This window comes from Microtus pennsylvanicus, unplaced genomic scaffold (assembly GCF_037038515.1).
Source record: "Microtus pennsylvanicus isolate mMicPen1 unplaced genomic scaffold, mMicPen1.hap1 Scaffold_53, whole genome shotgun sequence".
NCBI classification, from domain to species: domain Eukaryota; kingdom Metazoa; phylum Chordata; class Mammalia; order Rodentia; family Cricetidae; genus Microtus; species Microtus pennsylvanicus.
Window position 1 is genome coordinate 47,669 of NW_027460987.1, and position 72,089 is coordinate 119,757.

Below are 72,089 nucleotides of genomic sequence, written 5' to 3' on the forward strand. Positions count from 1 at the left end.
TCACCTGAGACCAATCATGAGGGGCAAGTATAAATCTTGGATTTCTAATTGGATTAATTAGAGAGAGCTCTCTTAACTCTGAATGAAGTAAATAAGAACTTGACTTTCGCTGTTGTTAGGGACTCCCTGGGCATGATACGCTCAGGGGATTCAGCTCTCTGATTTAAATTCTTCATTCCTCATACCTTAAATGGTTCAAGACCCTTCACCCAGCAAACATTTCCAACTTCCTTTTCACAGGCTTTAGGGTAGAATTATCCCATTATATTTCCCTATCACTTTCTGAATGAGAAGGTTATTAAGTGTGAAGTTGACACACAGGGGTATCAGCATCAATGACAACTGGTGAGTCCCTTTGTGTGGAGCAGATTCCAAGTCTTGTATTCACTGAGATCTTCCATGGATGGACAGACACTAGGAGGTGGGGGGCTTTCAAACACTGACACATTTCTTCTACTCTTTCTTCTTTCCCTATCTCCTTAATTCTTCAACAAGATCTCAAGTATCCCAGGTTGGCCTTTGTAATTTCTAGGTAGCCGAGGATCATCTTGAACTTCTGATCTTCCTGACATCACCTCCAAGTGCTGAGATTATAGGAATGAACCACCACATCCAGTTTTATGTGATGCTGGAGCTTTTTGAATGCTAGGTAAGCACTCTACCAGCTGTGCAGCATACCTAATCCCTTCATTGACTCATTTCATTGTTGATATCCCTGCTTCACAAGCCTTCATAAACAGAAAGCCTCTCTCAGAATTGCTCTCTATTAGCTGATGAGATCGCCTTATATATCATTTTGTTACAGTCTTGCCCTTCTGACTAAAAAGCTTGCAGCTTGACTTAGAGCAGATGATAGAGTTAGTTTTTTTTTCCCATCTTCTGGTTGAATAATTTGCAATGATAGTTTTATAAGTAATTGCTGCTATGTTTTTTAAAAATATATTCTTTTGAGAAATTTAAGTGCCTTGGCCAAGGCCTGACATTTTCTGGAGGACATAATGGTATTAACATCCATCATCTGAGCCTGAATGGAGACCAGCCTATGCAGAAACCTGAATTTGGAGTCTGGAGATGGGATGCAGTGAATGAGTGCTTATGTAGCACGAATGAGGTATTGGTGGTTATTGACAGTGCTACAAAAAGAAAAAAGAAATAGAGCCAAATTTTGCTGAGGAATAATTTGAAAGATTCTCAAGGAAATTGTTTATTGGGTGAGTTTAATTTAAGCTTCTTTTTTTAATTAATTAATTAATTTATTTTTATTTATTTATTAAGGATTTCTGCCTCCCCCCCTCATCTGTCTCCCATTTCCCTCCCCCTCCCCCGATCAAGTCACCCTCCCTCATCTGCTCGAAGAGCAATCTGGGTTCCCTGACCTGTGGGAAGCCCAAGGACCGCCCACCTCTATCCAGGTCTCCAAAGGTGAGCATCCAAATTGCCTAGGCTCCCCCAAAGCCAGTACGTGCAGTAGGATCAAAAACCCACTGCGATTGTTCCTGAGTTCTCAGTATTCCTCATTGTCCTCTATGTTCAGCTAGTCCGGATTTATCCCATGCTTTTTCAGACCCAGGCCAGCTGGCCTTGGTGAGTTCCCGATAGAACATCCCCATTGTCTCAGTGTGTGGGTGCACCCCTCGCGGTCCTGAGGTCCTTGCTCGTGCTCCGTCTCCTTCTGCTCCTGATTTGGACCTTGAGATTTCTGTCCCATGCTCCTCTGTCTCTGTCTCGTTTCATCACCTGATGAAGGTTAATATTCATGAGGATGACTATGTGTTTGTCTTTGGGTTCACCTTCTTATTTAGCTTCTCTAGGAATATGCATTATAAGCTCATTGTCCTTTATTTATGGCTAGAAACCAAATATGAGTGAGTGCATCCCATGTTCCTCTTTTTGGGTCTGGCTTACCTCACTCAGGATAGTGTTTTCTATTTCCATCCATTTGTATGCAAAATTCAAGAAGTCCTTGTTTTTTACTGCTGAGTAATACTCTAATATGTATATATTCCATACTTTCTTCATCCATTCTTCCGTTGTAGGGCATCTAGGTTGTTGCCAGGTTCTGGCTATTACAAACAATGCTGCTATGAACATAGTTGAACATATACTTTTGTTGTATGATAGGGCCTCTCTTGGGTATATTCCCAAGAGTGGTATTGCTGGATCCAGGGGTAGGTTGATTCCGAATTTCCTGAGAGACTGCCACACTGCTTTCCAGAGTGGTTGCACAAGTTTGCATTCCCACCAGCAATGGGTGAGTGTCCCCCTTTCTCCACAACCTCTCCAGCAAAGGCTATCATTGGGGTTTTTTATTTTAGCCATTCTGACAGGTGTAAGATGGTATCTTAGAGTTGTCTTGATTTGCATTTCCCTGATTGCTAGGGAAGTTGAGCATGACCTTAAGTGTCTTTTGGCCATTTGAAGTTCTTCTGTTGAGAATTCTCTGTTCAGCTCAGTGCCCCATTTTATAATTGGGTTGATTAGCCTTTTACGGTCTAGTTTCTTGATTTCTTTATATATTTTGGAGATCAGACCTTTGTCAGTTGCGGGGTTGGTGAAAATCTTCTCCCAGTAAGTGGGTTGCCTTTTTGTCTTAGTGACAGTGTCCTTTGCTTTACAGAAGCTTCTCAGCCTCAGGAGGTCCCATTTATTCAATGATGCCCTTAGTGTCTGTGCTGCTGGGGTTATACGTACGAAGTGGTCTCCTGTGCCCATGTGCTGTAGAGTACTTCCCACTTCCTCTTCTATCCAGTTCAGTGTGTTCGGACTGATATTGAGGTCTTTAATCCATTTGGACTTGAGTTTTGTGCATGGTGATAGATATGGATCTATTTTCATTCTTTTACAGAGTGACATCCAGTTTTGCCAGCACAATTTGTTGAAAATGCTGTCTTTTTTCCATTGTATACTTTTAGCTCCTTTATCGAAAATCAGGTGCTCATAGGTTTGTGGGTTAAAGTCAGGGTCTTCTATTCGATTGCATTGGTCGACTTCTCTGTTTTTATGCCAATACCAGGCTGTTTTCAATACTGTAGCTCTATAATAGAGTTTGAAGTCAGGGATGGTAATGCCTCCAGACAATCCTTTATTGTATAAGATTGTTCTGGCTATCCTGGGTTTTTTGTTCCTCCATATAAAGTTGATTATTGTCTTCTCCAGATCTGTGAAGAATTTTGATGGGATTTTGATGGGGATTGCATTGAATCTATAGATTGCTTTTGGTAGAATTGCCATTTTTACTATGTTGATCCTCCCAATCCAAGAGCAAGGGAGGTCCTTCCATTTTCTGGTGTCTTCTTCAATTTCTTTCTTCAAAGACTTATAGTTCTTGTCGAATAGGTCTTTCACTTCCTTGGTCAGGGTTACCCCAAGATATTTTATGCTGTTTCTGGCTATCGTGAAAGGTGATGCTTCTCTGATTTCCCTCTCTGCTTCCTTATCCTTAGTGTAAAGGAAGGCAACTGATTTTTTGGAGTTGATCTTGTATCCTGCCACATTACTAAAGGTGTTTATCAGCTGTAGGAGTTCTTTGGTAGAATTTTTGGGGTCACTTATGTATACTATCATATCATCTGCAAATAACGAAAGCTTAACTTCTTCCTTTCCAATACAAATCCCCTTGATCTCCTTATGTTGTCTTATTGCTATTGCTAGAAATTCAAGCACTATATTGAAGAGGTATGGCGAGAGTGGACATCCTTGTCGTGTTCCTGATTTTATTGGGATGGCTTTGAGTTTTTCTCCGTTCAGTTTAATGTTAGCTGTTGGCTTGCTGTAAATAGCTTTTATTATATTTAGGTATGATCCTTGTATCCCTATTCTCTCCAAGACCTTTATCATAAAGGGGTGTTGAATTTTGTCGAATGCTTTTTCAGCATCTAATGAAATGATCATATGATTTTTTTCTTTCAGTTTATTTATATGGTGGATTACATTGATAGATTTTCGTATGTTGAACCAGCCCTGCATCTCTGGGATGAAGCCTACTTGATCATAATGGATAATTTTTCTAATGTGTTCTTGGATTCGGTTTGCCAGTATTTTGTTGAGGATTTTTGCGTCGATGTTCATGAGTGAGATTGGCCTGTAATTCTCTTTCCTGGTTGAGTCTTTGTGTGGTTTTGGTATCAAAGTAACTGTAGCTTCATAGAAGGAGTTTGGTAATGACCCTTCTGTTTCTATATTGTGGAATACATTAAGGAGTATAGGTATTAGCTCTTCTTGGAAGTTCTGGTAGAATTCCACATTGAAACCATCTGGTCCTGGGCTTTTTTTGGTAGGGAGGTTTTTGATAACCTCTTCTAATTCTTCGTGACTAACAGGTCTGTTTAGATTGTTCACCTGGTCCTGGTTCAACTTTGGTATATGGTATTTATCTAAAAAAGTGTCCATTTCTTTTATATTTTCCAATTTTGTGTTATACAGGCTTTTGTAGTAAGATCTAATGATTCTCTGATTTTCCTCTGTGTCTGTGGTTATGTCCCCCTTTTCATTTCTGATCTTATTTATTTGTGTGTTCTCTCTCTGTCGTTTAATTAGTTTGGATAGGGGTTTGTCGATCTTGTTGACTTTCTCCAAGAACCAGCTTTTTGTTTCATTGATTCTTTGGACTGTTTTCTGTGTTTCTATTTTGTTGATTTCGGCCCTCAGTTTTATTATTTCCAGTCTTCTACTTCTCCTGGGCATGTCTGCTTCTTTTTTTTCTAGAGCTTTCAGGTGTGTTGTTAAGTCCCCAATGTATGCATTCTCCGTTTTCTTTAAGTGGGCACTTAGTGCTATGAACTTTCCTCTTAGCACTGCTTTCATTGTGTCCCATAGGTTTGAGTATGTTGTCTCTTTATTTTCATTAAATTCAAGGAAGACTTTAATTTCTTTCTTAATTTCTTCCTTGACCCAGGTGTGGTTCAGTAGTTGACTGTTCAGTTTCCATGAGTTTTTCGGCTTTCTGTGGGTAGCATTGTTGTTGCCTTTTAACTTTAATCCGTGGTGATCAGATAGGACACAGGTGGACACTGATATTTTTTTGTATCTGTGGAGGTTTCCTTTGTTTCCAAGTATGTGGTCAATTTTTGAGAAGGTTCCATGAGCTGCAGAGAAGAAGGTATATTCTTTCCTATTTGGGTGGAATGTTCTATAGGTGTCTGTTAAGTCCATTTGCTTCATTACCTCCAATAATTCTCTTAATTCTCTATTAGGTTTCTGTCTGATTGACCTGTCCCTTGGAGAGAGAGGTGTGTTGAAGTCTCCTACTACTAGTGTGTGTGGTTTGATGTCTGCTTTGAGTTCTAGTAATATTTCTTTTACATAAGTAGGTGCTTTTATATTGGGGGCGTAGATATTCAGAATTGAGACGTCATCCTGATGAATTGTTCCTGTTATGAGTATAAAGTGACCATCTCGGTCTCTTCTGATTGATTTTAATTTGAAGTCAGTTTTGTTAGAAATTAATATGGCCACACCTGCTTTTTTCTTAGGACCATTTGCTTGAAACACCTTTTCCCAACCCTTTACTCTGAGTAGGTGCCTGTCTTTGTGGTTGAGATGTGTTTCTTGCAAACAGCAGAATGTTGGATCCTGTTTTCGTATCCAATCTTTTAGCCTGTGCCTTTTTATAGGTGAATTGAGCCCATTAATATTAAGTGATATTAATGACCAGTGGTTGTTTACTCCGGTTATTCTTATTGCGCTTGGTAGTAGAGATTGTGTGTCTCCCTTCTTTGAGATGTGCTGGTGAAGGGTCACTAGATGCCTGGGTTATTGTAGGCAGTGTTGGCAGTGTTGGATTCCTTGGGTTGTGATTTTCCTTCTATTACTTTCTGTAGGGCTGGATTTGTGGCTACGTATTGTTTAAATTTATTCTTATCCTGGAATGTCTTGTTTTCTCCATTGATAATGAACGATAGCTTGGCTGGGTATAGTAGTCTGGGCTTGCATCCATGGTCTCTTAGCTTCTGCAGTACATCTATCCAGGACCTTCTGGCTTTCATAGTTTCCATAGAGAAGTCAGGTGTAAGTCTGATCGGTTTACCTTTATAAGTTACTTGCCCTTTTTCCTTTGCAGCTCTTAATATTCTTTCTTTAACCTGTATATTTTGTGTTTTGATTATTATATGGCGAGGAGATGTTTTTCTTTGATCCAGTCTGTTTGGTGTCTGTATGCTTCTTGAATATTTAAATGAATATCTTTCTTTAAGTTGGGAAAGTTTTCTTCCATAATTTTGTTGAATATATTTTCTGGGCCTTTGAGCTGTGACTCTTCTCCTTCTTCTATTCCTATTATTCTTAAGTTTGGTTTTTTTATTGTGTCCCATATTTCCTGAATGTTTTGTGTTGAGAATTTGTTGGCTTTGCTGTTTTCTTTGATCTGTTCGTTTATTTTCTCTATGGTGTCCTCAGCATCTGAGATTCTTTCTTCTATCTCTTGTATTCTATTGATTATGCTTGTTTCTGTAGACTCTGCTCGTTGACCTAGGTTTTCCATATCCGGCTGGTCCTCAGTTTGTATTTTCTTCCTTGCCTTCATTTCAGTTTTCAATTCTTGAACTGTTTCCATTACCTGTTTGATCGTTTTATCTTGGTTTCCCAGGGTATCATGTACATATTTACTCATTTCTTCAAACTTTTTGTTATACTTCTCATCCATTTCTATAAGGGCATTTTTTACATGTTGTTTAAGGGACTCTATTGCGTTCATAAAGTCAATTTTTTCCACTTCTTCTGTGTTAGGTTGTTCAAATACTTCTGTTGTAAGATCCTTGGGTTCTGGTGTTTTCATGTTTTTCAGATTATTGGGTGAGTTCTTGCCTTGGCGTCTGCCCATCTCCTCCTATTAATCCTATCTAATGGGTCTTATAAAAACCGGATCAGGTTTCCCTGCTGGCCCAGGGCTCCACTTACAAAATGCCCTCGCTCTGTTTCCTGGTTCCTGCCGCTGGCCAAGAACCCTCTCACCCCTCCGAAGGGTCTTCAGGACAGGACCAGGCTCCCTGTTTGCCAGTGACCTGGCCAACCAAAGGCCTACCTCTTTGATTTGATTGTAGTAGGGCGATCTGCTCTCCTTATTGCATGCCTGACCCTGCAGCTTGCGTCTGCTGCCGCGCTGGTCTCCCAAAGCCTCTTCCTGAATGCGGTGTCGCTCCGCCGCGTCTGGCGTCGCCGCTCCGCCGCGTCTGGCCTAATTTAAGCTTCTATATTCATTTCTGTTTAAAGCTTTATTAACTACAAATCCTAGAAATATCCAGTTAGCTTTCTGCTTGATAAGAATCTTCACTTTTAAACTTTTAAACTTTTACTTTGCCTCCAACAACTAAGAAAATATAATTAAAATTATTTATACCCCATAGGTGAAATGTCATCATTGTTGTCCATGTTTAACTTGCCTGATGACCCTTTATGAAATTACTTCAAACACTTTTTTTATTTCCACTTAGATGTTGGTTCCTTTATTGTTGTTCCACCCAAATACATTTAATTTTTAGCTTTTTAAGATCATTATATTATAAAGATTCATTAAATATCAATAATCTTAAATTGAACCCAATCTAAGCCAAACCAATCCAGTCCAGCCCAACCCAAATCAAACCAGGGATGGGAGATAGGTCAGTCGGAAAAGTGCTTGCCATGAAAGAATGAGAACCTGAATTTGATCCCCAACAACCAGGTGAAAAACAAGATGTAGTGGTGCTTATTTATAATCTTGGTGCTGAGGAGGCAGAGACAGGTGGATATTTCAGGTTTACTGGGCAGCTAATCTAGTAGAATTGACAAGCCCCATGATCCAGTGACAGACACTATCTCAAAAAAAATGTGAATGGAACTTCTGAGGAATTTCACCTGAGAGTTACCTCTGGCCTTCATACTCACCATTTCTGTGTATGGGTTGGGTGGAAGATTTTTGTATCAGAATCCTGGAATGCTGAATAGTACTAAAAGTAGTGCTATGCATGCCTGCAATGCAAGAGTACTTTAAGGAACTCCCCCACACCGATGCCAGGAATGGTGTGATAATGTAGACAGAAGAGTACTCAATTATGCTCTGATACAATATAATTTGATTTTAGCATGTATAAACTCTGGAGCCTCGTAAGTTTTACCAACTGCAGAATAATTAGAGTTGAGAAATCACTCCTTGTAGAATGTTGATCCTGTTCTGTTGTAGGGCAGGACTATGTCATCAGTTAAGTCACTATGAGTCAGAGATTCAAGATTTGGGCTGTATCATGCATATCTTCACTCCAGTTTTGAGGATAGTCAGGTAATTCCTACATATGTAGATTATTACAAAGTCAAATTGCAGCCTGAGACTAACATCCAGCAGTAGGCAATTGCTATTTTAATCACTGTGTCATGGAATCTTTGCTTTGGGGAAACCCAAATCAAACATGGAGGGAGGGAGGGACAGAGGAAAGGAAAAGGGAGGGAAGAAGAGAAAGAGATAGGGGGGAAGGAGAGAGGGAGGGAGGGAGAGTGGGGAGAAGACCAGACCATAAAGTCAAGAGAATGCCTCTCATTTCTAATGGATTCTAATTCTGATTTCTGTGATTCTAGGTTCTCAGAAACTGTGCTTTAAAACATGGCAGTTACAAGTAACATAACAGAAATAATTTTTCTGGGATTTTCACAGAGTCAGCATGTACAGAAGGTTATTTTTGTGATGTTTCTCCTGATGTATATAGCCATTGTGCTGGGCAACGGCCTCATTGTGGTGACTGTTATGGCCAGCAAAAGGCTCTCTTCCCCTATGTATTTCTTCCTCAGCTACTTGTCATTGGTAGAGCTCTGTTACTGTTCTGTCACAGCCCCCAAGCTCATCTTTGACTCTTTGCTCAAGAGGAAAGTCATTTCCCTTTAGGGCTGCATCACACAGATATTTTTCCTCCATTTCTTTGGTGGCACTGAAATCTTTCTTTTGACAGTGATGGCCTATGACCGCTACGTGGCCATCTGCAAGCCTTTGCACTATGTCACCATCATGAATCGAAGAGTGTGTGGTCTCCTGGTAGGGGCAGCATGGAGTGGGGGCTTGTTGCATTCTGCGGGACAAGCGTTCCTCATTTTCCAACTGCCCTTTTGTGGTCCCAACATCATTGACCACTACTTCTGTGACGTCCACCCAGTGTTGAAGTTGGCTTGCTCAGACACCTTCCTCATTAGCCTGCTAGTCATCATCAATGGTGGCTCCATCTCAGTGATCAGCTTTGCAGTGCTTCTGGCTTCTTATGTGGTCATCCTGCATTCCCTGAGGAGCCACATGGCAGAAGGATGGCGTAGGGCACTGTCTACCTGTGCCTCTCACCTTGCTGTGGTGGGTCTGTTCTTCATACCCTGTTCTTTTGTCTATATGAGACCCTGCATCACCTTCCCTGTGGACAAGATCGTGGCTGTGTTTTATACAGTTGTCACACCTCTCTTGAACCCCATTATTTACTCTTTCAGGAACTCTGAGGTAAAAAATGCCATGAAGAGACTTGCATGGAGGAAGATGACTTGGGAAGAAAAGTAGAAAATTTGGGCAAAACAGGGACAGTAGATGGGAAGTTGGGGATAGCTCAGGTCTCCCTAGATCTTTGCCTTGTTTGACAGTGGCCTTATTGAAATTTCCATTTCCTCATATTTATGTCAATAGAAAAACAGTGAAGATATCTAGAATGGAGTAAGAGGGATATTCTAGTGCCAGAATGGCCTTGAGGTAGATTGGCAAGTCTGGAAAAGTGAACTTCTTCAGTATCCCAAGTAAGTCTGGGAAGTTTGAGGAAGGAGACAAAGAAAGAGGAAAATGAAGAGCCAGTGTTCATAGTTTTGTTCTCTGATGTGTCTCAAGTATCTAGAACATTTCTTGGCACTTTGTTGGTATTCCATTAATATTAACTGTTCAAATGAGTGAATGAATATATACTAGTTATGGAAAATGAAAACAATGAAAGCAACTAAAATATGTTACAGAAATATATTTTCTTATCTTGGAACTTAGAAGTTGTGTAGTAACACAATACAAACAGAATTCAAAACTCTGAGAAAATAACAAAGCTATTGTAAATGCATGAATATATGAAAGAATAAACAAATGTCATAGATTCAAAGTAACTGTAAATAAATATAATATAATTATATTATATTATATTCACCAAAACTATTCAGAATCATATCAAATGCTTCCATGCACCTTGACTATTGTAGTGATAAAATGTGTGTGTATGTGTCTGTGTGTGTGAGAGAGAGAGAGACAGAGACAAAGATAGAGAAAAAGAGAGACAGAGAGAGAGAGAGACAGAAAACATGAATCCTTGACCCAAAGGCTGAGTTTCTTCTGGGTATATGAATCAATAACTGAAAATCAGGAAAAAAAAAATTTTCTTTTTTTTTATTGAGAAAATGAGAAAAAAAAGTTTCCACCTCCTCCCAGCCTCCCATTTCCCTCCCCCTCCTCCCACTCCTTTCCCCCTCCCTCTCCAGTCCAAAGAGCAGTCAGGGTTCCCTGTCCTGTGTTAAGTCCTAGGTCCTCCCCCTCCGTCCATATCTAGGAAGGTGAACATCCAAACTGGGTAGGCTCCCACAAAGCCAGCACATTACATAGGATCTAAACCCCTTGCCATTGTCCTTGGCGTCTCATCAGCTCTCATTGTTCGCCATGTTCAGAGAGTCCAGTTTTATCCCATGCTTTTTCAGTCACAGTCCAGCTGGCCTTGGTGAGCTCCCAGTAGATCAGCTCCACTGTCTCAGTGGGTGGGTGCACCCCTCGTGGTCCTGACTTCTTTGCTCATGTTCTCCCTCCTTCTGCTCCTCATTGGGACTTTGGGAGCTCAGTCCAGTGCTCCAGTGTGGGTCTCTGTCTCTATCTCCATCCATCACCAGATGAAGGTTCTATGATGACATGCAAGATATTCGTCAGTATTGCTATAGGCTAGGGTCGTTTCAGGTTCCCTATCCTCAGCTGCCCAAGGAACTAACTGGGGACCTCGGCTTGGGCTCCTGGGAGCCACTCTAGGTTCAAGTCTCTTGCCAACCCTAAGGTGGCTCCCTTAACTAAGAATTGTGCTTCCGTGCTCCCCTATCCAACCTTCCTTTATCCCAATCCTCCTTTTTCTCCAAGTTCTCCCTTCCTCCCCTTCTCCCTTTTCTCTCCCCATCTCCCCTTACCCCCATCCCACCCCACCCCCAAGATCTCAATTTTCTCCCCGGCAACTTTGTCTACTTCCCATAGCCAAGAGGATAGCTATATGTTTTTCCTTTGGTTCACCTTCTTACTTAGCTTCTTTAGGATCACCAATTGTAGGCTCCGTGTCCCTTATTTATGGCTAGAAACCAATTATGAGTGAGTACATCCCAGATGAATATAGGAAAAAAAATTTAAGAGTGCATCAGTACCTGGGGTAGTAGAATTATTGTAGGTCCAATGTCAAGGGCAGGTTGGTAGAAGGTTGAGACAAAGCAACTGAAATCCTACATTAACAGCACCTAAGTACTGCTTTTGAAAATTATTTCCCCTTTCATCTCCTCTCTTCCAACCATTCTATGTAGCATCCTACCCCACTCCATGTAAAATTTATGTCCTCTTTTTCTTTAATATATATGTATATATATACATATATATGTGTGTGTATTTTAAAATAAATAAATACAGCCCATTCCGCCTATATAAATGTTAATTGTATTTATATGTTTTCAGGGCTGACCATTTGGTTTTGGATAACAAGTTGGTGTGCTCTTCCTGAGCAAAGACTATTTCTCCCACTCTCAGCATTCCTTAGTTGCCTGCAGTTCTTTGTCTAGGGTTGAAGCCTAGTAAGCTTTCCCTCTTCCATGCTGGCATGTCCATTGGTGTCATTTTTGTTCAGCTTTGTTTAGGCAGCCATGAAGGGTAAGACTTGATGGTTGTAATTTTTGACATTTCTAGGAGACAACCTCATAACAAACTCCCTGCTTCTCTGACTCTTATAGGTTCCCTCTTCTACAATGATCTCTGAGCCTTAGGTACAGGAGTTGTGTTGCAGTTGTGCCTATGATCTACCTAGCAATGTGTTCTTTGCTATTTTGGTCATAACATAAATGAGTTGTGTCTCACGAAGTAGGTCTGAATGGTTTAAGAGATCCTTTTGCTATATACCTTTGCCAGCATGTGTATCACCATGACATCTTTTGGTAGTTTCAGGCATTCATGCAATGTACATTCTTAGTTTACCTGAGAGGCTACAATAAGAATACTGGTTTGAAATAGCTCAACCACAAATATTTGTTTCTTATTGTTTTGCCAGCTCAAAGTGAAGGCAGCAGAAAAGTAGGTGTCTCTTCAGGACTTGTTTCAAGACACAAGGATACAAGTTGAATTATTTGCCCAAAGAGAAAAGCTAGGAATAGAGATCTGGGTGAGAATGAACCCACAGGCATCTAAGACTGGGCACTGAACTTTTTTTGGATGGTAAAGTGTGACTTTGCAAAGCTGGAAAATCTGGGGTCACAAGTTCTTTCAGACTTTGTCCACTTCTCTATATTATCACACCTGGGCTATGGCCAAGACAGGGCCTCAAAGGCCTATCGTGCTTAAATTGCTGGTTTAGTGCCAACTTTTTCCAGCTTGGGAGGTGGAAGAGACTGTTTTCTTTTAAGAGTTGGGTCTTCATTTCAGACACCTAGGAAAGACATCTTCAACTTACTCTGGTTTTCAGAACAGGAATGAAAACAGAGTGACATTGCTCCTCTTCTGGTTGATCATCTATTAGTGACTTAATCCAAGAAGTAAAACATTGGGCTTCAGGGCAGGATCTTTAGGGAGGAAGAACAGCCATATATTCCCCCAATTCTCTTCTTACTTCTGGCTTCAGAGAGCCAGAAAAACACAGTCCAGGGTGTAGGGCATCTGTAGCCAAGATGAGACTATGTTGTAACATGAAGCATGTTGGGAACTACTTTTATAGTCAGAGCCCAAAATTACAACTGAAACTTCAGAAAATTTCAAGCCTTCAGCACAAGGATAAAATTATTAGTTAAGACTTTCAATATTCACCACAAGTAAGTTTTTCTCTATTGCTGATAACTTTTTGCTTAGTTCTATTTTATGTTTGTTCTTATATTATAATGCAACAACATAATTGAAAATTGTGTGGTATATATGTGTTGAATTGTGTGTGTGTGTGTGTATGTGTGCATGTGCACACACATGAGTACATGTTCTTGTGAAAGGCAGAGGTTCATGTTAGAATTATTCCCAGTGTTAGAGTTGCAGATGTGTGCTGTTTATCTTTTAACATGGATGGCAAAGAGCTGGACTTAGGTCCTCATGCTTGCACTACAAGCGTTTTACTGATTGAGTTCACTCCCCAGCTCCCCTCTTTGGCTATTAAAATAACTCTAGGTTTACTTTTCTCTCTAAATTTTTAGTGAAGTTTCTGAAATTGTCTTTTATACTTGATATAAAGTTTAAATTTAGAAATGAGACAGACTAGTTAATAACAAGTAACAACTTAATTTTGTTTGGAAGGTTTTTGGTGGCCACAGTGTGCTCCTATATTTTCTTATGTGACCCTTCAAAACTGTCTGGGACAAGTGACTTGAAATGGCTACTTCATCATTCTGATTCAAATTTTTGACCTTTAAGAATCAAAACGGTTATGTAAGATTACCATTGTCTTGATCAGTGATCTCTAGAACAGTGGTTCTCAGTCTGTGTGTTGTAACTCCTTTGGGAGTTGCATATCAGATATCCTGCACACCGACGTTTGCATTATGATTCATAACAGTAGCAAAATCACAGTTATGAAATGGTAACAAAAATAATTTTATGGCTGGGTGTCATCACAACATGAGAAACTTAAACTTAGTAAAGGTTTGCAGCATTAGGAAGACTAAAAACCACTGCTCTACAGTAATAAAAATTACAGAATGAATGAATCTCTCTCTCTGTGTATACACACACACACACACACACACACACACACACACACACATATATATATATATATATACATAACTATACATACGTGCATATGTATCCAATTCTAATATCCCCATATATACATGGGATATTAGAATGGTTTACACACTGTGGTCCAGGTCGTCAACAATGACTGTGTGTTGATGGAAAGCCCAAGAATCCAGCAACTGTTCAGTCCACAAGGTTGGATATTTCAGTTGGTTTTAGTGTATGCTGGAATTCTGAAGAAGCTGGCTCTAAAATGCCAAGGAAGAAATAGACTTGCCAGTGAGAGCGAGAGTAAGCAGGCAAAGAGAGAGCAAGATTACCTCTTCTGTGTGGATCTTCCTGCCTCAAAAGATTTGGTTTAATCTTCTCACCTCAAAGATCCTGAGTAGAAGTAAGTTTACCCATTTTAAATGATTTAATTAAGAAATATAATCCCTTACAGCTGTGCACAGACATTTGGCTTCTAGCTAATTCCAGTTGTAGACAAGTTGACAAATAAAAAAAAAGCCATCCCAATCCTAAAAACCCTTTCCTTTATGGACTTTTAAGGGAAAAACTGGGACGTGATAACCTAAGTGGTTTCCTGAAGCTCAAACATGGATGAAATCCTTTTTCTTTTCTTTTTCTTTTTTTCGGTTTGTGAACAGGGTTGCTTAGACTATGATAGATTTCCAAGCCAGAAAAGAAAATAGTAAACTGTAACTTCTCACTGGATCTCTCTCCTTGTGGGAACTTTCTTTAATCCCAGATAGGCATTTAATGACTGCAACAGTCAATCAGGAGAAGGAAGACCAGACGATGTGGAAGGAATGCATTTGATTTTGTCACTTGCTATGTCAGGATGAAAAAGAATTTTGCTAAGAAGGTCTAAATTGCTTAATTTCTGCTTTTATTAAGTTTCCTAAATCTTTTGGTTTTTGTTTTCAGTCATTCAGCATCTATTTCATTACGAACCATTGGAGATCTGGCAATATAGATATTTTAATGCAAATAATTCCTTGTGTTTTAATGATCCACAGAATACAAAGAGCGAGAATGGAGATACACCTGACTACTAAAGGAGCATTGTGGCTTTATAATATAGGGTAAGAGATTAAATTTCTTACAGAGATGAATGGTATTGGCACCCAGTTTTAAAGAAATCTGCTAGAATAGAAAGGTTATATAAGGCCAGGGTCATTTCTCAAATACTGTATTTGGAAAATTATGACTGAGGATAACTTAGGGAGTTAGAGCAGTATGGGGTGACTGTAACACATGGCAGTGTTCAAGAATGGATGCTGAAGAATAATATGGGCACACCACCAACAAAAACAACAGCCTAGTGAGGGGGCCAGAATGCTGGAATTTTATTTCAATGGTAAAGAGAGCTTTAGGAAATTAAAATGGGTAATGATATGATTGGATGATTGACTAATGTCACTATGACTACCATGTTTACGGCTGAGCCAGAATTTGTCTGAGTGATAAGGTAGAAGAGAGTGCCTATGATATTACTGGAGCTTTAGCTCATTTCAAGAATTGACCTTCATCAAAAACTGAGGATGGTTGGTCCTTGGTAATGGTTTGTGGAATATTTTAGAATTAATACAAGAATAAATGACTGCATAATGAAGGTATTCTCTCTCTGTGTGCATGCACATGTGTGCTTGTTTGCATATGTATTAGTATGGTATATTCATACATGTATGTGTAGGTGTGTAGAGGCAAGAGGAGGATGCCAGGTGTGATATTCTACCAATCTCCACTTTATTCCCTTGAGGAAGATTTCTCACTGGTATCTTACCCTTCTCTGTCTTTCAAAACTATTCTAAGAAGAAATTTGCTTTATTTAAAATGAAAAAGTACCTGGTTGTATAAAGGTCTAAATATTCTATGGTTTCATTGACTTTCACCTAAACAGTGTGTACCAGAATATTTTATACTTATTATACCAAGTCTATACAGAGTAACCCTGTCTATAAAAAAAATAAAAACAGACCAACCAACCAAACAACCAACCAATCAAACAAACAAAACCCCATTAAAATAAAAAAATGAGAACTCAGGTGATGACCCAGCAGGAAAAGTGCTTCCTATGTGAGTGTGAGGACCATAACTCAGATTCCTATCACTTTAGTAAAAACTAGCAGATGTTGCCACAGCATGCCATATCATGCCACAGCATGCAGGAGGAAGAGAGTTCAGTATCATCAGGGCAAGTTGTCTAACTGGATTAGTTGACTCTGAAAGCTCTGGGTCCAAATGAGAGAGACTTTGTCTCAACATAAGATGGGGAGTGACTGAGAAAGACACCGACGTCAACCTCTGCACAGACAGGTGAACAACCATACATGCATGCATGCATCTCTCTCTCTCTCTCACACACACACACACACACACACACACACACACACACACACACACACACTAAAAAGAACTGTTTCTTACATGCCCCAAGCAAAAATTGCAGTAGTTGACAGGTATATATTTTACTTTACACTTATTTAAAATAACTATCTGGAAATAACTCAATTTACATTACTAACTGGTTTTAATAAGGGATCTAGAATTTAGATTAATTATCTTCCATAAAAACTGTTTTCCTCCAGCCCCCAATCTCTTGAAATGTTTCAAAGAGACAGTAGCTGAACTTCCCAGGTAAGTCTCTGGATGCAGCTGGGACTTCATGGATAATCCACGCAATATCACAGAATTTTTCATTCTGGGACTCTCCCAGAACCCCCGGGTGCAGGGGATGTTGTTTGTGATTTTTCTGTTTGTCTATTTGGTCTCTATTGGAGGCAACCTACTTATAATTATCACAATCATTTTCAGTCCCACCCTGGGCTCCCCTATGTATTTTTTCCTTTCATATTTGTCCTTTATTGATACTTGTTATTCCTCTTGTATGACACCCAAACTCATTGCTGACTCCCTGCATGAGGGAAGAGCCATCTCTTTTGAGGGCTGCTTGGCCCACTTCTTTGTGGCTCATTTATTGGGAGGAACTGAAATCATTCTGCTCACAGTGATGGCCTTTGACCGCTATGTAGCCATCTGCAAGCCCCTGCACTATACCACCACCATGACCAAGCACCTCTGTGGTGTGCTGGTGGCAGTGGCTTGGCTGGGTGGTTTCCTGCATTCATTGGTTCAGCTCTTTCTGGTTCTTCAGTTGCCCTTCTGTGGACCCAATGTAATCAATCACTTTGTGTGTGATTTGTACCCTTTACTGGAACTGGCCTGCACCAATACACATGTCATTGGCCTGCTGGTGGTGGCCAACAGTGGTGTGATCTGCCTGCTGAACTTCCTCATGCTGGCAGCCTCGTACATTGTCATCTTGCGCTCCTTGAGGTCCCACAGTGCAGAGGGTAGACGGAAAGCTCTGTCTACCTGTGGGGCCCACTTCACCGTTGTTGCTTTGTTCTTTGTGCCCTGTATATTTATTTACATGAGGCCATCATCTACTCTGTCCATAGACAAAATCGTAGCTGTTTTTTATTGTATTTTGACACCCATGTTTAACCCCCTCATTTACACTCTGAGAAATGCAGAAGTGAAAAATGCCATGAAGAATCTCTGGAGAAAATGAGAAATTTTAAGTGGAGAACACAAGTTATAGTGGGGAAATAAATCATTGATATAAGAATTCATATTTTGTATGGGATCTAAGAGCAACTGTCAAAATTTCAGGATAAAACTGCAAGAATGCACGCAGGTGCTAGCTACTTATCCCAAAATTCTGACAATTACTCAGGTCCTATAAAAAATATGAATTCTGTATTCCTACCCACAGCTAGGGTCTGTGTTCAAGTTCATGGCCCATGTTGCCACTAGGGCCCATGTAGAAGTCCAGAGTCTGGGTTCCAACCTGTGGTGCTGTTGGAGTCTGGGAATCATGCTACAGTCAGGGCCACACAGATTTGTGTGGCCTATAATTCCCTGTGGTCATCTGGCTGCTGCCGAGGGTCATGTCTGGGTCCATGGCCCAATAGCAGCCAATGTCTAAGTTGATGCCCTTGGCTTCTGTTTTCCCCAAGGGTCATGTGGGATTCCTGAGGTCAGGTTAGTCACCTGAATCCATGTTGCTGTCCAAGGACCATGCTACATCCGGGGCCATATAGATCTGAGTGGCACATACCCAATGTCATGGTGACTCCATGCCAGAGTTGTGGCTGGTGGGGGATGTCTAGGTTTGTGGTTCTCTCTAGCCAGGATCTGGGTTGATATCCAAGGCTCCTGTGACCATTGAAGGCCATGAAGATGCTTGACGTCTGGGGCCATGCTAGCGTCTGAGGGCCATACTGCTGCTGGGGCCATGTCAAACTGCCACAGGGGCCATGGTGAGATTCAGATCTAGCCACTGCCAAGGACCATGTCTGGGTCCACGGTCCCAATGTAGTTGCTACACTGCTGAGGTCTTTGTGAAATCCAAGGTCCACGTTGCCACCAAAGATCATATGGAAGCTCAGGGTTGGGGCTGCAACCTGTGGCCTTGTTGGTAGCTGGGGATCACACTGCTGCCAAAGACATCCTGATCTTAGTGGCCTGTCCTTCCACCTGGAGCCAAGATATTGTCCAGGCCCAGGTTGCAGCCCAGAGGGCCATGTTTTGGTCCATGGTTCAGCAGCAACTGGGATCTGTGTTTGTGTCTGTGGCCTGTGTCACCTCAGGTGGGGTCATAGGAACCATGCATCATGGAATCAGAGGACCATGTTGAGCCATCCCCACCCTTTGCTGGATCTGGGAAAGCTGAGCCTGCCTCTTGATGGACACTGTAGCAAGAAAGCTGGTGTTGACCCTCATAGGAGATCTGGCCCCTGCACTCAGGAGAGATGACTCCACCCCTCACCACAGGCAAGGGAGAACTGACCCTAATGATATGGGTGTAGGAGAGCTGTCTCCAACGCTGGCCTGACTTGGGAGGCCCTGAGGGCCTGGACTGACCAGCTCAGTTATAGATTAGGCCCACAGCTGGACCTGGGGCTGGCCCACTCTAACATCTACCCAATTTGGGACCTGCTGGAGCTTGTGAAAGGACTGGTCCTGTGGAAAAATACCTGAAGAATCTCTATGACTCGGAGCAGCTGTGGGATAACCCGGAGTTCCAGTGAGAACCCAGTGACGACGGTGTGCCAGACACCAGAGGCCTTGAACCAGATCAGTGATTCATTGCAATGAAGATTTGCAAGTAAAGCTGATTGGACAAAAGTGTACACTGTGTGACTCACCATGGCTCCCAAAGCTACCACCGCCAATGAAGAAGTGTTAGAGAGATGAGAAAGATGAAGTACTGAAGAGGGTTCTTTTTGTCTGTGTGTTTGGTTTGGTTCGACTTTTAAAGATTTGGGGAGATTGCTGTAGGGGTGAGGGGAGGATATGGGGGTACTGGGAGGTGAGTGGAATTAGGGTACATGATATGAAATTCCCAAAGAATCAATAAAGAAATTATTTTAAATTAAAAATCAAAAAAATTGCATGAATATGTAAATGTATGCCTATATCCATACTCACGATTATCAGATTAAATGATTATACCACAGCTCAGTTCCTTTTTAAGAGTTCACCCTAAACTGAAGAATATGGAGGGGCAATCTTTGTCTTCCTCACCTGTGTTTAAGAGGGATCTCCCACAGCCTGAGATACTTAGTGTCTGTGATGAGCAGAGTGGTTTTTGTTGAGGATTAGTAACCTGTTTCTCCACGCTGGATGATGCACTTGCATCCTTTAGTCTCTGATACTTCAACCTGCATGCTGCGCATCTCTAACATCTTGGGGTCTCCAAAGCGATCCAGGCTTCAATTTCACAGCTTCATGAAACGACCTCTCTAGGCCTCTGTTCAAGGACACCCTGCCACATTCCTGGCTTCAGCAGCTTTCCTTAGGCATAGAGGCAAATTTCATGACTTGTTTCTTTTATCTTTGACTCTAAAGCCAGAACCACATGGACAAATATGCCAAGTTTTGCTGCTTGCTGGGGCTGGAATATAATCTCCTCATTCAATTACATCTTCACCAGTTTTCTGTCCTTCATTGCCTAAGCTTGCCTGTGCTGAAACTAGCTCTGTAGACTAGGCTGACCTTCAGTTTCTGAAATATCCAAACTTTGATTCCTTTATGGCACTTTGTGAACTCACTCTCTAGATACTAGAAAGATGCTGGGCATCTTAAGAAGCAGGAGAGAAGTTTCTTCCTTAAGAGACCAAACTGTATTCACAGGGATTAATTAAAAGATGGTCTCCACATTGTCCCAACTTGTGACCTGAAGTTGTTTCTAATGCTGCTACAGTAGTTGATCCTGTGAGGGTGGGGTCATCACTCTCAGAGAGGCTGAGAGCATGTGGGGCTAAAAATCCCCCTGTCATAGTTCCATCTTAAAAATAACCCCTTTCAGTCAAAGGGGAAGAGTGTTCTCTGAGACTGTGTAGATGAAAACTCTTTGTATAAAGCAGGGTGACCAAGCCACTTAACCCTTCAGTGATGCCTGACTCCCTGGCCTTAAGCAGCACTGCCATTCTGACTTGACAAAGCTAGATGAAGCAGAAAGTTCAAGGTTATATGGACAGGGCACAACAGCAGAAAGACCTACTATCCAGTCATGCTTCTAATTCAAAACTCCTAAGCGACTTTGAAACAACTGCTCTCCTGAGTCTCAAAGCCACCAAGAGGATGAGATTTTGAAAGTTTTGTTCTTCATCAAATAAAAGGGAAGTGGTGATGAATGATTTCTTGGCTATTTGTAAATGAATGGCTGACCCATTTTTTATTTTACATTTACTTCAATAGTAGCAGGAAGTTTTCAGCTAAGACAAATTTCTTTAATTAATAACATCTGCTTTGTTGTTTTTTCTTTACTCATAACAATTGCTTTGTGTCATTATAAAAATAATTTAACTCTCATCTAAGATTAGAAGAAATATGAAATTATCAATTTGAGATCATATGTCTGGGCTATCCTGGAAGATCCTTTATGAACTTTTCCAGGTTCACTAGTCTATGATGTTGGGATATGAGAAAGTTGTGGAGCTCCTGTGGTGTGCACAGATCAAGTCAATGTAAGTTTTATATATTCTATTTTCGTTATAATTTAAATTTTACTTACTTAGACACAGGTTCTTGCTATGTAGTCCTTGCTTGCCTGGATCTCATTGGGTAGCTCAGGCATCCCTTGAACTCACAGCAATCTCCTGTCTCAGTATCTTGACTATGATAGTTATAGGCATGCATCACTAAGCCTGGCTTGATAATCTATTTTTAAAACAAAAAAAATCCAGAAAAAACCACAGGGGTAATTTTAGTAGAGGTTTTATTGTGTTACATGGAATAGGTAATCCAAACAGGAGAGTTTATTTATTTTTCGTTTTTGTTTTTTTAACTAGTTTTAAATGAATACTTTTCTCTACAGTCACAAAGATGAATCACAGAGATAAATGAACATGCTATTTTTATTTTGCTGCATATTAATTTACTATTCAGCAATATTTTATAAAATTCAGAGTGATTTTTTTACCCCTTTTTCTGTTTGAGAATAAAGATTAGGTACTTTTCACATTTCATGTATATAACTTTGAAATGCCAGAACTCTGTCTTTCTTGATTCCTTTAGTCACACTAAGAATTGTTCATGATATTGGATCATAGTAACAGTCACAGATATTATTTATTGAACATTGATCACATCCAGCTTCTTATAATCACACAGTATGCACTGCTTTCATGTCCTTTCTGAACATTTGGCTGTTCCAGATCTCTTTCATTTTAAAATGTTAGCCCTGCTTTGAATATTGATACACAATAATTGCAAGCAAGCTTGCTTTTATTTTATAGGTAAAAACACTGAGGCTTTGAAAAATTGTCCATTATCCATTAAGAACAATTGACAATGGCAGGATTCAAATATAGAGATATCAACCAACCAGTCCACAGTCCAGCCCACAGACACTGTGACAGGACTGCCTGGATGCAAGTCTTACATCTGCCACAAATTTTCTATTTGTATTACTCAAAACAAAACAAAACAAAATGAATCTCTAAAAGCTAGGGGAGATAGAGTGTAGTGAATGGGCTCAAGACAACCCACAGTTGTTGAATGCAGTGTCTTGTTTTCTTCCTGTACAAGGTGAGAACTTACTCTGTGGGCATGTTGTGAGGGTTAAATAATCTGATGTATGTAGTGCAGTTTGGAAAGATCTTGGGGAGGGCTAAGCTCATGCAGGTGTTTGCTCTGCCATTGCTGTCTGGGCTTCTGTCTAGAAAATTTGCCTTAAAGGGCAAGACAAGGCAAAAAAAAAAAGATTGTTTTTTAAATTTGCAGAAAAAAATGTGCTAATCAGAAAGGTCTCTTTTCACTGTTTATACTTTATTGCAAGGAGGTGAAAATTGTTTCTACAAATTTCAGGTCTGCCTTGTAGTCATTGTAGGGAATAGCAGACTTAACTAGGTGGATTTTAGTAAGGCGAGACAAGCAAAACCCAGAAGAATATAAAACATGGAAGCAGGGATAGTAAATTAGATTGGCTTCTTATATGCCATCCACAGCCTGGGATGGGTAAGCACAATAGTAAAAGAACAGAAGAGAAGAGTGGGGCATGCAAATCTCCACATTGGGTTTCTCGCCTGCTCCTCCTCCTCCTTCAGTATCAGCCAGCTTTACCATCAGACAGACTGACACAGAGGAAAGCAAGCATCCTTGAATAATCTTAGTGGAATGCTTTCGTTTGAAAGGAGTGGATTACCAGAGGTTGTCAGAGAGCTTAAATATTTTCTCAAATGCCATCAAATTGACCATGAAAATGGTCAGAGGTGCATCTCACTTGGAGCTAGAAAATTACTGGCTAAAAAGTTCATTCAAAGCTGTAACTAAAGAAACTGGGATAATGAGACATTATTTACAGCTAATAACTCGTGCCCAGTTAAGAAAAGGGCATATGCTAACATTTAATGAATAACAGAATAAATGTGTCTAAGGTTTTTAGAAAGACACATGTTAAGAGAAGAGTGGAGTATTCAAAACAAACATTGCAACATTCCCAACCCCTGGAGTTAATTCTCTCACATATGTTTATTTTTACTTCATAGGAGACACTGCAATTACACACTCAGTACCCGTGGAGTCAATGGAAATACCACACAATATTACAGAGTTTTTTATGCTGGGACTCTCCCAGAGGCCAGAGGTCCAAAGAACTCTCTTTGTGGTATTCTTGATTATCTACACAGTCACAGTTTGTGGCAACATGCTCATTGTGGTCACTATCACGTTCAGCTCTAACCTTGCTTCCCCCATGTATTTTTTCCTTTCCAATCTATCTTTTATCAACACCTGCTATTCCTCTTCTTTGGCCGCTAAACTCATTGCTGGTTCCTTGTATGAAGGGACAACTCTTTCTTATGAGGGCTGCTTGGCCCAGCTCTTTGGAGCTCATTTCCTTGGAGGTGTTGAGATCATTCTGCTCACAGTGATGGCCTTTGACCGCTATGTAGCCATCTGCAAGCCCCTGCACTACACCACCACCATGACCAAGCACCTCTGTGGTGTGCTGGTGGCAGTGGCTTGGCTGGGTGGTTTCCTGCATTCATTGGTTCAGCTCTTTCTGGTTCTTCAATTGCCCTTCTGTGGACCCAATGTAATCAATCACTTTGTGTGTGATTTGTACCCTTTACTGGAACTGGCCTGCACCAACACACATGTCATTGGCCTGCTGGTGGTGGCCAACAGTGGTGTGATCTGCCTGCTGAACTTCCTCATGCTGGCAGCCTCGTACATTGTCATCTTGCGCTCCTTGAGGTCCCACAGTGCAGAGGGTAGACGGAAAGCTCTGTCTACCTGTGGGGCCCACTTCACCGTTGTTGCTTTGTTCTTTGTGCCCTGTATATTTAGTTATATGCGTCCATCAACTACTTTACCTATAGACAAAAACATGGCAGTATTTTATGGTATTCTGACACCTATGTTGAATCCACTCATTTATACTCTGAGAAATGAAGAGGTGAAAGATGCCATGAGAAAGCTCTTCACACACTCAGAAATTTTAAGTACCTGAGTGCTAAGGAAGGTAATAGCAGGGACTCTATTTCTCTAAATGAAACAACTAAAGTTTGCTGTTTTCACTCCCAAATATCACCTTGTTACAGTTATCCATCCTATCATCATCATAGGCTTTAGGGCTTACAATCTTTTTGGCTGAAATTGCACAGTTTTATTATGGACTTGCTGTTTAAGATATATGACCTGGATTTTCATTATTGGTTTAGAAATAAAAAAAACTATGTCACCTGTTGTGGTCAATTGAATTTTCAAAGTTATCTAGTTTCAAAACTCAATCAGTTATTTTTGGGAAATTATAACCCATTATGACAGGGTTTTCTACTTTTTAAAGGTATTAAGTGTATATCTCAATAAACTTGGAAAATATGTGAAGACAATTTATGTTTCCCAGTGTTATTTCAACAAATGATCTAGACAAAACTTTTAACGCAGTTTCCAGACATACGAAAGCAGTATCATTGTCATTAAATGGCATGACAAGTTGGGTCTGTGTGATAATTGAGCTACAGAAAAGGAAGAAAAAGCACATATGAAAATCCTTGAGGCTTAGTCACATATAAAGAGTCTTGTGGGCATACCAGATCATATCCATCATCGTCCTTTGTGACATTGGCAATATTGCTTTCACACTAGTTCAGACAGGCCAAGAGCTAGGCTCTGGAGACAAGCCAGATTCTCCATCTTAGTTCCTATGCTTATTGCTGTAGTGATCATGAATAATCGACAAAAGTCCAAGTGAGATCGTGTCTTACTTACCTTGATATGTATGGTTTCTTCCACTTAGCATTATCTTTTTTCTGTCTACTCAAGCTGCAGTGAATGATAGTATTTTCTACTTTTTAAAAGTATTAATATATTTTATAGTTTATATATATTGTCAAAGATGCACAACTTCAGCATAAGACTAAAATATATGACAATGTCAGTGCTGCCAAGAACGAGGACTAGCAGCTATCTGACACTCTGTTAGTGACATAGTTGTATAGAAAGCCATTTGATGATATTTATCAAATACAGAAGTCAAGCTGTTTGATTTGCCTATAGGTATTTTTTTAACAAAAATCTCATGCATATACGTGCAGAATTACAAACAACCGTATTCACCACAGAACTGTCTTTTTTTTCTTTTGGTAATAAATAATAGATTTTGGGACAGGGGTGCTAGAGAGATGGCCCAAAGTTTAAAAGCACTGTTTTCTCATCCAGAGTTCCTGAGTTCAATTCCCAGAAACCACATGGTGACTCCTAACCATTATAATGAGATCTGGTGCCCTCTTCTGTCAAATAAGCATATATGCTGGCAGAACACTGTATTCATAATAAACAAATCTCAAAAAATAGACAAGACAACAATAACAAAATAACAACACATAAACAATCAAGTAGGGAATGTTTTAATAATATACACTAGATATGATGAGTTACTTTATAGTCATTCAAAGAAAATTAAATCAGGTCTATGTGCACCAACAGAGATGGTCTGGAAAGCAATATCGACTGAAAAAATAGGTTGAACACAGATATAATTAGTTATATTGGTATATGACTGTAATACCAGCACTTAGGAGTAGGGATAGGAGGATCTTAAGTTTGAGAGCATCCTGGTTACATAGCCAGACCTTGGTGAAATAAAAAACAGAAATAAGCTGGGTTGTGGTAGTACACAACTTTAGTCTCAGTACTCAGGAATCAGAGGTAGACAGATTCCTCAGTTCAAGGCCAGGCTGGTCTACAAAGAAAGTTTTAGGACAGCTAGTGCTACACAAAGACACCTTGTATTGAAAAACCAAAAAAAAAACACCCAGAAATAAAATGACAAACAAATGAACAAAGAAACAGTGTGTGTGTATGTGTGTGTATGTATATGTTATATACATGAATATATATGTGTATATGTGAACATGTATGCAGGTGTATATATGTATATTTATACATATATGTGTGTAGGTGTATTGTATGCATTATATGTTTATATGTATATAGATGTGTGTATGAATATGTATGTGCATCATACATGTATGTGTATATATATGTGTATGCTATAATATTAATATAAAAAATTATTGAGTATTGTGGTTTATGTTTGTGTATATCAAACATGATTGAAGAAATGCTATCAAATTCATCATATTTTCTTTATTCAAGACACAGAAAATACGAGATTTTTCCACATGCGAACGCATTTATATATGATTAATACAAATGCAAAAATAAAATTAAAGAGACCTGGTACTCGTGAGAATGTTGCCTTTCAACGCTCAGAAAATGATAATTGTCTTTTCTCTCAAAACAAGGCATTTTAATGCTTGACAAATTACTTGGAAGTTAAAAGCACTTACTTCTCTCACAACAGGACCTAGATTCAGTTACCAGCACCCAAATGGCAACTCATAGCTGCCTGTAACTCTGGTTCCCGGAGAATCTAAAGCCTTCTTCTGACCACTTTAGGCAACAGGCGTATATGTGGTACACATGCACACATTCAGACACTAACACATACACATAAAATAAAAAATAAATATTCAAAAAATCCAAGATACTCTGTTGCAAGTCTGCTCCCATTGCTAAGAATTTCCCGTGTCTCCACACATTGAAGCACGTCTGCACTCATGACACATCCTGTCTGAAGTTAGCCTTCCTGCGGATCTCTCTACATCTCACCACCATGACTTCTTTACTCTTCAACCATTTTTATTTTTTCTCTCTACTCTTCAATTACTGCTTCTTTGATATATAACACTAGATACAGCTAAAAAGTTTGTAAAGCCTCTGCTGGCCTAAAAGGTGGTGACTACACCCTGGGTGTAAAGTGTTCATTCTTCAGCTTAACAAAGCAGCCTAGGCATCTACACCTTCCTGATGCTGTTTCCTTGCCCCCAGATGAGCACTTGTGCTTAGGCTACGCCCAGTATAAGGAGAGACAATATGCAAGGAACAATAACTGATGTTAATTGGAGCTTGGTTCATGTTAGACAAGGAAATGAAAGACTACAGACTTGAAATAAAGTAAAAGTTCAGTTTTAAATTTTGTGGAAAACATGCCAAGAAATGGAAAGAGAATAGCAATGCTTGAAACTTTTATGTACAACAGTCTTGTGGGCTGGAAAAGTACTTAAAACAGTGTTTTCTTCATTTCCCCAAAATAGAATTTGGAATTTGAATGGAAATGAGAGTGAATACCTGTGTGTGTGTGTGTGTGTGTGTGTGTGTGTGTGTGTGTGTGTGTATGGGCAATAAGACACACACATTTACAAACACTGTTTCACAAACACAAGAAGACAAACAATGCATATTCTCACTAATATATCAAAGTCAAAGCACTTGATCTCACTGAGGTTGAGAGTAAAATAGTCACAGACACTGGGCTGGTTGGAAAAGAGGAAGAATAAGATGAAATTAGATAACAGGAACAAGACTACACTTATTTAGCAACAGTCGGTTCTAAATACAGTGGGTGACTATGCTCACAACAATTTGTCATGTATTTTATGAAGAACAACAGAGGAGTTAAAGAGTCTCAATGCAAGTGGATGACAAATAATTTTAACGGGGTTGATAAACTTGCTATTCTGATTTGAATACTGACTTTGTTTATTATATTGAAACCACATCATAAATATACATATTAATTATGCCAATTAAACTTTGAAGCAGAAGAAAATTAACTATCTTAAGTTTTATTAATTTAAGGAGAACAAATATCCAAGAAACAGCACTAGACATTGTTTTTAAAAACACAAATCACCAGGCTTATGGATCACCAGCTTTGCACATTTGACCCCAGAGCTTCTTCATAACCTTTTTGACCTCTTCATTTCTGAGGGTATAGATTAAAGGGTTCAACATAGGTGTCACCAGAGTACAAAATACAGTCACGGCTTTGTCAGTGGGGAAGGAAGTCATAGGTCTTAGGTACAGGTATGAACAAGGTACAAAGAATAAGACAACGACAGTTACATGAGAAGCACAGGTAGACAGGGCCTTGCGACGACCTTCTGAACTGTGATTCCTCAGGGAGTGAAGGATGACTATATAGGAAGCAACCAACATAGAGAAAATGAGCAAACAGAGTGACCCACTGTTGGCAGCAATCAGGGGCCCAAGAGTGTGAGTATCATTGCAAGCCAACTCGAGGAGTGGTATTAAATCACACATAAAGTGGTTGATGGTGTTGGGGCCACAGAATGGTAACTTGGCAATAAATAAAATCTGTATTCCTCCATGGATGAATCCCAAAGTTATAGCAGCTCCCACCAAGGAAACACACACAGAACGGTTCATGATGGTCATATAGTGCAAGGGCTTGCAGATGGCTACATAGCGATCATAAGCCATGGCAATCAGCAAGATGATTTCAGCTCCTGCAAAAAAATGCTCAGCAAAAAGCTGGGTCATGCAGCCATTGAATGATACAGTGCTCTTCTTAGAAATTAAGTCATAGATCATTTTGGGTGCTATGGAAGAAGAGTAGAAACCATCTATGATGGACAAGTAGGACAGAAAAAAGTACATGGGAGTAGAAAGGGGTGGACTGATGAAGATGGTGACTGAGATGAGCGTGTTACCTGCCAGTGTAATCACATAGATTACTAAGCACACAATAAATAAGAGTTTCTGCAGATCTGGGTCTTGAGTCAAGCCCAGGAGAATGAATTCTGTGACATTGCTCATGCTTTCCATCAGTTTACATAAGGCTCTGAGCATACGGTCACCTGAAAAGAAACCAGAGTGTGTCTCAGTGATGTTATTTTAAAAGAAACACTAAAATACTCCATCATCTCATTACCTCTGGTCCCTGAATCTGATGTAGCTGCACTTCTTCTTAACCCTGCCAATAGTATCACATCACATGCAGTAATAAAGAACAGAAGTAGTTTGCTTTATTTCTAATAAGTTTCCATGGAATAGTGACATAAATTACAAATACTGAAAGAATCCCTTTTCCTATTGGTTTGACTTGTCCAGCCTCAATATGAGTGCTTTTACCTTGTTTTATTGTATACTGTTTGTCCTGTTGACATTGTCTATTGGAGCTCTGCTCTTTTTCTGAAGAGGAAAATGAGGGGGAGTGGGTCTGGGAGTTAAGTGGGGAAGTGGTTCACGAGCTAGGAAGAGGAGGAGGAAGGAGAAAATGTCATTGGGATATATTGTATGAGATAATAATCTATTTTCAATAAGAAGAAACCCATTTGTCGTAATTAATGACATAGGACACTTCTAAATTATAAAAGTCCCTCATATTTCATTGTGATTTTTGGAGGGTAAATATCAATATCAATTATTTTAAATTTATTTTTGTCTATTAAAATCAATTCAAAAATATCAATACTCTATGAAAGTCAACTGTGGACATCATACTAAAACACATCCGTCTAAATTGGAAGTACCTGCACTCTGTGTCCTATTGTTCCTCTCTATACCCCTAAAGACAGACATGGCTGCAAACTGAACTTTTTCCTTTCTTAATGTCCAGGACCTGTTTTTATTACAGTTCTTTTTAATGCCATTCATTTCATAGCCACTGGTTTCATGCCCAGTTCACACTTACTCTTGTGTTCTTTTCATATATATCTTTGAATGAATACATACATGTAAGTTGTACAAGCCTCCTTATGGGCCCTCAGGATTTATAAAGAAAATGTGTTTGAATTTAAACTTCTATCATATCTAGTCTAGTAATGTGATTCTATTATGTTGAACTGTCTTCTACACTCACATTTACAAATGACACATCATAGGCTAAGGTAATCATAAATTTATTATTGACAGAACACAAATGAGAGGATTAGTTAATGTAATAAGCTTTTAATTTTTGGAATAACTTGTGTAAAAAATATAAATTTGTAGTTTTCATTGTAAAGTGCTAGAAATTTTGAGGCTATACAGCAATGTGTTCTTTTAAATGAATTAAATTTGGCTTTTTCAAGTGCTGTCAGTGTTCAAATTTTAATCTTTCCCTGTCTATTTCTTATTTCCTCATTATCTGTTAAAAATGTCATGAAATTTTTACAACGGTTTTGGCTACCAAGGTCAGAATCTTGACATTTCATTCACAATAAAAGTGAGAAAAATCACATTGGTTTTCTGAATGGCTAAGTCCCTAAGTGTCTCTATTCTTTTAATGGCTTTTGAAAATAGGAGTTTTGTTGCTAATAGTTCTAAATGGGTTTACTTCATTCACAAATCCTAACTTCAAAGTGACGGTGTGGAAATCATTATAAGAGGGAAATCTTCAAAAAAAATAAAAAAAGAGGGAAATCTTCATATGGTCACAAAGAGAACTATTGACAGTATACTTGTGAGATGTTATAGAAATGTCGTCACTCCAAATACTACCTGATTTAGATGAATTACAGAAAAGTACTTTCTATAATAAGTTGATATTATCATGTTACACTTATGAATTTTCATAGAAAATACTAAACTTTAAGTGATATAGAACTACAAGTTCTCTTCAGTGAGAATAATTCAATCCATTTAAAAATTTAGTGGAAAAGATGTATTTTACACTGACCTGTCTAGTTGGTTCTGGATTCCTGTTATAGATTGAATACATGATTGTTTCTTTTTTTCTGGGCACATACAGAATGGGATTCAGTAGACTCTATAAACTGACACTGGAATTACTATTGTTCCAGTCACTCTCCAATTTAGATATTATTGTCCATTTGATTCCCATTGTAAGCCAAGATTGCTCCAAATATGAGCTATGAAACAGCTCCTTGGGACATTTTGACAATTCTAGGACCTCGTTCTTATTACTTTTCATTGTTTTCTTATTATATTCATTCTTAAGGCAAACATGGTTGAGATCAGGAGATACCACTATATTAAACTACAAAATAAATAAATAAACAACTTGATTTTCCTTAAATATTTGGCATGAGCTTTGCTTCCTAAGTGTTTGTGAAGCCTGTGAACAGAGAATTCATTTAATTCTTAACTCAGATTCCCCTTTATCTCTGTCTTCATATACACTCACCAACATCAATAACAGTGTCTCCTAAACAAATCTTCATTTGTTGATATTTGCTTGCATCAGTCGCTTGCTCACTGACCACTCTTCATCTTTTTGATTCTTCCTTGATCTTAAAACTTTAAATCAGCAGTTCTCAACTATTGGTTTGAGACTTCCTTGGGAGGGGTTGGCTAAGACCATTGGAAAATAAAGATATTTACATTACAATTCATAACAGTAGAACAATTACTATTATGAGATAGCAATGAGAATAATTTAATTGTTGGGGAGCACCACAACATGAGGGTTGCTGCTGTATTAAAGGGCTGCTGCATTAAGAAGGTTGAGAAACACTGATTTAAATAGATTTCCACAGTCTGTAGAATCTGGTCATACTTTGTCCTCTCAAACACCCAGAGGATTGGTAAATAATTAAGGCTGAAGTCTTTGCCAAGGCAGCTGTCAAGATCGTTGGGTTATACTCATTTGGCACTCACCAAGACCATTAGTAAGGACTACTTTTAGAATTTCAGCTGGCATTAGGTAGAAATCAAGGTTGTAGTTTAGATTAAACTCAGTCGCAAGACTTTGGAAGCTTCCTTCTTGGTCTTGTTTGCTGATTGTGACATTGTGGATCCTGGACTAGGAATAAAATGTCAGTATTCAAGAGTATGTGTTTGATTACTACTATAGATTGTGATGTATTTTATTTATTTTACCAGTTACTGAAGAGATTAAATGGCAAAATTACCAGAGTCAAAGATTGTGCAGAAATTAAGAAAAACCATAGTACTGCCATATTCTCCTGATAAACCAAGGGGAATGTATCTTTTGGTCTCTACTGGCAGAGGATGCTGAATGGTGTACTATGCTCTGGATCAGCAGTCATAGACAAAGTCACACACACAAGGACTTGTGTAAAAATATATCAGAGCAATGGACTGAGATCTCAAGGTCCAGTTGAAAGGCAGAAGGAGGGAGAAGACGAGCAAGGAAGTCAGGACTGCGAGGGGTTGGTCCACCAACTGAGGCAGTGTGCCTGATCTAATGGGAGCTCACCAAAACCACCTGGACTGGGTCTGAATGAGCATGTGATCAAACTGGACTCTCTGATTGTGGCTGACAATAGGGGCTGACTGAGAAGCCATTGATAAAGGCACTGGGACTTGTTTTTATGGCATGTTCTGGCTTTTGGGGACCCTAGTCTATACGGATGCATAGCTCCCTAGGCCTGGGTGTAGGAGGGAGGACCTTGGACTTCCCACAGGGCAGGGTTCCCTGCCCTCTCTCAAACAGGGTGGGAGAGGGAGGAGCGGGGTGTGGGAGAGCGGGAGGGGATTGGGAGGAGGGAAGGAAGTGTAAATAATTGAATGAAAAATGTAAAAAAGTTTAAAAAAAGATTTAGAAGACCACAAAATATTTGGGGCAATACTTTATTTTAGTAAGTGTCTACAACCTAAAAGCCATCATTCCAGTCTCCTTTACCATTCTAAGACTAAAGCATTTTCAGCCACAGCCAATGTGAAAGCAAGCCTACCTACAAAATATGCTGAAAATTAAAGCTCAAGAGATTTACGAAATAAATTTTTGCCTGGAGAGATGGGTCAGTGGCTATCACTGGCTGCATTTCTAGGGGAATGGTGTTCAATTCTCTGCACCCACATGGTTGTTCAGAACCATGTAACCCTAGTTCCATGGTATCTGATGCCATCTCCTAGCCTCTGAAAGCATGTGTGACAACCAGACATACATGTGGAAAAAACATCTACACACATAAAAGTAAATAAACAGGAATGATAAATTAATAATCAGTTAAAAGCAATTTCAAAGACTGTTCAGACATTTAGGACAACTGTAAGACAATAGCTTGTGTCCATTCTGTGAAAATGTAGTCTCCACGTATTAAGGAAAAAAGTGGGTTTTTTGTTTTGTTTTTGTTTCAGAGGAGTATTTGAAAACCTCTTAAACTTAGGAAAATAGAAAGTTATTTGATAAACACTACTTTTCCTTTCTCATTCTAGCTGCAGTGCTGACCATAAAATATCAACAGAGTTAATGCTGGTCTATTTCCTAACAGTCAACAATCCAGCATATAGAAAGAAAGGTTCACAAGCCTGAACATCTAAGTGAGGTGCTATTTAGACTTGACTGCTTCAGGGGAAGGGAAAGACAGTCTTCTGTAAGGCTATGACCTCTGCAAAGTCACCATTCTTCAATAGATGTCCCACAACCATGACTACATACATGCATATATATTCATGTGTGAATAGGTATGTATGTATTCATGTATGTATGTAAGTATGTATAGGCAACAAAAATTTGACTCAGTGTGCTATTAATAAAAAGGACATGAAATTGGGGGTATCGGAGGTTGGGAAGGATCTGAATAGAGTGTATGTTGAATATGATAAAAATAGATTGCATGATATTTGATATTCTCATATTAAATATAATAATTGTTTGAACCCTTGAAACTTTATTGTCATAGAAAATAGTAAAAATTGCACTATATGGCTGTATTGGTAAGTGATGATTAGTTCAAGTTGAATTTAGATTGTATTTACTTATTTTTCTCATCTTAAAGAAATTGAGCATTGTGGAAATACCTAGATTTATGTGGCCTCTTTCCACTGTCCCTACTTGTCTTAATGTGCCAGACTGGTCAATTTATACATATTTCTAATATAAGATGACATATCCATCAACTGAACACTGGATTACGAAATATAGTTTATATCCTAAGAGGAAAGCTCATAGCACTAAGTGCCCACTTAAAGAAAACGGAGAAAGCACACATTGGAGACTTAACAGCCCACCTGAAAGCTCTAAAAAAAAAGAAGCAGACTCACCTAGGAGGAGTAGAAGACTGGAAATAATCAAACTGAGGGCTGAAATCAATAAAATAGAAACACAGAAAACAATCCAAAGAATCAATGGAACAAAAAGCTGGTTCCTGGAGAAAATCAACAAGATTGATAAACCCCTATCCAAACTAATCAAATGGCAGAGAGAGAATATGCAAATTAATAAGATCAGAAATGAAAAAGGGGACATAACCATAGACACAGAGGAAATTCAGAGAATCATTAGATGTTACTACAAAAGCCTGTATGCCACAAAACTGGAAAATGTAAAAGAAATGGACACTTTTTTAGATAAATACCATATACCAAAGTTAAACCAGGAACAGGTGAACAACCTAAATAGATCTGTTAATCGCGAAGAATTAGAAACTGTTATCAAAAACCTCCCTACCAAAAAAAGCCCAGGACCAGATGGTTTCAATGCAGAATTCTACCAGAACTTCCAAGAAGACCTAATACCTATACTCCTTAATGTATTTCACAATATAGAAACAGAAGAGGCATTGCCAAATTCCTTTTACGAAGCTACAGTTACTCTGATATCAAAACCACACAAAGACTCAACCAAGAAAGAGAATTACAGGCCAATCTCACTCATGAACATCGACGCAAAAATCCTGAACAAAATACTGGCAAACCGTATCCAAGAACACATTAGAAAAATTATCCATTATGATCAAGTAGGCTTCATCCCAGAGATGCAGGGCTGGTTCAACATACGAAAATCTATCAATGTAATCCATCATATAAATAAACTGAAAGAAAAAAACCATATGATCATTTCATTATATGCTGAAAAAGCATTCGACAAAATTCAACATCCCTTTATGATAAAAGTCTTGGAGATATTAGGGATACAAGGGTCATACCTAAATATAATAAAAGCTATTTACAGCAAGCCGACAGCTAACATCAAATTAAACGGAGAGAAACTCAAAGCCATCCCACTAAAATCAGGAACATGACAGGGCTGTCCACTCTCTCCATACCTCTTCAATATAGCGCTTGAAGTTTTAGCAATAGCAATAAGACAACATAAGGGGATCAAGGGGATTCGAATTGGAAATGAAGAAGTGAAACTTTTGTTATTTGCAGATGATATGATAGTGTACATAAGCGACCCCAAAAACTCCACCAAAGAACTTTTACAGCTGATAAACATCTTTAGTAATTTGGCAGGATACAAGATCAACTCCAAAAAATCAGTTGCCCTCCTATACACAAAGGATATGGAAGCAGAGATGGAAATCAGAGAAGCTTCACCTTTCATGATAGCCACAAACAGCATAATATTTTTGGGGTAACTCTAACCAAGGAAGTGAAAGATCTATTTGACAAGAACTTTAAGACATTGAAGAAAGAAATCGAAGAGGATACCAGAAAATGGAAGGATCTCCCTTGTTCTTGGATTGGGAGGATCAACATAGTAAAAATGGCAATTCTACCAAACACAATTTATAGATTCAATGCAATCCCCATCAAGGTCCCATCAAAATTCTTCACAGATCTTGAGAGGACAATAATAAACTTTATATGGAAAAACAAAAAACCAGGATAGCGAAAACAATCTTATACAATAAAGAAACTTCTGGACGCATTACCATCCCTGACTTCAAACTCTATTACAGAGCTACAGTAATGAAAACAGTGTGTTATTGGCATAAAAACAGAGAAGTTGACCAATGGAATCGTATAAAAGACCCGGATTTTAACCCACAAACCTATGAACACCTCATTTTTTATAAAGGAGCTAAAAGCATACAATGGAAGAAAGAATGCATCTTCAACAAATGGTGCTGGCACAACTGGATGTCAACCTGTAGAAGAATGAAAATAGACCCATATCTATCACCATGCGCAAAACTCAAGTCCAAATGGATCAAAGACCTCAATATCAATCTGAACACACTGAACCTGATAGAAGAGAAAGTGGGAAGTACACTCCAACAGATGGGCACAGGAGATCGCCTCCTATGTATAACCCCAGCAGCACAGACATTAAGGGAAACATTGAATAAATGGGACCCCCTGAAACTGAGAAGCTTCTGTAATGCAAAGGACACTGTCACCAAGACAAAAAGGCAACCTACTGACTGGGAGAAGATCGTCACCAACCCTGCAACAGACAAAGGTCTGATCTCCAAAATATACAAAGAACTCAAGAAACTAGACTTTAAAATGCTAATTAGCTCAATTAAAAAATGGGGCACGGAACTGAACAGAGAATTCTCAACAGAAGAAGTTCAATTGGCCAAAAGACACTTAAGGTCATGCTCTATCTCCTTAGCGATCAGGGAAATGCAAATCAAGACAACTTTAAGATACCATCTTACACCTGTCAGAATGGCTAAAATAAAAAAACACCAATGATAGCCTTTGCTGGAGAGGTTGTGGAGGAAGGGGTACCCTCATCTATTGCTGGTGGGAATGCAAACTTGTGCAACCACTTTGGAAATCAGTGTGGCGGTTTCTCAGGAAATTCGGGATCAACCTACCCCTGGACCCAGCAATACCACTCTTGGGAATATACCCAAGAGATACCCTATCATATGACAAAAGCATTTGTTCAACTATGTTCATAGCAGCATTATTTGTTATAGCCAGAACCTGGAAACAATCTAGATGTCCTTCAATAGAAGAATGGATGAAGAAAGTGTGGAATATATACACATTAGAGTACTACTCAGCGGTAAAAAACAATGACTTCTCTAATTTTGCATGCAAATGGATGGAAATAGAAAACACTATCCTGAGTGAGGTATCCCAGACCCAAAAAGAGGAACATGGGATGTACTCACTCATAATTGGTTTCTAGCCACAAATAATGGTCATTGAGTCTATAATCTGTAATCCTAAAGAAGCTAAATAAAAAGGTATACCCAAAGAAAAACATATAGTTGTTATCCTGGGTATGGGAAGTAGACAAGATTGCCGGTCAAAAAATTGGGAACTTGGGGATGGGGTGGGATGGGGGTAAGGAGAGATGGGGTGAGAAAAGTAAGAAGGGGAGAATGGGGGGGGGAACTTGGGGAAACGGGATGATTGGGAGAAAGGAAGGTTGGATAGAGGAGCAGGGAATCACATAACTTAATTAAGGGAGCCATCTTAGGGATGGCAAGAGACTTGAACTTAGAGGGGCTCCCAGGTGCTCAGGGCGATGTCCCCAGTTAGCTCCTTGGGCAGCTGAGGATAGGGAACATGAAATGACCCTATCCTATAGCCATAGTGATGAATATCTTGCATATCACCATAGAACCTTCATCTGGCGATGGATGGAGATAGAGACAGAGACTCACACTGGATCATCGGACTGAGCTCCCAATGTCCCAATGAAGAGCAGAAGGAGGGAGAACATGAGCAAGGAAGTCAGGAACACGAGGGGTGCACCCACCCACTGAGACAGTGGGGCTGATCTATTGGGAGCTGACCAAGGCCAGCTGGACTGTGACTGAAAAAGCATGGGATAAAACCAGACTCTCTGAATATGGTGGACAATGAGGGCTTATGAGAAGCCAAAGAATATGGCACTGGGTTTTGATCCTACTTCATGTTCTGGCTTTGTGGGAGCCTAGCCAGTTTGGATGTTCACCTCCCTAGACCTGGATGGAGGGGGGAGGACCTTGGACTTTCCACAGGGCAGGGAACCCTGACTGCTCTTTGGACTGGAGAGGGAGGGGGAGAGGAGTGAAGGGAGGAGGAGAAGAGTGGAAGGAGGGGGAGGGTAATGGGAGGCTGGGAGGAGGCAGGAATTTCTTTTTTTTTTTTTCTTTCAATAAAAAAAGAAATATAGTTTATTCACAGATTGGAATATTATTCAACCATGAAATGAATGAAATCCTAGCATTTGTGGGAATAAGGGTAGTCAGGGGGACAGGATGTAAAAGACTTAGGCAAACACAAGAAGCCAAACATTGCATATTCTTACTAATATGTCAAAGTCAAAGCATTTGATCTCACTGAGGTTGAGAGTACAATAGTCACAGAGGCTAGCATTGGAAAAGAGGAATAATTAGGTGAATAGATAATGGGAACCAAAATACACTTATTTAGGAACAGTGAGTTCTAAATACAGTGGGTGACTATGCTCACAACAATTTGTTATGTATTTTATGAAGAACAAAGGGGAGTTAAAGAGTCTCAATGCAAGTGGATGACAAATAATTTTAATGGGGTTGGAAAACTTGCTACCCTGATTTGAATACAGACTTTGTCTATTGTATTGAAACCACATCATCAATAAAGATAGTGATTATGCCAATTAAACTTTGAAGCAGAATAAAAATGACTATCTTAAGTTTTATTAATTTAAGGAGAACAAATATCCAAGAAACAGCATCAGACATTGTTTTTAAAAACACAAATCACCAGGCTTATGGATCACCAGCTTTGCACATTTGACCCCAGAGCTTCTTCATAACCTTTTTGACCTCTTCATTTCTGAGGGTATAGATTAAAGGGTTCAACATAGGTGTCACCAGAGTACAAAATACAGTCACGGCTTTGTCAGTGGGGAAGGAAGTCATAGGTCTTAGGTACAGGTATGAACAAGGTACAAAGAATAAGACAACGACAGTTACATGAGAAGCACAGGTAGACAGGGCCTTGCGACGACCTTCTGAACTGTGATTCCTCAGGGAGTGAAGGATGACTATATAGGAAGCAACCAACATAGAGAAAGTAAGGAAACACAGTGACCCACTGTTGGCAGCAATCAGGGGCCCAAGAATGTGAGTATCAGTGCAAGCCAACTCGAGAAGTGGTATTAAATCGCATACAAAGTGGTTGATGTTATTTGGGCCACAGAATGGTAACTTGGCAATAAATAAAATCTGTATTCCTCCATGGATGAATCCCAAAATTATAGCAGCTCCCACCAAGAATACACACAAAGGTCGGCTCATTATGGTTATGTAGTGCAAGGGCTTGCAGATGGCTACATAGCGATCATAAGCCATGGCAATCAGCAAGATGATTTCAGCTCCTGCAAAAAAAATGCTCAGCAAAAAGCTGAGTCATGCAGCCATTGAAGGATATGCTGCTCCTCTCAGAGATCAAGTCATAGATCATTTTGGGTGCTATGGAAGAAGAGTAGAAACCATCTATGATGGACAAGTAGGACAGAAAAAAGTACATGGGAGTAGAAAGGGGTGGACTGATGAAGATGGTGACTGAGATGAGCGTGTTACCTGCCAGTGTAATCACATAGATTACTAAGCACACAATAAATAAGAGTTTCTGCAGATCTGGGTCTTGAGTCAAGCCCAGGAGAATGAATTCTGTGACATTTTTCATCCTTTCCTTCACTTTAGTTAAGGCTCTGAGCATATGGTCATCTGAAAAGAAACCATAGGGTGTCTCAGTGATGATATTTAAAAAGAAACACTGAAATACTCCATCATCTCACTACTTCTGGTCCCAGAAGTTGATGTAGCTGCATTACTTCTCACCTTTGCTGATAGTATCATATCGCATGCAGTAATAAAGAACAGAAGTAGGTTGTATCATTTCTAATGAGTTTTCCCAGAATAAGGACAGGACATTAAAATTACTAAAAGAACCCCCTTTTTTCCTATTTGTTTGCCTTGTCTAGCCTCAATATGAGTGCTTTTACCTTGTCTTATTGTATACTGTTTGGTCCTGTTTGATTATTGATATTGGAGGTCTGCTCTTTTCTGATGAGGAAAATGAAGGGGAATGGGTCTGGGAGCAGAGTGGGGAGGTGGTGGTAGAGCTAGGAGGAATGGAGGAAGGTGAAAATGTTGTTGGGATGTATTATATGAGGGAAGAATATCTATTTTCAATAAAATGAAACCCAACAGTCATACTTAATAACATAGGTTACTTCCAAATTCTAACCAGTCCCTCATATTTCATTGTGTTGTTTTGGAGGGTAAATAGCAATATCAATGATTTTGAAGTTATGTTTCTCTACTAATGTCAATTTGGAAATAGCAGTATTCTAAGAAAGTCACCTGTGGACACCATACTAAAACAAATCTTCCTAAATTGAAAGCACATGCACTCTGTGTCCTATTGTTCCTCTCTATCACAAGAATGCTATACCCCTAAAGACAGACATTGCTGCAGACTGAACTTTGTCATTTCTGAATGTCCCAGATCTATCTTTGTTACAGTAATCTAAATGTCCCTCATTTCAATGCCCAATTCACACCTACCCTTTCATGTTGTTTTCATCTATATCTTCGAATGAATACATGTAAGTGGTACAAAGCCTTCTTAGGGGCACTCAGAATCTATAAAGAAATGTGTTTGAATTTAAACTTCTAACATATCTAGTTTAGTAATATGTTTCTATTAGGCCAAACTGTCTGCCACACTCACATTTACAAATGACATAGCAGAGGCTTAGGTAACCATATGATATTACATAAATGAGAGAATTAGATAATATCATAAGCTTTTCATTTTTCAGAATAACTTCAGTGAAAAATAAGATGAACTTGTAGTTTTCATTGTCAAGCGACAAAAATTTTGAGGCTATAGCAGTATATTCTTTTAAATGGACTATATTTGGCTTTTCAAGAGCTGTCAATGTTCAGATTTTAATCTTTCTCTGTCCAATTTTTTCTTCTTTCCTCACTATCTGTCAAAAATGCCACATAATTTTTACAGCATTTTGGCTACCAAGAAAAGAATCCTGACCTCTTACCCCCAATAAAAGTGAGAAAAAATACATTTGGTTTTCATGATGGCTAAGTCCCTGAGTGTCTCAATTCTTTTTATGGCTCTTGTAGATGGAAGCTTTGTTGCTAATAGTTCTCAATGGGTTTACTTCATTCACAAATCCTAACTTCAAAGTGACTTGTGGAAATCATGAGCAGCGGGAAAACTTCAAATGGTTACAAGGTTCACAGTATACTTATGAGATGTTATAGAAATACCTTTATTCCCAATACTACCTGATTTAGATGAATTACAGAAAGTATTTTCTAAAGATAATTTGATGTTATCGTGTCACACTTATTAATTTTCATAGAAAATACTAATCTTTAAGTGTATTAACTTATTCAGTGAGAATAAGTCAATCTATTTAAAAATTTAGAGGAAAAGATGTAGTTTAAACTGACCTGGGTCTAGTTGGTTGTGGATTCCTGTTTGTAGATTGAGTACATCATTTTTTCCCTGGGCATATACAGCATGGTATTCAGTGAACTCCATAAACTGAAACTGGAGTTAATATTTTTGTAGACACTATCCAATTTAGATATTATTATCCCGTTCAAAGCCAAGATTGCTCCAAATATAAGCTATGGAATAGACCTTGCAACATTTTGACAATTCTAGGACCCCATTCTTATGACCTTTCTCTGTTTTCTTATTAAATTCAATCAAAAGGCAAACATTATTGAAATCAGGACATACCACTATCTTCAACTAAAAATAAATAAGTAAATAAACAACTTGATTTTCTTTAAATACTTGGCTTGAGCTTTGCTTACTAAGTGTTTATGAACCCTGTGTAGAGAGAATTCCTTTAATACTTAACTAAAATTCCCCTTTATCTCTGTCTTCATAGACACTCACCAACTTCAATTGCAGCTTTTCCTAAACAAATCTTCATTTGTTGATATATGCTTGCTTCAGTCACTGGATCACTGACCACTCTTGATCTTTTTGATTCTTCCTTGATCTAAAGAAAACTTTAAATCAGCAGTTTTCAACTATTGGTTTGAGACTTCCTTGGGAGGGTTGCCTAAGACAATTGGAAAACAAAGATATTTACAATTCATAACAGTAAAACAACTATAGTTATGAAATAGCAATGAAAATAATTTAATGGTTGGGGAGCACCACAACATGAGAGTTGCTACTGTATTAAAGAGTTGCTGCATTAAGAAGGTTGAGAAACACTGATTTAAATAGATTTTGACAGTCTGTAGAATCTGGTCATGCTTTGGCCTCTCAAGCACCCAGAGGATTGGTAAATAATTAAGGCTGAAGTCTTTGCCAAAGCAGCTGTAAAGATCTTTGGGTTACTCCCATTTGGCACCCACCAAGACCATTAGCAAGGACTAGTTGTAGAAATGCATCTGGTATTAGGTAGAAATGTAGGTTGTAATTTAAAGTAAACTCAGTTGCAGGACTTTGGAAGCTTTCTTCTATGTTTTTTTTGTTTGATTGTGACATTGTGGAACCTGGACCATGAATGAAAATGTTAGTATTCAAAATTATGTGCTTGATTACTATTATAGATTGTGATATATTTTGTTTATTTTATTTTACCTTATCAGTGACTGAAGATATTAAATGGCAGGATTACCAGCATCAAAGATTGTGTAGAAATTGAGAAAAGTCAAAGAACTGCCATTTTCTTCTGCTAAACCAAGGGCCATGTATCTTTTTCTCTTTACTGGCAGAGGATGCTTAGTGGTGCTCTAGATCAGTATTCATAGAGAAAGTCACACACCCAAGGATTTGTTTAAAATATATGTCAGTTAGGGGCAGAAGCACAGAAAAACTCTACAAATGAGATTCTACTATTTTCTCTTCTCCAGCTTCCAAGCTGATAAAGAACTGATTGTAACTGCAAGTGGAATCTTTGTTCTTTCTTAACAACTTTTGATTTTAAATAAAATTAGCAGATACTCCTCAATTCTTCTTCCCTAAATTGTATAGTTGATTTCTACCTCCAGTTCTTATCCCACCTTCCTCTGAAGAGGTAACACTAACTACCAATATGGAATTGTGGTAACTGCTATTGTCTTGAATCCCAGCTAGGTGGTCCTAGCTATTGATGGACTCTGGGTGGCAATAATGAGCCCCAGTAGTAGGAAGTTTACAGGTTCTTTCAGTGTGGGCCCATATTTCGATATGGCACAAAAGCCATTAGCCCGGTCGGAGCTGATCACATAGCTCTGCAAACAAGCTGTCTCTGCCCTAAACAAAAGCCAGGATGCCTGCTCCTAGCTTCTTTTGTTAAAATGTGGATTACCTGAGAAGAAATGTTTGACTGAAGCTGATGACTTAAGAGTTCAGATGTTTGGTGCTTCCTTTCTTTTGTAATTTGGAAGGTGTCTTATAGAGATGCTAATTCAGGGCCTACCAGACGGACGTGACTTGACCCCAGGCACCTGGTTGCCTAGGTGATGGCATAATGTGTTTTCCCCCCCTCCCCGCTCAATTTGGTGTGGGTATATAAAATGTTTGGACAATAAACGGGGGCTATCTGGCCTTTTCCATGATGACGGTGTAAGCTGTGTCGGTCCTCACAACTCCGTTCCAGCCGGGTTAGGGAATCAGAGAATTTATGTTGGATCCTCACGGGCCCCGACATAATTGGCGCCCAACAACATGGGGCTGACCACTGAACCCCAAGATTAAAGACAACTGGAGCTGACCCCTGAACCCTGAGACGAATGCCGGAGGAAGAAGTAAGAAAAAGGAATACGGTGCTGAACGTCGAACTCCATGACCCCAGAGAAGAGACAACATGAGAGAGATGGTAAATGCTGTCTGCTGAACCCCAAGAGAAACCAGAGAATGGATGGAGGAGAACGTGAGGCTAATCGGCGCTCCCCAAAAAGCAAGGAAGACGTGACCAGACGTGAGAAACCCACGAGAGAAGAAATCAGTGTATGTGTGAGTAGTGAGCGCTCCAAACTAGAGATGTAAAATAGAGAAAGAAATGTAGAAAAGCGGGACAAAATTTAAATTGGGAGTAAAAATTTGTAAATAAGTTAGATGTGGGATAAGTAAAAATTATTCAGTTATATATTTTGGTAACTTAAAGTGGAGCAGAACAATGGCAGAGTTATTGAGAATCTGCAAGCATGATAGACCCAGAATTGTAACTTTTATTGCTTGCTAAATGGGTAGAAAAGGTGAAGGAAAAATGACTTTTGGCCTAAGAATCACCAAGTTGCTGCAGAGATTGAGGTGCCACGTGCTCAGTGTAGCCAGTTAATCTAACCCACCTGTAAGTAAAAGGCAAGGAGAAGCAAAAGTTAGTTTAGAGAGCAAATTTAACCTCACACAGTCTATAGAACAGAGGAGAGGATTCAGAAATTCTCCTAATTTTATGATTTACAAGTTAAAATAAAAAAATAGTTAAAAATCTGCCCGCCAGAGCTCAGGAAGGCAGTCTAACAGACAAAGAGAGCCCGTGTTCTACCCCCTGCTGTGCAGCGCAGCTTCAACTGAAAGAAAAAAGCCAGATTTAAATTAAAGTAGCCTCTGAGATAAGCAGGTTAAAATGCTTTTTCATTTCACAATTTTGCCTTTTTGTCAAAAGTCTGCTGTTTGTAGGCAAGTGAATTCGTATCCAAGGTGGATTGATTTCAGTACTGTGCCTCTAGTAAAGTTTAAAGTCAGAGATTGTGATGCATTCAGAAGTTCCTTGATTGTACAGGATTTTAAGATTGTTCAGGCTAGCCTGAGTTTTTGTCTTTTCTCACAAGGTTAAGGATTGTTTTTTCAAAGTCTGTGAAGAATTTTGTTACAAGTTTAATGGGCATTTGCATTAGATCTGTAGATTGCTTTCAATAACATGGTCAATTTTGCTATGATTGGTGCTATCTTTACAAGAGAATAGGAAATCTTTCAATTTTCTGATGGCTTAAATTTCTTCCTTCAGAGATTTAAAGTTCTTGTTATACAAGTTTTTCAATTTGTGTGATTTAGAGTTACTCAAAAATATTTATGATATTTATGACTATCTCGTTTATGATATATGTAGAGGAGATACATTTGAGTTGTTTTCAGATTCTATGTATGATAAAGTAATTCTGCTATAAACATGGTTAAGCATGTGTCCTTGTATAGTTGAGCATCTTTTGTATATATGCCCAGAAGAGATAGCTGAGTTTTAAAATGGTTTGTTGCCTAATTTTCTGAGAATTCAACAGCAGTGGAGGAGTTTCTCTTAAACATAAGTTGTGAGTTTTTGATCTTGGTCATATTACAGAGCTAAGATGGAGTCTCAGAGTTGTTTTGATTTGCATTTCTCCAATGGTTAAGGATATTATATTTGAGCAATTTTTGGATGTTTTCAGTCATTTTAAGTTCATCTATTGAGAGTTTTCAGCTTAGGTCTGTTGCATATTTTTAATGGATTAATTGTTCTTTTGGTGACTATTTTCCAGAGTTCTTTGTATATTTTTGAAATGGATTAGTGATTGGTGAGGATATTTTTCTGTTATATGTTTCTGTTATATCTTGTTGATTATGTCCGTTGCTATACAGAAGCTTCTCAGTTCAAGAGATCTTATTGTTTCTCAATGTGTATGCCACTGAGATTATGTTAGAATTGTGCCAATGTATTTAAATGTTAATTCTAAAAATTTTTCTTTTATGAGGTTAAATATTGTTGGTTTTATGTTGAGATCTTAAAAAGAAAAGAGAGAAGATGAATTTGGTTCATCTGATGCATTTTGGGTACAGACCATAGGTCCTCAGAGTTTATAAATGGAAAAAGATTTTCTGGCCTCCTGGATACTGGCGCAATACTTCCATCATAACTGCCAGTCAGTGGCCTTCTAAGTGGCCAAAACCAGAGACTATTACACAGTTACAAGGAATTGGTCAGACTAGAAATCCTGAACAAAGTAGCAATGAACTGCATTGGGAAGATGAGGAAAGACATGAAGGAACCTTTAAGCCATATATTATTCCCCATTTACCTGTGAACTTATGGGGCAGAGATATCATGTCCAGAATGGGAGTATATAGTCTCCCAGCACGGCTGTTACTAATCAGATGTTTCAACAAGGATTATTACCTAATCAAGGTCTAGGAAAAGATAATAAGAGAAAGATTGATCCTGTCATATCAGACAGTAGACCTTCTAGAGCAGGATTAGGGTATTTTTAGGAGAGGTCACTGAAATACCTGCACTCCATGCAGACCCGATAATATGGAAAAGTGATGACCCTGTATGGGTGAGTCAATGGCCTCTAACACAAGAAAAATTGCAAGCTGACCAACGGTTAGTGCAGGAACAGCTGGATAATGGACATATTTCACCATCTAATTCTCCATGGAACTCTCCAATTTTTGTTATTAAAAAGAAATCGGGAAAGTGGAGATTAATTCAGGATTTAAAAGAGTTAATGCAACATTTCAGGATTCTCTTGTTTCACTCTAAGGAGATGTAAGGATGACCACAAACAATGCTATGGTGAATGTAGGAGCCACTGCCCCCAGAACAGGAAGAGCAGGTTGGCTGAGCTTTCAGATCTGCTTGGACAAGGATGAACCATGAGCCAGACAGGTTCTGTTGTTCTTTGTGGTGACCTGGGTATTGGCCATTGGCCTCTGATCTTTGTTGAGTGTGGGGAAGGCTCTGCCATTCTGTCATGGGAGTCTGTGAGCTTGTAATATTGTTTCCTCATGCTATCTAATTGAGTATTTCTTTAAACACCTAATCCTGCGTCTGCTGCCCAGTGCTGGATAGCCTTTAGGACTCGGCTTTGACTGGTCTATGAGAAGGAAAAATAAACCAGCTAGAGTGACCTCCAGTCTCTCTGACTTTTCGTGTTTGATTGTAGATAGAGAGGGATCTGTGCAGGAATTGAGTGCATAGACAAAGCTTCAAGCTGGTAGATGCACAGTACAGAAAGGGAGAGACAGGACAGTGGTTGAGAACTTTCATACTTCAACAGTTGCTGAGATTAGTAGTGTGGAACTAGGTAATTAATTTTGAGGCCCAACAGGGTGGTGGTAGCCAGTGAGGGACTCTGGGAAGGCTTAGCAAGCAGGAATAATAGTGTGGGCTAACTTATAGGTTGTTCTTTTCATGAATCTTTACTGCTTCCCTTGTAGTGACTTGTAAGGAAGACCACAAACTATGCCATGGTGAGTGCAGAGTGTTTAGACAAGGTCTGTTGAGCTGTCATTTCTTCTGGGGTTGTTGAACCATGAGCTAGGCTATGGTTCTGTTGGTCTGTGTAGAGACCTGGTCAGCGTTCCTTGTACTCTGAGCCTCCCAGTGTATGGATTTCCTGGGAAGAGGGAGATTCTTCAGCTCTTGTAGGATATTATGCTTGTAATATCATTGTCTAGTGTACCCATACGGGCGTTATTTTGGTGTGCAGTGGGATGTCAGATTCGAAACCCAATGTTGTGGTTTCTAGAATTTCTGAATATTGTATTTTACTTTCAAGTTTGTCTTATAAATGTTTCAAATAGTCTGAAAGGTTGTAGAACTATGGTGATGTTGATTATCTTTTGCAATACATGATGAGAATGGTTCTAACTTTCTGCTCTCTCTAGCCACAATGATATGATTCAGTGATAGTTCTAGGGGACAAAAGGAGCTACCAAAGTTTCTCAGGTGTGTGGATGTGGTGGACTCCAGTGATAAAGGGTATGGAGATTTCATGTACATTGCCCTTTTTATGTGGGTAGGTGATGGGATCTGGTACTGGATCATGGGGCCAGCATTTTAATATGCAGCATCTTTAAGAGAGACTAGATTTCCTTTCTCCAAAGCTCAGAAACATTGCAGAGATAGAATCTAAGAGCCAGAGAATGGGAAGGAATGCTGGGAAATTCTCTTTTCTGGACATCACCAGGCTGCCGCACTTAGGAAATCACAGCAGTGGGGGTTACTTGAACAAAACTTGCAGAATACTGGGCCTATTAACATTCCTTGATGAAAGGTGGAGAGAGGCTCATGAAACCCCACGCCACCCTGAGGAGTTATAGGCAGCTAATGGCTGATAGAGGAGGGAAAGTCATATTCCATAGCTCTGTAGTGCTGGTAAGCTGACCTAGTTCAAGTAATAGATCCCTACCTATGTTCATGTAAGTGACTCTAATTAAATGTGATAAAGTATGCACACATGAAAAGACATGAGGACTAGAGAGATAGCCCGGCAGTTAAGAGCACTGGTAGCTCTTCCAGAGAATCTGGGTTCTATTCCCAGTACCCAAATGGTGGCTAACAACTGTCTAACTGCAGTCCCAGGGGATCTGACACCTTCTTCTGGCCTCTGCAAGAATGTGGCAAGCATGTGACACACAGACGTAAAAATAAACAAAATACTTATATACATTAAATAAGTAAATAAATAAAAAGATGAGAAAAAGTATTTGGTAAGAGGGGCATAAGAGAGGACAATGGAAGGGAATGAATTCAAAGTACATTATATGTGTTTATAAGAAACTGAAAGACAAAAGTAGAGACCAGATTTGGTAATATTAGAGTGATCTGGTCACCTTCCCTGCAGCCCCAGGCACATTTCTGTCTATCATTCCTGCTTCAGCAAGAGCAACCCCTGCTTTATGAGCTCCAGATACAGTTATAACCCTGATCCTTGTTTTCTCTGCCTTTCTGACTTCAGGCATATAGCAACCCCCCAAAATTTGAGCTTGTACAAAGCCATACATTGCCTTAGATTACCCACCCTCTCTAGAAACCTATAGGTTAACCTATAGTAAAGAACTCTCTTTAGTTGGGATTCAGAACAAACCCCCATTGCAGTGACTGATGTTACTAAGCTGTCCTTTCTACCTGAAATAAATATCAGCTCCTATTTATACCAACCTGGAGCAGAATGGGTGATCAGAAAATTAAAACCAAACAGAAGCATTTCTTGTTTTCTGTGGTACCAGGCAGACCAGAAACAGGAAAGAGTGATGAGTAGGATAGGGCTGTAAGGGCCACGCTTTCTTCATCATAGCTTAGACTTTCAGTCGAGAGTCCTAGGTGGTGATAAGGCCTGAGTGAACAGTCTCTCTTTCAGCCTTTCACCTGGAGACAGGCTTCCTGGGATGCAGTTCCTCTCATTGTCCTATGAACTCCTATAGTGTTTGTTCCCTGAATGTAGCGTTTTTTGCCTAGTCACTGGCGGATCCGATAGTGTTTGTTCCCTGAATGCCTAGTCACTGGTGGAGGAAGAGCCATTGTTAAAAGTGTGGTGGAGAGGGCCTTTTCTCTTAGATGACGTGATTGGACCAAACTCACTTTGTTGTGCTGTCTTTGGGATACATTTAAAGTGATTGTTTACAAAAACTTACCTGATTTTTTGAGTCTAACTATTTCTTTTAGGCTTCTCCGACTCCTACTTTATGAGTCTCTTGCTGGGCGGCAGTACAGTAGACGCGTGCTGCCACCATGTGGCTAAATAGTGCAATGACACATTTTACAGTTCTGGAAGGCTGGCTGTCAGGTCTTGAAGCTCAGCAATATACTCTTGAGCTCAGTGAAGCTTAGGGCAGTAATTGTCAGAGTTTTATCTGAATTTTACCTATGGAATTCCTGAATAATCTTACGATTTTCATGTATAAGTTCTCTGCTGGTGCTGGTGCTGTCCTGATAGGTCCATAGTATTGATTCAACTGCCACAGACTCTGCCTTCCTCCCTGTAAAAGTTGATTATACTGTTGAAGAGATGGCCTGTCTCCCTGCAGGGAAATTATTCAAACTGTCTATCTCCTCTTTGTCATTAGGAAGGCTCGAAAGAGCCTGGGGAAATAATAAGAAGACAAAAGGCTCTCTGCCACAGTTATCCTGTTCACTGGGTACAATGGGGGCATGGGCAGAGTTAGATTTGGTTCAGTTCTAACTTTGCAAAAACCCTTTCTGCTTTCTTTGCACCTCTAGCTAGCTATTCAGTTTTTTGGAGGCAGTCTGTGATCAAAGTCTTGTCATGCTTGTTTTCCAGATCTTTCTCCCAAGCTAATGGTTTAAGCAATGAATCCTTTGAACAACTTAAAGTAAAACATGATCTGTGTTACAAAGGTGACATGTAAATCCAACTACATGTAATCAATAAAAACCAGGAGACAGATATGGGGGTAAAAACCTGGAAGACCAGAGCTTCCTATGCATCTCCTTTCTGCATTTAAAAGGGTGAGATTCTGTCTCTACCCAACCACCACCACTACCACCACCACCGGGCTCCTATGGTCAACTAGTGATTAGCTCCACCCTGGATCTCCAGGCCAGTTTTATTTGTCAGAACACAAACAAAATGCCACACAACACAAATGGAAGGATTTTCAAGAGCCTTTTGGAGAGGTGTTCCTCACTTGATCAGACAACAGAGCTGATTGATTAGATCAATCAAATCATGCCTGATTTGTAGACCTACTATGTCAGGAGGCTGCATTCTAAAAGTCAGCTGAGGAGCTACTGTGTGTTTCTCTGTGTGTGTGTGTGTGTGTGTGTAAGTGTGTGGCACACCCAGGCATTGAGCTGAGACTGCTGTCTCAGAGGAGTTTCCAGATTCGAGGTAGGATGCTTAGGTGTAGCTCACAGACATGAGAGACACAAAGAGTAGGAAACACTACATTCTGAAAAGAGGAGCCATCTGATGATGTCTTATTCTCCTAACTCTGATGGATCTTAATTACCACAAGACAGCACCTCCCTGGGTCTTAACTTGTGGATGTTTATTGTCTGCTGGAAGTCTATGTGAACCCAAGAAGCAGAAACCTTTCTCCTTGCCTTCTTTCCTGTTTAGGGTCAGAATGAATGAAGTTAGGAAATTTTTAAAAACTTGTTATGTCTGGTGCTTACTATGGAATCATGTGGCCAGACTTCAATTTGGCTCAGGACTGATGGAGTTCAAGATCATTTGGCACTGGTGGTGGAGAAGTGGCACTCACCACACTCTGAGTTTGTTCAGTGACAGAAAGTAAAGGATCCTAGGAGGATAAGCACAGAACAGTAGATCCTAGCCTAGCACGGGACATTTGATTCAGACTTCTGTCAGAAAACTGACAATCAGAAAGGTGACGAGGTGTTTGCTTGAGGTCACTGAAAAATTTGTAGCAGTGAAGCTCATAATCTAGGGTTTCAGTCCTTTATCATGTTCTTTCAGAGACAGGGTTTCATACAACCTAAGGTGGCCTGGTATTAAAGCAGAATACTGCTTTAGTATTTGAGATGTTGAGATATCAAGTGTGAGTCTTTATACCCAGTTCTGAGTCTTCAGGCATAACTTCAAAAACTTATTTATTATGTGTGCATGTGTGTGCATTTTTGTGGGCATACAAGCACTCATGCACCATAGCATACATGTTGAAGACAGAAGACAGCTTGTGGGAGTTGCTTCTACCTTGTGGTTTCTGGGGATTAAAATTAGGTCCTCACCTCTCTGCCTTCCTGACTTCAGGCATATAGCAACCCCCCAAAATTTGAGCTTGTACAAAGCCATACATTGCTTTAGATCACCCACCCTCTCTAGAAACCTATAGGTTAACCTATCTAAAGAACTCTCTTTAGTTGGGATTCAGAACAAACCCCTATAGCAGTGACTGATGTAACTAAGCTGTCCTTTCTACCTGAAATAAATATCAGCTCCTATTTATACCAACCTGGAACAGAATGCTTTGCTCATTTAAAACATCTGCGTGATCAGAAAATTAAAACCAAACAGAAGCATTTCTTGTTTTCTGTGGGACCAGGCAGACCAGAAACAGGAAAGAGTGATGAGTAGGATAGGGCTGTAAGGTCCACGCTTTCTTCATCATAGCTTAGACTTTCAGTCGAGAGAGTCTTAGGTAGTGATAAGGCCTGAGTGAACAGTCTCTCTTTTAGCCTTATCACCTGGCTACAGGCTTCCTGGGATGCAGTTCCTCTCATTGTCCTATGGACTTCTATAGTGTTTGTTCCCTGAATGTAGCGTTTTTGCCTAGTCACTGGCACATCTGATAGTGTTTATTCCCTGAATGCCTAGTCACTAGTGGAGGAAGAGCCATTGTTAAACATGTGGTGGAGAGGGCCTTTTCTCTTAGATGACGTGATTGGACCAAACTCACTTTGTTGTGCTCTTTGGGATACATTTAAAGTGACTGTTTTCAAAAGCTTTTACCTGATTTTTTGAGTCCAACTATTTCTTTTAGTCTTCTCAGACTCCTACTTCTTTATGAGTCTCTTGCCGGGCAACAGTACAGTAGACGCGTGCTGCCACCATGTGGCTAAATAGTGCAACGACACATTTTACAGTTGGATGGCTGGCTGTCAGGTCTTGAAGCTCAGCAATATACTCTTGAGCTCAGTGAAGCTTAGGGCAGTAATTGTCAGAGTTTTATATGAATTCTACCCATGGAATTCCTGAATAATCTTACAATTTTCATGTATAAGTTCTCTGGTGCTAAACTACGAGAGCCAGTGTGGTTCATCTTCCCCTGGCTATGTGGTAGTTAGTGATCAGATGCAGATTTCTTTATATTCTTCCCTGGTCCTGCATCATCCAGTGTGCTTCTGTTCGTCTTTAATGCTCCAGCATGATCTGAGTGGTCCTGCATGTTCTTTGTATCTCTTGGGTCGACTGGCACTCTCCTGACTGCATCTGTGCAGAGCACTGGGAGCAGGACTGTGCTTTGAAATATCCTTTATGAAATCAGCCCCGTGTAACACAGATTTGCCAAGGTCGGAGAGCCCTGGTCCCTCTAGTATCTTCCAGAAGTTTTGCACTTTGAACATTTAACATTTAGGTTTACTATCCATCTGTAGTTAATTCTGTGGAGCTTGTAAACAGTAGTTCCTTTATAGAGTAGCACTCCACTGCTACTGTGGTAAGACTAGGATTGATGGTATAAGTTCTTAGAAAATATTAAGTCACAAAGTAGAATTTAGGTAAGGGAGAGTTGCATCCTAAATCCTCCAAAGGTTAATGGTATGCTAACTGCACATGTTAGAGATTAGTATAAGATATAAATGTTTGTTCCCTAGCATTAACCAGCTGCATTCCCAAAACAAAGGCAACAGCCATGTTTTACAAACAGCAGAAACACCCATTCCTCCAATAAAAAACCATCCTTTTAATGCTGCCCAAGAGACCATGCCAGGGTCACAACCCCATTAAGTCCTGTTGTGCCATAAAGGTATATCTAGAACATTGGCATTTCTAGTCTTTATGAAAAGAAATTTTGAGTCAAGGTCTCCAATGTTGATTGAAGTATATTTGAACCCTGTCTGTAGCCCCACAAGGCATTGCCCTTCTTGTCTTCTTTCCTAAACACTCTAAACCTTGGATTGCACGTCTGCAGCACCACAGCATTCTGAGACTGCCAGTTTGAGTACATAGTGGACTGTCCATTGCAGAACAGAGAAAGGATTTGTTTATGGAGCCTGGCTTCTCCATTCAGACCAGAAGAGGAGGAACACTGCTCTGAGAAAAGAGATTAGATAGTAGCCAGGTCACAGACTAAACTTGAAGGCAGTGAGCTGCAGGGGTCTCCATTTTAAAGAAGGACTGACTGATGGGGCATGATGAGTGGCTTTCTCTATAATTTCCCTGCATGTATTAATTCCTTCCATGTGAGTGAAGACAGACAGAATTCGTGGGTGTGCAATTTAGGGAGGGGAGCTTGAACTACTGAGTATTCAGTTTCCAATGAGCATATCTATGCAGATATGTACAATCCTGATTGATAAAGTTAAGTCAGCTGAGATGTTTGAGAAACAGACAATTGAATGCAACTCCATGTGTTAGATTACAGCACTCAGTGACTAACATTTTACATGGAAGCTGAGCAACCTTTTCCATTGCTGGTCTGGGTCCTCAGAACCCAAGACTTTTCACAGGGTGAAAACTATGGTTATCAGTTCCAACACCACTGTGGACTTTGTTTATAATGTTCTTGGTTTACCCAATGTTTCTCTTGTGCAACATTGTCTGATTAGCCCCTTTCTGAATTTGTATACTTCCTTTTAAAACCCAACCCATTGATTTACATTAGCAAGAGACTTGCTGTTGAATTTGACTTAGTTCTACAGTCAATCTGGGATAGGTCTGATTAGCAGCCATTGCTGGGACCTTCTGCTCACCTGATTCTGACACTCAGACCTCACTAACCAATCAGAGCCTCCACCAGTCAAATGGGAGGGTTCTTCAGGGAGCAAGGACTCCTGGTTTATCGCTTCCTGAAGAAATCAGTCTCTCTTGTGCACTGTGTCTTGGGTTCCCTTGTGGGGAGAGTTTGTCAGCTGTACCATGGTGAATGAGTGGTTGCTCTCCACAGATTGGAGGAGTGATGGGCCAAGGTGAGTAAGGGGCCAATGTCCCCAGGTGGGAGGAGTGGCTGGGCTTAATGCACGTGGCTGCTCTTCCCACGTTTAGAGTGGCTGTGCTTGGCGGGTCAGGGGCCACTGTCCACAAACTAGGTGGAGTGGCCTGCTGAGGAGTACGGCTGATCTGTTCAGTCCTCTCCTGATTGGTTGGGAGCCAGTGGACAAAGAGTTAGTGTGTTCCTGCCTTATCCTAAGTAAGTAGTCCTAAGTGAACCTTGCAACTCTCCATGGCAGTCTCTGAATAACTTCACTGCCTGGGCTGTGTCTGCACTGAACAGAGCATTGGCAGCTGCAAATGGTGGTGGCTGTAGTGCTTATTTTGCTGCATGCGGAGAGATATCACCAAATTTTCCAAACTCGGAGACGACAGTATCTTCAGAAGTTCTGCACTTTTAACATTTATGTTTAGGATCCATTTGTATTAATTTTGTGGAGCTTGTAAACGGTTTCTCCTGTGTAGAGTAGCACTCCTGCTAAATTGAAGTAGAGTATAATTGATAGTAGCATTAATGGTATAAGGATTTACCAGTTCTTAGGAGACATTAAGTCACACAGTAGAATTTAAGTAAGGGAGGGCTGCATCCCTAATTCCCCAAAGATAAGTAGTATGCTAACCATGCCTGTTAGATATTAGTATCATGAGATGCAAATGTTTGTTCACCAAGATTAATAAGCCATTAAGGTACATTCCTGTAACAAATGAGACAACCATGATTTACAACCAGCCAAAAGACCCACTTCTCAGTCAAAGACCTCTAACATGGTGCTCAAGGGGCCATTATAGGCTCACAACCTGTGTGCCATGAAAGTATAATAATTCTAGAACAGCTGCATTTTTCAGGTTTTAGAAATGCCGAGTTAACTTTTAAATTAAGGGATGTACATGACTTTTTTGTTGTGCAAAACTGTAAGTATCAAGGGATTACAGAACTTCAATAAAGACCACCAGAAAGTGGCAGAGAGAAACAATAGGCTAAATGCAAACCCTAGTTTCACTGAAAAAGCCTGTTATTGTAAATGGTAACAACAAACAAAGCAATTAGTACCTGAGCTTTACCTCAAGGTTATAAAAATTCTTTTGTTCATGCATAATGCTTGCTTCTTGCTATAAAAAGGGTAGTTTGGAAATCTCCCATCACCACTGATATAGAAATCCAATCTCAGGTGGTGATCAGATATAACTGATAAGCTTTGTGTGCCCCATGGAGGTTTGTTTTTTCCCTTCCTTTTTTTCTGGAATCAACTTTGCTTCTGGTTTAATAGATTTTAGTGGTCTGCCCCCTCCTCAATAATTGCATGCCACCTGGACCCAACAATAGTAAGCAAAATGTTGTCTAACTGACCCTAACAGACATCCTATTCTTTATTATAATAGAATGATATCTTTTTATTTTTTTTATTTTTATTTTTTATTTTTTGGTTTTTCGAGACAGAGTTTCTCTGTGGCTTTGGAGCCTGTCCTGGAACTAGCTCTGTAGACCAGGCTGGTCTCGGACTCACAGAGAACCACCTGCCTCTGCCTCCCGAGTGCTGGGATTAAAGGCGTGCACCAACATTGCCCGGCTGAATGATATCCTTTTAGTAGTCACAATATTTTCTACAAAGTTAAAACCTAGAAGGTTTCAAGTGAATCTCTCCAAAGAATGTGGTGTACTGGATGAGTTATGGTCATTGATTTCTGGTAGTTTGATTTTGATTAGAATCCTGTCATTTCTGTTTAAGAAATTATAGTCTATATTTGTAGCTATGTCTTTATGTCTCATTTTTTGAGTGTTGCAATCTATATTGTTAGTTTTATATTATTTTCTTTTCTTTTTTTTTTAAAGATTTATTTATTTATTGTGTATACAGTGTTCTGTCTGTCTCCTTGCTAGCCATATGAGGACACCAGTCTCATTACAGATGGTTGTGAGCCACCATGTGGTCGCTGGGAATTGAACTCAGGACCTCTGGAAGAGCAGTCAGTGCTCTTAACCTCTGAGCCATCTCTCCAGCCCTATATTGTTAGTTTTATTATCATCTGATTGTTCCTCTGGAAAATGATCAGCCTTCAACAATTTTGTATCTAGAAAATTTCATGTTAAAAGTTCCTTATGTTTTTGTTGTTTTGAGAAGTTTGTGGAGAGTTGGTTTTAGTTTTTTTATTTATTGTTCTTAAAGGCCTTTCTCTTTCCATTCCCTGACATTTCTGTGTTTTCCAGTTGCTGTTTGGGCTTTGGCTGTTTAAGTGGTTGGATGTGATTAACACATTGATTTGGATCTTTAAAACCTCCTTGTATATTATTGCCTTTTTCCTAATTAGCCTCACCTGTCAACATGACATTGCCTAGGGTTATCTGAAGAAGCATCAGTTGAGGGTGTGCATAGATGAGAACATCTAATTGCTGCATCTGAGAGAAATTGTATTGATTTAAAGTGTGGGAAGGCTCTTCCACTGAGTTGACTATCTCTAAGCAAGTGGACCTGCAGAAGAGAACTAGCTTAGCATGAGACCATGACAAATGAGAGAAAGGTAGGAAGCAATGTTTCCCCATGTTTTGTCTTCATTTATTAGCTTGAGTTTCCACTCTAAGCTCCCACAAGGATGGACTGTGATCTATGGATATCAACCAGATTAATCTCATTATCTAAGTTGCTTTTGGATAGAGTTTAATCACAACAATGGAGAAGAAAATTGGAACAAAAAATGGTACCTCAAATGTACTTTTCTTACTGCAAAGGACTTGAAATTTTTAGGTCTGCCCTTGCTATCCTGAATGGAATTGTTTCATTGTTGTTTTGTTATTTAGCCCAGGGAGGCAACTGATTCATGGCAGCTTTCCTCCCAGCCTCTATGTGCTGGAGTTACATGTCATGTACTCCCATTAACAAAGAGCCAAATATTTGAATTTTTTTTTATATATGGTCGTTACTTGTGCAGCTGGCACTACTTTCTCTTTTGACACAGTGGCCAGTTATTTTCATTTGCTTTTCTTTGAAAATAGTAAAGCTCATAAACCCTATAAGACCAGAAACAGACAAGTACTTTCTCACCCTATCTCAGAGCTTTTTCAACATTAGCTTTAATTCTTTACCAAGTATCTATATCTTAGGTGCCTTCTGGATACCAAAGAATTTTAAGGCTTCATTATTTCCACACACATTTCTAAATCAGAAAGAGAAATGTGAACCCTATGAGTTTTTATTGAATGATTTAGGATAGCAAGGTAAAGAGAGGATTTGGCTTGTCGCATTACCCTGTAATGAAGATTACTTATCTGGTTTATAATTTAAAACCCTTCCTAACTTTTACTCTTTATGGTCCCTGTTCTGGTACCACCTTTCAACTTCTACGGCGTTGTGATCCCTTGGTATGGTTGTCTTGTAAATCAGTACACATTGATGCATAGTATGAACAACTGCACAATAAGATTTATTTACTATGGCTTTTTATACATACTAAAAAGTGATACCTCAACTCTGAAACCTCTCTGTACTCATGTACGTGTGTTCTCTTGCTTCTCCTTCCCAGAAACAATACCTCAATTAATCAGTAATAAAAGTGAAAATAAGTACAAAGATACAATGCAAAAAGTATACAGAAGCAAAGCACTCCTTTTTAACTGGTACAGTGTGAGCAACTGAGCTCAAAAACAAATTCTTTATCCATGGTATAGATTCTGAGAGAACATTTGAGAAATAGGCAGAGTTTGCTTTCATCTATGCTTGTTTTCTCATGCAACTGTTTCCCAAGTTTGTCTCATCTGTGCCACAAGGAGCCTGCACTCTAAGCTAGTTTTGTGCCTCCATATTTTTCTCCTTTTAGACTTTTTAAGTTAATTGAGTTTTATTCATAAAGTATGTAAATATTCTGCATTTGGTTGAAAGAAACTCTTACATAATCAAAAGTAGAAAAGAATAACAATGATTACAATAAGCATACCACCAGATGTATGAGGAATACTTTGTACGAGTCCCATAGCATCTAATTTGTCCAAATTGTTCTGTCACTTTGTTATCAAAAATTTGTGCAATAGTTGAGGCATCTGAATCAGGAAATGATTAGGAAAAGTAAGTTCTATAACATCATGTAAATGATCAATGAGAGATCAAGGAGCAGCATTGCCCAAAAGATAAATATGAATAACCTTCCATTCATGTAAAAATTCAGTAAGCTTAATCAGTAATGTCAAAAGCGGTCGAATTCCAATCACAGATGTTTTTGCACAGATAAATATTTCTTTCCCAACCATCCTACAGATTTCTTAAGCACATCAATCTCTGTCTGTGGTTGAGTATCTATTTGAGCTTGCTGAGTCCAGTCCCTGAGAATCTTTATACCATTGCCCACCTGACACAGAAGCATTAGCAGCAACAGCAATAAGGTTATGAATTTCCTTTATTACAAAATCTAACATTCACTTTGTTCTTTTCAATATTTTGATAAAGAATTCTACATTAAGATCCAGAGGATTTTGAGCCCAACACTGACCTAGGTTTACAGACAGCCAAATGTGTGTATGTTGCTGTACTATCATAAGTAATGATGAGGATTAAACCTAACAGAAAAATTAATACATGAATACAATTGAAAATCATAACTACTAATTCCAGTATTGAAATTGGTTCTTCTAACTAAAAATACATATGTTAGTGGTACATAGGTAGTAACATTAGTATTCCTGAGTAAGGTAAATATATAAGTAGAGGCGGGTACTGCTGTTCCAATGACTGAGCCTTTAAATACCTGAACAGGTTTTAAGTCAGCTATGATCTTCCTAATATGGATCTATTGCATTATGGGCTGTGTGGAAGGCAATCAATGCCAGAAAATGGCCTCCTGTTAACTTTTTATTCTTGGCTTGATTCATCCTGGTAACACTAAGCAAATCACAGGTGGTGATATTTCAGAACAATTGTTACTAAGCTAACCATGTGGGCTCCAATTGACCCGTTTATATTGAAGTATTTTGTCCAATTTGTTTCACAATTTTCTAAAGGATGGCTGATGTTTGAAATTAATAATATGTATTATCTGTACATACAGGTTATGCTGTTTCTCAATTTTCAGTACCATTATCCCAGGTATGATTAATGGAATATGCTGAGAGTCTTTGATGACAAGTACGATATGTGCCTACTTTAATATTTCATAGGTTGTTCATGCGTATTTTTCTTTAAGTTTATTTGTATCATGGATTACATTAATGCATTTATGAATGTTGTACCATCCCTGCATCGTTGTGATGAAGCTGAATTGTTAATGAAGGTTTTTAAAATGTATTCCTGGATTCGGTTTTCCATCTTTCCAAATGGTGTAGAGTTTTCCTCAGCTTACACCAGCTGCCAGTACCACCTCTAGGGCAGAAGCCCCATGGCACAGTGACCCCACTCCTGTGACAGAGGAAATTTGGTCACTATAAATACCTGACTTGGGATGAAAACCCACAAACAGGCTGAACAGACTTTAAGGCAAGGAGGGGGCAGGGCTCACACACATGCTAGGCAGCTGGGGAATCCATGACATGGTCCTACATGGTCCTGCTCAGAGAGCTTACTAGGCAGGGCTGCAGTTATAGACTGAAGTTTAAGACGCAGTGATGAAGGTTCTGTGTATAACAGATGGCTTATTCTTGTTTTCTTACCTATTCTCGTAGCCTGTGTCATTATATTTGAAATTAGCGCATGTATATTAAGAGATATTAATGACTAGTTTTTGATAATTACTGTTATTTTTCTCTACTGAAATGATCATATGGTTTGTTCTTTTTTTCAGTGTATTTATATGATAGATTTGATTGATGGATTTCCATGTGTTGAACCAGCGCAGTATCTCTGTGATAAAGCCTCCTATTTTTTTGAATCAGGTTTTTCAGTATCTTATTGGGAATTTTTTTGTCGATGTTCATGAGCGAGATTGGTCTTTAATTCTCTATCTTGGTTGCTTTTTATTTTTTCGTTCAGTGTCATGGTACCACTGTTGCTTAATATAAAGCTTTGAAATGACTCTTCTGTTTCTATTATGTGACACACTTTAAGGAGTTTGGGTATCAGCTCTTTGAATTTCTGGTAAAATTATGTAGTAAAACTAATTATTGCTGTGTTTTTCTTGGTATGTAGGTTTTTTTGGCTGCTTATATTTCCTCACCACTTCACGATCTATTTACATTGTTCCCTTTGTCTTATTGAAACTTGGTATATGTTATTTATCTAAAAACAAGTCCACTTATTTTACATTCTCCAACTTTGGTTTATAGGTCTTTGTGTTAAGATAATTATTTCTGAATGTCTTCAGTGTCTGTTATGTCCATCATTTCATTACTTATCCTGTTAATTTGCATGTTCTCTTTCTGTAACTTTTTATTACATTGGACAGCCATTTGTGAATCTTGTTTTTACTCAAATAACCAGTTCTTTGTTTCATTGACTTCTTTGGATTGTTTTCTGTGTTTATATTTTGTTTGTTTGAGTCCTCCATTTGATAATTTCCAGCCTTCTACTCCTGGGTAAGAATGTTTTTTTTTTCTATAGCTCTCAGCTGTGCTTTTAGTTGTCTAATGTGAGCTTTCTCTGTTTTTTTTTTTAATGTGGAAACTTAGTAAGATGAATTTTCCTTTTAGCGCTACTTTCAGCTTGGTTATGTTGTGTCTTTGTTTTCTTGAATTCAGGCAAGACTTTAATTTCTTTATTTCTTCTCTGACCCAGGCGGGGTTTAATAGTTGACTGTTCAGTTTCCATGAGTTTGTCTGCTTTCTGGTGTTATAATTGTTGTTATACTCTTAACTTTTATCCATGTTGATCTGATAAGGCTCATGTGGTTGCAAATTTTTTTTAAATATTTATTTACTTATTAATTATGTATACAGTATTCTGTCTGTATGTGTGTCTCCAGGCCAGAAGAGGGTGCCAGACATCATTACAGATGGTTGTCAGCTACCATGTGATTACTGGGAATTGAGCTCATGACCTTTGGAAGAGCAGGCAATATTTTTAACCACTAAGCCATCAAAAAAGCCCCCTCCCTTTTTTCTTAATTTTTTTTTTGATTTTTGAGACAGGGTTTCTCTGTAGCTTTTGTTCCCTGTCCTGGAAGTAGCTGTTCTATACCAGGCCTGACTCGACCTCACACAGATCCTCCTGCCTCCGCAAAAATTTTTTGTGGCATATTAGCTTTACTTTGTTATCAAGTGTGTGGTCAATTTTCTAGAAGTTTCTGGAGATGCTGAGGGTATATTTTTTAATATTTGGGTTGATCTACAGATGTCAAGTCCATTTATTTAATTATGTCGATTATTTCTCTTATTTCTCTGTTATGTTTCTGTCTGGTTGACCTGTCCATTGTTGAGATAGTGCTGCAGTCTCCAACTATTAGTGTGGTTTGAGGCATAAATTTATTTCTAGTAATGTGGGTGTGTTTATATTACTGAAATTTATATTTGGTATTCATACTTCATCCCTCAAAATATACCTTCTATGAGTTTAAAGTTTCCATCTTATTCTCTTTTGATTGGTTTAAGTTAGAAGTCATTTTTGTTTCTACAAATTAGTATTAGACCTTTTTCCTTTGCTACTCTTAATATACTTTCTTAATACTGTATCATTTGTGTTTTATGATGTGGTGAGGGTTTCTTTTCAGTCTATTTTGTTTTCCTTATGCTTCTCTGCCTTAATAGGAATATTATTTTTTTATGTTGTGAAAGAATTATTGTATAATTTTCTTTAATCTAATTCCTCCAGTTCAGTTTTCAACTCTATCCATTACCAGTTTGATTTGCTTTTTCTTGGTTTCCTTTCCTAGGGTATCTTTGGATTTTTCATTTCTTCAAAGTTGTTGTTATTCTTCTCTTCCATTTGCTTACAGTTGTTTTTCACATTCTGTTTGATGGACCCTATCTCTTTTCTAAATTTAATTTTAAGGTTTATTTCTTCTTCCTCGGGATTAGGGTGTATATTCACTGGATTCTCATACTATCATGTTGTCTTTCACATTTTTGGAGGTATTCTGACATAACAGCATGCACAGTTGTACCAATCCTGTTAGGAGAGTCTTGGCTGCTTGGTACGCTCTTTGCTGTGGCTAGCTGTGTGCTTGTGGTTTTTTCTTGGTCTGCCTTCTCTTAGTTCTCTTAGCCCTGGAGTCTCTTTTATCCACTCCACCCTGGAGTAGGCTGTGATGGTGAACCTCAACACCCTGCAGTTAGATAGGAGTCCTTGGTGGAAAGCTTGGATGGGATAAGGCCACTTGCTGGCCATGGACATCGCAGACAAAAGGGCATGCTTGCTTGGGTACATGCTCAGTGATATTAAGAAAATACTGCAACAGTTGCCCTCACTACTTTGTCCCCTATGCCCCAGTCCCCTTCCATTTTGTATTCTGGAGTTCTTATTTTCTTTCTTTGCAGCAGACTTGTTGGCAATCATAAATCATAAGAATGAGAATATAAAAATGTTGGTTCTAGAAATGGAAAAGTAAAAGTAAAGAAATGTGGTTTTAACATTAGGAGAATGAAAGCAGAATGTTAGCAGCTTTCTCTTCAGCTTAAGGTGATATGAGAGTCCCTTCTGTCTGTGCTGTGAATACTGTTGCTTAATACCAAATCAGTTCCAGATATTGTTTGAGCCAGTCAGAAAATTGAAAGTCAATGTTGATAGAAAGAAGGCAGAGTCAGAAAGAAGCAATATAGCTAGTATAGAGACAGATGATGGAATTTTACAAGGGAAGACAATATACAGATTAAAGGAGATGGGTTTAATTTATGATATGAGTTACCCATAAATACGCTTAAGCTATTGTCCAATGAGTATTTCAAGTAATATGGTTTGTCTTATTATTTAGTTCTGAGCATCCGGAACAAACAAGCAGCCTCCCTACCATATCCATTCAGTCCTCAGAGGAGGTAAGACATTTTCATCTTTTGATGCCTAATTTCTTTAGCTCTTTATATATTTTGGAGATTCCTTTGGACATTAGGTTTTTGCATGTTGATAGATATTTATCTAGTTTCATTCCTCTACATGTTGACATACAGTTATGCCAGCACCATTTGTTGAAGATGCTATCTTTATTTCATTGTATAATTTTAGCTTCTTGGTCAAAAATCAGCTGAACTTCTGTGTGGATTACTATCTGTGTATTTGATTTGATTCCAGTGGTCAAGTCTGCTTTTATGCCAATACCAAGCTGTTTCCAATACTGTATCTCTGTAATGGAGGCTGATGGATTGTCATGCCTCTGGAACTTACTTTCCTGTACAGGATTATGTTGTCCATCATTGGTTTTTCAATATTGATTATTGATTATTAAGAATTTGATGTTTTGGTATGGATTCCATTTAATCTACAGATTGCTTTTGGACTGATTGCCATATTTAGTTTATTTTCTCTATCTAAGAACATGGGGAGATCTTTCCATTTCCTCGTGTATTTTTCAATTACTCTCACCAAAAGCTAAAAGTTAATTTTATAGCATTGAGGCCTTAGTGATCTTCTGGGAGGGCTTTTGATCATCATTTTGGGACCACCGTTATGACTGTTAGGTACGGTAAGTCCGACGTAGATAAGCGGCAGTACCTTACTGTGCGCTTCAGTCTCTTGAAGATAAAAGAGCCGTGCACAGATACTTTCATTTTCGGATAATTTCGTTTTTGCCGCACTTCTAAGATGGACGTAGATGAGCTGCGGGTGCCTGCTTGTCATCAAGGGCTCCTAGCAGTCCGTTATCACAGCACTAGAGTCGGTGTTAAAACAAAGACATAAAAATTGCCAATCAGACGCTGAAAAACTTCGAAAAAGAGATTCATCGAGTGGCTCACTGGTATGCTTGCTCCGGTAAGGGGCAGGACCTTACTGTGCCCTTCAGTCTCTTGTAGATAAAAGATCCGAGCACAGATACTTTAGTTTTCAGGGCACTTGTAAGACGGACGTAGATAAGCCGCAGGTGCCTGCTTGTCATCATGGGCTATTTGCAGTTCGTGGTCACAGCACTAGAGTCGGTGTTAAAACAAAGACATAAAAATTGCCCATCAGACGCCGAAAAACTTCGAAAAAGAGATTCATCGAGTGGCTCACTGGTATGCTTGCTCTGGTAAGGGGCAGGACCTTACTGTGCCCTTCAGTCTCTTGTAGATAAAAGAGCCATGCACAGATACTTTAGTTTTCAGGGCACTTGTAAGACGGACGTAGATAAGCCGCAGGTGCCTGCTTGTCATCAAGGGCTCCTAGCAGTCCGTTATCACAGTACTAGAGTCGGTGTTAAAACAAAGACATAAAAATTGCCCATCAGACGCTGAAAAACTTCGAAAAAGAGATTCATCGAGTGACTCACTGGTATGCTTGCTCCGGTAAGGGGCAGGACCTTACTGTGCCCTTCAGTCTCTTGTAGATAAAAGAGCTGCACACAGATACTTTAGTTTTCACAGCACTTGTAAGACGGACATAGATAAGCCGCAGGTGCCTGCTTGTCATCATGGGCTATTTGCAGTTCGTTGTCACAGCACTAGAGTCGGTGTTAAAACAAAGACATAAAAATTGCCCATCAGACGCCGAAAAACTTCGAAAAAGAGATTCATCGAGTGGCTCACTGGTATGCTTGCTCTGGTAAGGGGCAGGACCTTACTGTGCCCTTCAGTCTCTTGTAGATAAAAGAGCCATGCACAGATACTTTAGTTTTCAGGGCACTTGTAAGACGGACGTAGATAAGCCGCAGGTGCCTGCTTGTCATCATGGGCTACTCGCAGTTCGTTGTCACAGCACTAGAGTCGGTGTTAAAACAAAGACATAAAAATTGCCCATCAGACGCTTAAAAACTTCGAAAAAGATTCGAGTGGCTCACTGGTATGCTTGCTCCGGTAAGGGGCAGGCCCTTACTGTGCGCTTCAGTCTCTTGTAGATAAAAGAGCTGCACACAGATACTTTTGTTTTTGCGGCACATGTAAGACAGACGTAGATAAGCTGCTGGTGCCTGCTTGTCATCATGGGTTCCTCACAGTCCGTTATCACAGCACTAGAGTCGGTGTTAAATCAAAGACATAAAAATTGCCCATCAGACTGAAAAACTTCGTAAAAGAGATTGATCTAGTGGCTCACTGGTATGTTTGCTCCGTATCGTTGACTCTTCTCGTGGAAACGTCCTATCAGAAGTCCAGGACAGTATGTCAGAAACTGAACATACTGAGAGGTTGGGCGCGCACAGGAAGAAGGCCTCCCTGGTAAGTCTAAGGATCAGGGGATGAATACTTCGGACCCTAATGGTCCACAATGCACCATGATAAAGAAAAGTAAGGAGAATGGTACATTAATCTCTATTCTCTTAGACTGTGTCATTATATGTGGATTGAGTACATGTATAGTAAGACATTAATGACTAATAAGATGATAATTTCTGTTATTTTTCAGTGAGAGTGGTTGTTAGAGTTTTGCTGATGTGAGTTTTTTTTGCTTGAGAATTAGTGTGTGAAGTTTTCATTCTTGCGTTGGTGTTTTCCTTTTAGTAAGGCTGGGACCTTTTTAATCTACTTTATTTGTTGTTCCTTATGCTTCTTAAACCTCTTTCTTAAGGTAATATATATTCTTTTATGTTTTGAAAGTTTCCTTTTGTAATTTTCTAGATTATATTTTCTGTGCCTTCTATCCCTCACTTTCTTAGGTTTTGTTTTGTTTTCCCAGATTTAATGTATGTTTTGTTAAAAATTTGTTAGGTTTCATGTTTTTATTTCATTACCTGATCTAGCATTCTTCAAACCTGAGATTCTCTCTTCCATCTCTTTTATTCTGTTGTACTTCCCTCTGTATTTTCTGTTCATTTTTCCCTGGATTTTCATATCTGGGGTTTCTATTTTCTTTATGGCTTATATTTCAGTCTTTGGTCTCAAACCGTTTTCATCAGCAGTCTGGTTTTTTCCCCCTTCATTATCTTGCTTTTTTTGTGTGATTTTTAATTTTTTTCATATTTTAGCTGTTGCTTTTTTTCTTCGTTTTTTAGTTAGATTTTCATTTCACTTTATGTCTTTATCATCTCAATAAAGTTATCTTCTTACATAAGTATAGTCCTTTTTCCTTTGTTTTGAAATGTGCCTGGTCTGTGATCACGTGATTCTGATGTTACAGTGTGACCTCTTAGGATGTTGTATAAATTATTGCATTATAGTCGACCAACTTCTTCTTTTAATTTTACCTTGGCAGTGTCTTTGCATCTTGTTCAAATTGTTACAGTGGCTGTCTGAGTCTTTGGGAAGTGTTCTTGGTCTGCGCTGTGGTTTGGGGGTCTCATTTCTCCTGCTCTTTTTCTTCCTTTTTACTTTATTGCTCCTTTGGTTTGCAAAACAATATTTTCCCAGCTTCATGTCATCTGCCCCAGGAGGAGCCTGCACTTTGAGCCAGTTCTGTGTCTCCACAATTTCATTGTTTTTATTTTTATTTGAATTCAAATGGTGTTTTAACCATAAAGTATGCAATTATTATGCTTAGTCAAATATAAAACTGATACATAATCAAACATAAAAAAGTATTAGCATGATTACGATAATCATACCACTGGAGGTATGAATAATGATTTGTAAGAATCCCTTAAGATCTAAACCTGCCAAGTTGTCATCAAAAATTTGTTCAATGTTTGAGGGTTATGATTTAACAAAAGTCCTATGTAAGTGATCATTGAAAAATTGAGCGGAGGCATTTCCCAGAAGATAAGCTGGAATATTATTCCATTCCCGTAAAAAATCTTTATAATCCAAATTATTAATGCAAATAGTGGTTGAATTCCAATCACAACAAACACAAAGTAATTTAATTAGTTCCTTCCTGCAATGATACAGGTTTTTTCTCAGTGAACCCACAGTTTGCTTTGGTACAGCAATTTCTGTTCAAAGTCGAGCAAATATTTAAACCTGCTGAAACCAGCTTGTGAAAATATGCCATTGCTCTACAAAGTCTTTTGTCTGCAAGGATGTATGTAAAGTGATACTAGCCACATTAGCAGTAACAACAACAGCAACAAGGTCAGGAATTACAGCTCTTACTAAACCTAACATGAACTTTGTTCTTTTCAATATCATATTGAAGAATTCAACAAAAATATCATCTATAGAATTTTGATACCAAGCATAACCTTACTTTGTAGGCAGCTAAATTTGTGTATGTTGCTCTAATATCATAAGTGATGATGATAAAACTGAATAGAGGAATTAATGTATGACTACAATTGCTAATCATTAAAACTAATTCCAGTAGGACAATTGATTCTTTCAAAAAAATACATATGATAGCGGCACTGAAGCAGTAACATTACTTCTAAATAAGGTAAATACATAAGTAGAAGTGGATACTGGTGTTCCAAATAATGATCCATTTAAAACCTGAACAGGTTTAACGGTAGCTACTATTTGCCAATTATGCATCTGTTTTGCAGCTTTCACTCTGAAGAAGGCAATAAGATCATCACTGATTCTTCCATCTCCCCATGCAGACAACAGCTTCCATTTACCGTTTTATTACTGGTTTGATTCATCATTGTACCAATAATCAAATCAGAAGAGGTAATATTCCTTTCAGAACAAGTGTTAATAAAGTCACTATATGTACGACAATTGATCCATTTATTTTGAATTTTTTCCAAATTTTCAGAAAGAAATTTTCCATATAAATGGCTTATATTTTAACATATAATATTTAAAATATGGATATAGGGGATATGCAAATTCATAATTTTCAGTAATATTATCCAAGGTCTCAGTCATGGACTGTGCTCAGAGTCTTTGAGGATGATTGCTAGATTTTCCTATTTTAATAATAGGTTGTGACCACTGCTGAAATCCCATTGAAAACCAAGCGCCATTTCCAAATAGTATTGGCTCCCTTTTATCCATATAAGTAAAACTATATGGAGTCCCATCAAAATCATTCAGATGAGTTAAATTATTCCAAGGAGGAGTAAGGATACTGGGATTGTTATACACTAACACATCAGTATCTACCCAAAAGACAGGCTGAAACATTGTTGGGTTAGGGATATAAGCCCATTAACTTACATCTGATCCCCGAACTGAAGAGACAGATAGCAGAGACATCAGGGCCGGAAAATGATGTTCATCCATAACAGCTATTCTGGACTGCTGTATAATAATCTGAACCTAAGAGGGCAAGAGATTTCACCCGACCCCATGAAGGTTAGGATGAGGACCTATGTCATCAAGGTCGCTTCCATAGAGAGAATTGCCATAGAGAGAATTTGTCTTCTTTGACAGAAGGGCCATCATGAGTCCATTGGAAAACCTGTCTTTATTTTCTGCTCTTTTCTTAGTTCTGATCCATAACCGACGCACATCTTGCAGAGTAACAAGACTATATCTTCTCCCTTTCAGCATTATCAATGCCAGCTGCCATTCATTACCTTGCATTTTTGTCCCCTATTTATTAAATTCAGCATTTGTGGTGTTTATAAAACGTTTCTTTGCGGATTAAGTTATGCGCATGCAGCGTATTTAGGAAATTTTATATAAACAATGCTTGCTGTAAACTGGCTCTCCCATTATTCTAAAAAACACATTAATTCAAAACTTCCTTTTTCCTCTTTTTGATTTTTTTTAATTTGTTTTATTGACTCATGGACACATTTAACAATAGCTTGTTCTTGTGGATTATATTAAATACTTGTAACAGGAGCAATGATGTATGATTCACAGAACCTAGGAAATTCTTTAGAATTATATAAATATGTCCATTATCTGTTTTAGTAAAAGAGGTAACACAGGTGATGGAAAAGGTGTTGTATAACTTGTGTGTTCTCCAGCTAACAGAGTAGCCCATATAAATGAACAAAGAGTATCTATGGTTACTTAGGGGAATGATAAACATTCAAATTCTGTAATGAGTAATAACCATTTGCAAAATTTCATTTGATTGAGATCCTTGATGATTAGCCCACTGAGTAATGAAATGGATATGTAACAGATGACAAATTGAAGAATTTAAAATAATTTATTTAGCTTGTTGAAATGTAATTTTATGTTTGACATGTACATTATTATCATTAGTATATAAATGTTCATGTTCTCCCTGAACAAAGGAAAAGGTACTAATTTATAACGTGAGGATTTTCAAATTTAATATATCCATGCAAATTTGTGTTTTCGTGCATGAGTAAGAGACTTTATTTTGATTTAAGAGCTAAAATGAATTTAAACAAAGTTAACAGAATGCTTACTGGAATGAAGTATGGCATTAAATGTATTTTTAACAATTACTACAATATAAGCTCAATCACCTACGATATTTAATTCTTGAGGTAAATCTTGCTTGGCTTTTACAACAGCATACAATTAATTTTGTTGTATGGACGAGTAATCTGTAAGTACTACCCAGTACTTATATTCTGTCCAATAATCACTTAGTTTTTCAACCATCATTAAAAATAGTTAATGCATCAGGTGAAGGATTGAAAGCTAAAATTTTTTTTGAAGATTTATTTATTAATTATGTATGCAGCATTCTGGCTTGCTCGATGTATGCCCGCACACCAGAAGAGGGCGCCAGATCTCAGTACAGATGGTTGTGAGCCACCATGTGGTTGCTGGGAATTGAACTCAGGAGCTCTGGAAGAGCAGCCAGTGCTCTTCACCTGAGCCATCTCTCCAGCCCCTGAAAGCTACAATATTATTCATTTAAAATGTAAGTACTTCCACAATTTTCTGTGGGTAAATGATATTCAAAGTTCCAGTAATAGAAACTACATGAATTTGTAAAGCTTCTTTAATCTAAAACATGTATTCTACTTATTCTTTTGGAAATGCAAAAATGATAGTAGAAAAGTTTAGACCTGTGAAATTTAGACATCGTGGTTGAATTCCATAGACTACCATTTGTTTATAACTCGTTGTTTTTGAAAATATATGCTTTTTGTTAATCCATTCAATGGGAAATATATTTTGAGCCGAAGAGCCTGCAGGATATTGATAAGTATCCAATAATAATATTTTAAATTGATTGTTTTTTCAAAAAATCCATTTTCTTAGGACCATGGGCCAAGTTAAGTTCTATGAGCAAATTTAAAAGGAGATCGATGGCAATATAATTCCTGATCCCATTGACAAAGAGGCCATATATTTGATTTTTTTTATGCATGGTCATTACTTGTGCAGCTGGCACTACTCTCTGTTTTGACACAGTGGCCAGTTATTTTCATTTGCTTTTCTTTGAGGATAGTAAAACTCAAATTATATAGACCAGAAACGGACAGGTACTTTCTCACCCTATCTCATAGCTTTTTCAGCATTAGCTTTAATTCTTTACCAAGTAGGTGCCTTCTGGATACCAAAGAATTATAAGGCTTTATTATTTCCACACACATTTCTAAATCAGAAAAATAAACGTGAACCCCATGAGTTTTTATTGAATGATTTAGCGTTGCTAGGTACAGAGAAGATTTGGCTTGTCCCGTAACCCTGTAATGAGGATTACTTATCTGGTTAATATTTTACACTTCCTAACTTTTACTCTTTATAGTCCCTGTTCCGGTGACACTTATCAACATCTACTGCATTGTAGACCCTTGATATGGTTGTCTTGTAAATCAGTACACTGGGCTGCACAGTATAAACAACTGCACAATAAGATTTCTTTATTATGGCTTTTTATACATACTCAATAGCACAACCTCAACTCTGAAACACCTCTTTACTCACGTACATGGTCATGGTAAACTCTTGCCTCTCCTTGCCAGCACAATACCTCAATTAATATCAGTAATAAAAATGAAAATAAGTACATAGAAACAAGGCAACACGTATACAGAAGCAAAGCACTCCTTTGTGACTGGTAGAATGTGAACACCTGAGCACAAAAGTCAACTCTATCCATGGTATAGATTCTGAGAGAACATTTGAGAAATAGGCAGAGTTTGCTTTCATCTATGCTTGTTTTCTCATGCAACCGTTTCCCGACTTTGTCTCATCTATACCACGAGTAGCCTGCACTCTAAGGTAGTTTGGTGCATTCATTATTTTCCTTTTATTTTTTTGATTTTTATTTGTGGTAAAAGGAGTATTAACCATAAAGTATGAAAATTTTCCGCATTTGAAACAAACTGATATATCATCAAAAATAGAAAGGCATAAGAATGATTGCAATAAGCATACCAACAGAGGTATGATTAATACCTTGTGTGAATCCCTTAGGATCTAATTTTCCATATTATCCTGTCAATTCATCATCATAAATGTGTGCAATGGTAGAAGAATCTGAATCAGGATACGATTAGGAAAAGCAAGTCCTATATCATCACGTAAGTGCTCATTGAGAGATTGAGAAGCAGCATTGCCCAAAAGATAAGGTTGAATAACCTTCTATTCATGTTAAAAATCATTATGAGCTTTATCAGTAATGCCAATAGTTATTGAATTCCAATTACAAGGCAAAGTAATAAGTTCTTGCACAGATAAATATTTCTTTCCCAACCATCCCACAGTTTGCTTAAGTCCATCAATCTCTGTCTGAGGTAGTGCATGTATTTGAGCTTGTTGAGTCCAGTTCTTGATAAACTTTATACTGTTGCCCTACAAAATGCTTTGTTTGCAGGGATGTATGTAAAGCAATACCAGTCACAGAATCATTAGCAGCAACAGTGATAAGGTTAGGAATTACAGCTATTAATAAATCTAACATGCAATTTGTTCTTTTCAATATCTTTTTCTTTTTCTTCTTTTTTTTTTGTTTTTCGAGACAGGGTTTCTCTGTGGCCTTGGAGCCTGTCCTGGAACTAGCTCTGTAGACCAGGGTGGTCTCGAACTCACAGAGATCCGCCTGCCTCTGCCTCCCAAGTGCTGGGATTAAAGGCGTGCGCCACCACCGCCAGGCTCTTTTCAATATCTTATTTAGGAATTCTACAACATGATGATCTAGAGAACTTAGAGCCCAAGAATGACCTAGGTTTACAGGCAGCCAAATATGTGTATGTTGCTGTAGTGTCATAAGTGATGAGGATTAAACTTAACAGAGGGATTAATACATGAATATCATAGAAAATCTTTACTACTAATTCCAGTAGTGAAATTGACTCTTCCAGGTTAAAATACATATGTAAGTAAGTAGCACATAGGTAGTAACATTAGTATTACTGAATAAGGTAATTTTACAAGTAGAACCAGATACTGCTGTTCCAACAAATGTGCCCTTAAAGAGCTGAACAGGTTTTAAGGCAGCTATCTGTATTGCATTATGGGCTGTGTGGAAGGCAATCAATGCCAGAAAATGGCCTCCTGTTAACTTTTTATTATTGGCTTGATTCATCCTGGTAACACTAAGCAAATCACAAGTTGTGATATTTCAGAACAATTGTTACAAAGTTAACCATATGGGCCCCAATTGACC

The 72,089-nt window shown here is 38.8% G+C and overlaps 3 protein-coding genes and 2 pseudogenes across 3 annotated transcripts; 3 read left to right on the forward strand and 2 right to left on the reverse strand.

The window, feature by feature from the left end:
* Nucleotides 1-8,569: 8,569 nt before the first annotated feature.
* On the forward strand, nucleotides 8,570-9,499 carry LOC142842315 (olfactory receptor 4X1-like; annotated as a pseudogene).
* Nucleotides 9,500-16,580: 7,081 nt separating this feature from the next.
* LOC142842310 (olfactory receptor 4C3D-like) lies at nucleotides 16,581-17,489 on the forward strand. The gene has a single exon (XM_075959128.1). It carries the CDS (start codon nucleotides 16,581-16,583, stop codon nucleotides 17,487-17,489), a length of 909 nt encoding a protein of 302 aa, XP_075815243.1.
* Nucleotides 17,490-22,225: 4,736 nt separating this feature from the next.
* LOC142842308 (olfactory receptor 4C45-like) lies at nucleotides 22,226-28,624 on the reverse strand. Its single transcript, XM_075959126.1, has 2 exons — nucleotides 27,717-28,624; nucleotides 22,226-22,253 (listed from the first exon to the last, which is right to left on the reverse strand). Exons 1-2 carry the CDS (start codon nucleotides 28,622-28,624, stop codon nucleotides 22,226-22,228), a joined length of 936 nt encoding a protein of 311 aa, XP_075815241.1.
* Nucleotides 23,013-23,939, forward strand: LOC142842313 (olfactory receptor 4C3-like). Its single transcript, XM_075959130.1, has one exon. It carries the CDS (start codon nucleotides 23,013-23,015, stop codon nucleotides 23,937-23,939), a length of 927 nt encoding a protein of 308 aa, XP_075815245.1.
* A 9,512-nt stretch (nucleotides 28,625-38,136) lies between the features above and the next one.
* LOC142842316 (olfactory receptor 4C45-like) lies at nucleotides 38,137-39,064 on the reverse strand (annotated as a pseudogene).
* Between the last annotated feature and the right edge of the window lie 33,025 nt (nucleotides 39,065-72,089).

What these genes read in the sequence shown, in the direction of transcription:
- LOC142842310 (XM_075959128.1), top strand. Translation starts at nt 16,581, where the DNA reads ATGGATAATCCACGCAATATCACAGAATTTTTCATTCTGGGACTCTCC.
- LOC142842313 (XM_075959130.1), top strand. Translation starts at nt 23,013, where the DNA reads ATGGAAATACCACACAATATTACAGAGTTTTTTATGCTGGGACTCTCC.
- LOC142842308 (XM_075959126.1), bottom strand. Translation starts at nt 28,624, where the DNA reads ATGGAAAGCATGAGCAATGTCACAGAATTCATTCTCCTGGGCTTGACT. An exon ending in AAGAAGCTCTGGGGTCAAAT is followed by an intron (nt 22,254 to 27,716) that starts GTGCAAAGCTGG and finishes CTTGCAATAAAG; the next exon opens with TATAAACAGTGAAAAGAGAC.